The following is a 71,879-nucleotide window of genomic DNA, read 5'->3' as shown; positions in this document are numbered from 1 at the left end:
CCATGCCCATTAAACCATGTCCCGCAGTGCCTCGTCCACAAGATAAAGGCAGTTTAATACAGCAAAAGCAAAGGCCACATGTGGAAGCAAAGGAAAACAAAAGACTTTATTTTCTACTTCCCATCAGCAGCTTCCAGCCGCTTCCCAGGAAGCAGGGCTTCAGTACGCGTAGCAGCTCCTCCAGGAGACAAACATCGTAAATAACGAATGCCGTCCCCACCCCTCCTCCTCCTTTCTCTCAGCTTTTTATTGCTGAGCAGATGTCGTATGGTCTGGAATGTCCCTTCGGGCAGTTTGGGTCAGGTGTCCCGGCTCTGTCCCCTCCAAGCTCTTGCCCACTGGCCTTTGGGGCAGGGGTATTGGAGAGACCCCCTCGATGCTCAGCAGCAGCCAAAACACTGGAGTGTTATCAGCACCTTTCCAGCTACAAACGCAAAGCACAGCACTATGAGGGCTGCTATGGGGAAAGTTAACTCCATCCCAGCCAGACCCGGTACAAGGATGAAGGGTTATGACTTCGACGCTGAGGAAGAACTGTGGCTCACTAACTGAAATTTAGTCTCTTGTCCTAATTTAGCTGAATTTTACAAGAGTCTCAACAGGTTAGCCACGGTCAACTGAGACATTTTAAATCACTCAAAGGGGGTAAATAGTCATAAAAATCTCCCAGTTAAAACATATTTTGAAGGATAGTTTAAAACGCAGAAATATATTGCAGGCTGCCTAGTAACAAGTAATTTCTTTGCTTCCCAATCTTTCTATTTGTGCATGTGTATATAACATGTAGCCACCAAGTACATCTCCTTAGTTTCACAGCTCGGTACTGCCTGCCAGATAGTAAAACAACTGCGTAAGCGTCGTGGCCGCAACTGTAGTTTACTCCTGCAAAGCATATCCATCTTATCACAACAGCGTCTGCTTTCTACCACATATCTACTTGTGCCCTTGTGTCGCGAAACACAATTCTGAGACGCTACAGAGGCAGCACTGAAAGCAAAACATGTGGCATTCCATAAATCATTACTGGATGACTTGAGATAAATCACTTAACATTGACGAGGCCGTCTTTGGGAGTTATCTTGAACCAACTGACCAAAAATCAGCACCAGAAAATCAGAAGTACTCATATCAATAGACTTATAGGGGCCTGAGTAACAAGCCTTTGGCTTTAGAAACAACTGCTTACTGACCTTAATTCTCCATAATCAAAGCAATTAATTGCAAAGATTTGTCCCTAGCCACAACTAAAATTGCCTTTTATTTTTTGCTCGGTCTTGGCTAATAATGCTCAGTCAGTACCTATGCTGCTACTGGAGAGCATCTTAACAGTGTCAGCAAGTTTGATGCAGATTGGAGAGAGAAAAGGAGCCGCTTAAGGCTGGAATTTGCAAAGAGCCCTCAGAGAGCATGAGGAACAACTCCTGCACGTGGCATTTGTACAAACACAATTATTTAGGACAACAGAATGATTTTTTTTAAAAATTGCAACACTTATATTAGTACAACACCTCATTTGGCATAGATAAATAAGTGTATTCAAACCAGTGTTATGTCTGTACTCAGGGGAAAAAGCATCAGCACAGGAAAAAAGTAGAGTTCCCACTTACAAAAAACAATGTGCTATTCAAAATCACAGAATAATTGAGGCTGTAGGGGGGCCTTGGAGGTCATATCTTCCAACCTGCTGCTCCCAAGCAGGTCCAGCTAAATCAGGGATCTTGCCCAGGCAAGGACAGCTTACCCCACATGGACAAAATCCCAGCATGTTCTCCTGAACCTCCAAGAACGGCCAACGCGGCCCCATGTTGACTGCCCAGAGGTCTCCGCAGAGCTCGCTGATGCCACCGCAGCCGGCGTTGAGCACGTATTAACAAGACAGGCGTTTAAACCCAATGACTGAGGATGCTACTGCCCCCCTGCCAAAGCTCCTTGGGCAACCCAACCCAAAACATACATAAGCTCCTCACAGAGATCTATTTTTTTTATTTACTTTTGCCAAGGTATGTTTCACAACTTTTACAAAACGTAGTGACCAAAGCCAAACATAAAAATTAAGTAAGTGTTGGCTTTTGTGGAGCACATATGGCTTGAACTGGGGACTCGGGACTCCGCTCCTGCAATTATTGGAGCTACTTCAGGGAACTGTAAGAGCAACAAGAATACAACATGCTGCATGAACAGCTGAGCCCCAGTTTATTTTTTAATACCTGAGGTCACTAGAAAAGCCTCTTCTGCATGTTTACAGTTCAAGTTGACCCAAAAGGAGATATAAATGGGTTTTTCACTTTCTCACCGCTTCCAGATGAAATTTATCACAGCTAATTTAAAGCCATTTACTCTTTTGCCAACTATGCTCGTTCACTTAAACAGCTCTTTTTCCTCCTGGACATCGACACTGATGAATTTGTAGGGCACGATCCCCTCGCACTGTGCACAGCTAAGCAAGCGATTTCTTTCACAAGGCTACCGCTCTGCTTCACAGAAGTAATTATCATTCCACACTGAACCTTTCCATGCATCTATCCTGATGTGACATTTTTATCCTTTTATTGTAGGCAACCAGGTTTGCTCAGGACATTTTCCTGTACCTGGTGCTCCAGTGTTCAAAGCCATTCACTTCACTCGCATGATATTTATAGCAGTGCTCTGCAAAATGACAACATCTTCTAATGTCACAGTGTCACTGTCACCAAATTTCATTATTTCACTCTTCCCTTTTTTCATGCCGAGATCATTAATGAAAGTATTAAATAACACTGCCTTCAAACTCAACATCTGTCCAGCTTTGCCAGTGGCAAATCTTCAACTCAATAATGCCTTCAGCATGAGGCATTGTCACCTCGTCTATATCCTATTCCTTTCCCATTTTTTCTACTAATCTCTGTATTGAACAGTTTGTTGTATATTTATTATGTCTGATTCTCAATGTATTATGATAGCCAGTATTTTATTTAAGCCAGAACAGGTTAGATTGACTGCATATCTTTTCCCTAAAACAGGAACATTTCTATCAGGGAAGGCTGTCAAGTAAGTTTGGCACAATCCATCTGAGAGTAAAACCATGCTGCTTGCATAATTTTTCATTTAATTCCATGCCCTGCTGTTTTTGTTCTAGGGTCCAGCATACTATCAGGACTGTGTGTCTGCAGTTGCTTGGATAACTGGACAGACAGGCTGTTTTCCCAGCCACAACGCACCACTCCTCATTTCACGTCTGTCTCTGGGTTACGGTCCTGCAGTTTCAACTGCTGGAAGCCCCGCGCTATCCTGGGATGCTGAGCGGCGTGACTCCCGGGGTGGCAGGTATTGTAATCTTTGAGTTTAACTTCTAGGTATGGAGTTTTTTATGCACTTTTGGGGTACGTATGAGGTTGCAAGCCTTATCACTCTCCAATTATTTATATATATTAATGCAAAATAGACAAGGTTTGAGTCTCTAGCCTAAGAACTTTTAAACAAAGGAACTAAATTCACAAATATTTTCACGTCTTCTTAGCAAAACAGAAAAGTATGGGTTTTAGCTGTTCTTTTTCCTTTTCTTATCACATTCACATTTACTTTATCTGCACAGTGAGTGGGAACCAGAGTGGGCAGTGTCCGACTGCTGAAGTCGCGGTGCCCTTCGTTACTGAGAGCAGCAGACACCACCGAGACATGGCCGCATCACTTGGGTTTTCTGCAGCACTACAAGGCGCCTCCGTCCTCTTTTTTATCTCACTTTTTTGTGCAACAAACAATGTTTTGTACATGGTTTACTTGCGGGGAAGGCTTTGCGTACCTAAAAGCATAGCTGAACGCTGTAAGTCTAGAAACAGGTCCAGACAGAAATCTCGTATCTGACTGTTCCCAAACTTAGAATCATCTCAGGTTCAGACAACATTTTCCAAGGCTCTTTAAATCACCACAGAGAGACAGGCAATATTCCTAGAAATTGTTTTTTCAAATGTGGGGTGAGATGATGATTATAGGCATTATAAAAAACATACCATAAAAGAACACTGTTACTGAACACAGAGGTCAGCGTTCATCATGCTGACCAACTTTCAGAAAAACTAAACAAAATCGGTTAATGGAGCAGGCGCTGCTACAGTTCAAATCCTGACCTTAGGACACGCTTATGCAAGTCTGATTTCTTCAGCAGTATTTGTACCAATGGATCTGAGGCAGAAGAATCGCTTGAAAAGTAGGATGCTTTTCAGTGAACAGCTTTCCTTTGTGGTGAAAACTGAAATATTTCAATTTAAAACCGAAGGGGTTGTTTTCGAAATGGTGCCATCATGAGTCACCAGAAGTACAGTCTCATGTCTCTTGATCCTGCTCTCTCCGGGCCAGACTCCCTAATGCCTCTACATAACGGGCTGCGATCTCCCTTGCAAGAAATTTGGAAGCCCTTGGTTTCGTACATCAGGGCGTCTAGCTGGGAAGAAAAATAATCTTAAAAGATGATCAGCTTTTTCCTCATGTTTAGAAACTCTGCTGCACACCTGCCAGTCACCTCAGAAACAGGACAGGGCTGAACCTGCAGAACATCCCCAGAAATGGTTCACAAAAGTTGATGAGTTCGGAGGTAGACCTTCAGTTGCTGTTTTAAGCTCACCCTTTCTTTCTAGCAGCTACTAAACCCCAGTGCCTCATGAAATATTTGGAGAAAAATGAGAAAGAAAGATGAGGGGAAAAAGATAATAATAGGAATAGGAATAGGAATAGGAATAATAATAATAATAATAATATATATAATTATAATAATTATAATAATTATTAATATTAATAATATTATTAATTAATATTATTAAATTATTATATAATATATATTTTTATATTTTATATAATTTATATATATAATATATTATATATATTATCTATATTTATATATAATATATATTTTTATATATATTATATATAAAAATATATATAATATATACATTTTATATATATTATATATAATATATAATATATATTATATATTATATTATATATTATATATATAATATATATAAAGTATATATAAAAAAATATATATATTATATTATTATTATTATTCGAAGACCCCATGTTCTCCGCAATGGGGATGTGGAAGCCCCCAGGCAGGTCTCTGACATTCCTCTCACCTTGACCCCCAGGTCCTACAGCAATGGCAGGCTGGACAACCACCAGCAATCTTTCTTCAGAGATTTTAGATTAAAAATAAGCCTACAAGAAGTCTTCCAAAAATATATGCAATAGTGAAAAAAGGAGCATAAAGCCCTGTATTTTTAACCCTTTCACCCACAAGTGGCCTTAGGAGGACAAAATTCTAATTTGCAGAGCAGCACAACACCTGGACAAGGGAATTTTTGCCGACTGGCTTTCCAGACCTGGTCGCTGCTGGGAGCAACCTGCACAGTTCAACATGGTGGCACAGGCAACGGAGAGCATTGCCACCAGCCGTCCCAGGTCTCCCAAAGGAAAAGGTGAGGATACTGGTGGCCCTCCCAGAGTGGCAGGTTTCAGCACTGAGATAAGGAGGCTTCACCATTCACTCTCGTATCCCTTGGGAATGAGGACTCCTCTACGCACTTTTAAGCAGAGCCACTCTCAGCCCTGCTGCAGCATCACGAAGATACCGGGATTAGGCTTGCTGCCCATCCCAGGACGCCCCGTACTACACCTGCAAACCCTACGTCTCTCATTTCATGTATACAGCGTTTTACCATCCAGACTGATGTTCTCTCCTCTGCGATAATGCCCGCAGCTTCCTCCATGGTTCAAAACCGCATTTCCCCTGGCAGAGGGGTCGGAAGAGGCTGCGTGGAGCAGGGCAATGGTGAGGGGCTGCCGTTGGCCACGGCAGGAGACCCAATCTCACCGCCTGCCTGGTCTGCAGCCCAGGAAGAGGCAGAGCCAGAAGATGTTATGGCAAGGCTCCATCCCCTTGCACTAGGGTACCTTCTCCATCCAGCGACAGTACTGCATCGGTGGGAGGGTGGTGAGCTCTTGGCGTGAGCTCAGCCCCTCTCCAGCTGATGCAGGCAGTCCTGCTTCCACGGAAGACACCAGGGTAATCAGACAGGTTCAAATGTCTGTCTTGGTAATACAGGACAAACCTTTCCCTGCAGCTGGCAGTTTATCTCTATTCCCATTTTCAAGGTTTTCTTCACTAAGAACACGTACTTCTGTTACCAAAAACGTTGTGATAAGATTTGTTATGTTGATCGTCATGTTTTGGTATTCATGAGGCTGTGGTCTCACAGGATGCCCGCTGGACCCGCCGGCGCTGGTCCTGGTGGCTGTCCTTCTGCCGCTGGCTGTCCTTCTCCCACCATGGTCACACATAAGATAGATGAGCAAAAAAGTTTTCAAAAAATTCAGCACGAGTGTTTACATTTGGGTTCTGCTAAGAAGCAAAAAGGACACAAAACATTGCCAAACATTTTAAGTTAAAGCCTTCTGGATCAAGCCATGGAGCCGTCTCGCTTTCTCCGGTTCTCCCCTCCCGCTCTGGGTGGATGGCGAGAGGGGACGGGCTCTCCCGGCTTCACTCTTGCAGTCCACGTTTCTGTGTTTCACTCCTCTTCCCGACAGCTCCGTGTCTCTGCGCCTGCTGTGGGGCTGAGTCACCTGCAGCTATTGAAGCCGTGTAAATTACAGCCTGTCTTAACATCAGTTAACACATCGGTCCGACAACTACAGTGGCTCAGCTGCTGCTCTCCGCTGCTGCTAAACCAACCCTCCGGCAACCGAGCGGGAGCCACTCCGGTTATCTTAAAGGAAGGTGCCCCCACCCGTGAATCAGAGTCGGAAGAGCATCAGGAAAAGAAAGACTGAAAAAAGTATTTGTATTTTTCAGTATAAAGCAAAAAGAAAAACAATATGCCTTTATTTCATTTCTTGTCTGAATACAGGGAATTGTGAAGCTAGAAGAACCACGGCACAGTGATCCACAAGACAAATGACCACATAACAGCGAAGCAAGAACTGGGTGAATTAAATATGAACCAAAAGAATGACCTTTCACTTAGCCAAATGAGAATGTGCTAAGTCAAGTACTATGCACCGTAACCCTTCTAGCATTTACTTCTAGCGCAGAAACCGCCCCAAATCCTTCACTGCAGATGCTCTGTAACGTACTGGTAGTCCACTGATGTTTCTGGGGGATTCCACCTCCACCACCACATCGCTGCTGCAGGTGCCGCAGACAGGTAAGCAGGCTGAGTGGTGCATGGAAAGTCGTTAATCCTCAGTCCTGGCTGCTGTAAATTCTCAGGCGGCTATTTAGCAGTGGTCAAATAGCATCTATCTGTCATGTTTTTTCAGCTGGCAAGGCAGCACAGCAAACTGACACCAGCTCAAGACGAGTCCCACGTTCCACTTCACACGGTCAGCAGGAAGCCTGGCTTTGGTCTTTACGGTGTGTTGTTCTGCTGGACGATGAGATACAGCCTAACAGCACAATTTGCCTGAAAAACCAAAATTCGCTTTGAATAGCTTATGTTGTAGTTGGAAAGCAAACGTAAATTCCTCTAGCAACTTCTGCCAGTTTCAGCAATACTGTGAAAAAATAAGATGGGGTGTAAATGAATATAAACAGAAGGTCAGTTCATTTGCATTGGGTATGAATCATAGCAATTTTTTTCTTTTTTTTGGTTACTGGGTTCTTTCTTTTCTCAGATGCACATTATTGCCAATTACTGCTCCCGTTCCACCACTTTATCCCAGAGCTGCTCCTCCATCCTGACAAACAAGACCATGGAGGGATGGGGTGGGACGTGTTCTTCCAACACAAACTGAAAAGTCTTACAATTCTTAAAAGCTTTGAAAAGGGACGTAAAGAAAGGCAGCACCAGGCACAGCTCTCTGTGAGTCTTTGCTTTGCTCTGCCCCGTCCCGTTCGCTCTCCCCAGCCTGGGGAGGCAGGACCTCCGTGGCCATGCCTTACACCCTCTTTCCACCACCAAAGAGCATTTTCAGAGAAGCAATCCTGACACGCTTCCCTGCGCTGCAGACGTCCAGCTCACGCACAGCCCACGAATGGCCCAGTCACAAACTGGTACTTAGGTCTTCGAAGACCCTGGCAAAAACTAACATCAATACAAACATCCTCTCAGCAAACCTGCCACCCTTTTTCTTGCCGAAAGGAATAAAAGTACAAATAAATTTTCTTAAGCTTATATTTAGCAACTATTTTTTTCCAGCATGCTGCTGTCCGGTTGTTCACCAGGCTGCAATACAGCTGCCACTTATCTCCTGTGCACGTCGTGACACAAACTGAATGAGGATTTCTGAAGCGTTTGTTTTAAGAGCCACTATGTATACTGCAATCCAAACCCTCATGAGCAGCTGGAATAAATTACTGTGCACAGCATGTTTGAAAAAGATGATGTGCGAAATGGTTTAAAGCAACACAGGCCTTTAAAAAGCTAATCAAAACCTTAATGCAGCAAGGAGGCTATCCAAATTAGTATTTCACACCTTCCAAATGAGGAGCGGCTGAGGGAGCTGGGGTTGTTCAGTCTGGAGAGGAGGAGGTGAGGGGAGACCTCATCGCTCTCTACAACTGCCTGAAAGGGGGTTGTGGGGAGGGGGATGTTGGTCTCTTCTCCCAAGTGACAAGTGACAGGACAAGAGGAGATGGCCTTAAGTTGTGCCAGGGGAGGTTCAGGCTGGATATTAGGAAAAACTTCTTCACTGCAAGGGGTTGTCAGACCCTGGAAGAGGCTGCCCAGGGAGGTGGTGGAGTCACTGTCCCTGGAGGTATTTAAAAGACATGCAGATGAGGCTCTTGGGGACATGGTTTAGTGGTGGACATGGCAGGGTTAGGTTTACTGCTGGACTTGATGATCTTAAAGGTCTTTTCCAACCTAAATGATTCTATGATTCTATGAAATGAACCATAAATCACACATATCATGAGGGATCAGACCGGCACAATGGAGATATTTGCCAGAGCCATAGGACACCATTAAAAGCATAACCAGCCAAGAAGTCAGGTTTTCTCTTTAGCTTTTTATTTCTTCTTCTTCTTTTTTTTTTTTTTTTTTTTTAATAAAAGGCTGAAATGCCATCCTCAGCTCTGTGTGTCTAATTCTGGCAGCATGAAGTATGTGGTATGTGAGATCGCCCACTGTTTGGAGACTACTGAAATCTGTAGCCAAAACAAAACGAGTTAATCTTAACTGTCTCTTTCCTGGCATTTGTTGTTCTAGATTAATACGACGAAGTTGGTTTAGGAAGATTTTTGTGTACGTTTTCTTTCTCTTTTTCAATGTTGAATTTTAAAATCCATTCCATACCAAGATTGCTGATGGATAACAGGCTGCCCAGGGAGGTGGTTGAGTCTCCATCCCTGGAGGTATTTAAAAGACGTGCAAATGAGGCGCTCAGGGACATGGTTTAGTGGTGGACTTAGCAGGGTTAGGTTTGTGGTTGGACTTGATGATCTTAAAGGTCTTTGCCAACCTAAACAATTCTATAATGCTATTCTATAAGCTCTAATGTGTTCTGTTTAGCCCTGAAATACAGTCTTCTTGTTTGTGTAACTTTCCTATACCCCAAAATATGTCACTTAAACTGTCATTGATTTTCCATGCTACCTGCTCTTCTAAATGCTACATCCACTCTCAATTTTCTCATTTGTTCTGTGTGTACCAATGCAGACCCCACTCCTGCCGACCGTTAGTCACATATTCACAGCTCACAGGATTTGTGATGTGCAAAGGAGACACAGCCCATACACACAGCTTAGAAACCAACTCATAGATCAGCGGAGTATGTTATGATACGTGACCTATGTACGTACATACACACGGTATGTACAGATGTTTGCCTTGGCATTCCAAGGTGGTCAGGGGAGAACGGCGGAGGAAAAACGTGGAGACTTTTACTGAAGTTATGAGCAGGTGAGGAGGCACTGCGCCAGAGCAGGAGGCAGTGGTGGAGGGCAGGGGAGCGGCAGGGACTCGGGGGTGTTCTATCCTGCATCCCACCTGCCCGCCGAGAGCAGCCCGCTCCGGGGCTGCCCCGTCTGCCGGCCACCTACCCGGGCTGCATCGCCCACCGAGCCCCTTCTCAGCAGGTCAGATGCTTCTCCGCTACCTGCCCTGCACCGCCAGCCAGCTGGGGTGGCCGGGCAGCCCTGTGCCCATCCCCTGCAGCCCTCCTGTGCCTCCAAAGCACCCCAGAGCCAGCCGCACCGGGGCTGGGGAGACGTCTGAGCCGATGGCATCGCCACTGCTGGGAAAAGTTCTCTGCTCTCAGGCTGGGGAGTTTTAGCAACAGGCAAAATTTTGACTGTGGAGCTGCAAGTATCCCAGAATAAGGGACAGCAACAGACACCATGGCAGATTTGCAGCTGTAGATGTGGGCTTCCAAGATTAATAATGAGTAATAATACAGTATCAGTATAATAGTACCCTCTGGGAGACAGTCAGGGTGCTTAGGAATTCATTCCTGTATGCTTATACTGCTGGATAATTTCTTTTTCTAGCATAAAGAGCAGATTTGCTTACTTCTAACTTGTGACATTTTTGAATTGCCAGTTAGATCACGAGGCCTCACCTTTATGCATAACCAAAACAACCCTCGATCACACTGATCTCCGTCACCTAGCACAGAAAGAAAGATGTGCATATGGAGTGAACTTACACCCCTGGACTGGATCCCACAACGCCATCCTGCGTGAGAAAGAGGGTCTGAGCTGGGAGGGCTGGGGGCAGCTGGCTGGGGATCAGCTCATGGCTGGGCTACAGACATAAAGAACTTACCGATTTTCTAAGCAGAGCCTGCTTCATGGGAAAGGTAGCAGCACATTTGCAAAATACTCTACCATCCTTCCTATTTAAAAAAAAAAATAATTGAAATTAATTTATTGTATCTCGTATTTAGAGTGCAAAAACTGTGGGCTATGGCCCATTACCTGTTGGGACAATGCTATTCCAATAATTCCTCAGCCCACAGCTGCTAATACAATAGCCCTCAGCTATTCCCAGTGGCAAGACATAAAAATTCTCCCATACCTCAGACCATGCCGCAATAATGTGACACGTTACTGGACCAGCCACTGGGAAAACAGCCTTTGTCTGCCACCTCCACCATAGATATTTGGGCAACTTTCCTCTGGAAGCCCTTCGCCTCCAGCTCCCGAGTCCGTCCCCGACAGCAATGCAGATGGAAGCACTGTTGTCTTTTCACCTGGCAATCCAGCAGATTGAAACAACAGCGGCAAATTGTACGGATTTCTCCCACACATGGGATTTAAGCTCTGAAGTCTAATTGGCAACAGTGCTAACCGTTTCACAGCTTGACTTCGTTCCAGAGCCAGCATGTGTTTGTTGGGGCTGGACACACCTGAGTAAACCATGATGCTCCTTTCATTTGAAAAGGTACAAATACGTGTCCATGGGTTTTAGCATCGGTTATAGGGAAAACAAAGATGATACGGTTGTAAATGGAGGCATTTGCCACTCACCCCTGCAAAGAGTTTGGAGAATTCAGGATTCAAGACGTGTGGGCATCGTGAGACGCGGCGGATTTGTGTACATGTGGATTAGCGGGGCAGAAGAGGTTCCTCTTCTCCTGCTCAGAGCAAACGAGCAGAGGAGCTGTGCTCTAACTCACATAAGGAGATACGACATTCCCTACGACGTGTGCATATTCAGAGGTGTCTCATTTGTCAGCTCGTTGCACTGTTCAGTTCCACCTCTGTTACCTAATGTGTTATCTGAATTTATTTAAAATACGAAGAAATCAGTGCCTTAACTTTCAACCTACTAACTGGAACATCACTAACCGATCTATGACTTGCTATCGAAGTAACCTGTAATCTAGGGGCCAAAACTAGAAGAAAGACTTGGTCTAACAGATGTTTTCACACTCGAACAAAGGCTCAGCCTACAAAGAGTCATGCAGGAACGTCATTGTAATAGAGCTACTGCAAGCTCTGCTGAGGAGCGTCCACAAAGGAGTGTGGAAGCTATTGCAGATTTCCAAGGAACAGCTATTTTGACTTCACTCAGCTGCAGTTATGCACGGGATCCCAAAAGGAAGACTTTACAGTTGAAAGGTTCTTAATCGTACTTATATTATTTCCTGTATTTGCAAACGACAGCCATCTTTTTAATTAAACCTATATTTATATTTATTATTATCATGAGATCATGATGTGCTGAATGCTCTCTATTGCTAATGGAAGGAAGACTTTGTAACTCCAAAAAGGATTTAGCTGTTAAAAATACTAATAAATAGCTGGCAGTTTTGAGAGTCTGAGCATCCAGACTATCGAATTTTCTAGAGAAAGAACACTGTCTTTATTAAAAATATTGCCAAGTTTTGCTGAATCACTGTCACACTTCACTTCAGCTCTCTCTGGAAAGAATTTCACTGTGATTAACCTTACAAAGCCTCAGCCAAGAGAAAGACATTTCCTACAGCTGCGAAACCTGTGCCATATCAATAGAAACCATCCAAAACTATTGCAAGCAACCAAGTGGCGGTGGGCCACCAAGAATCCAACTTTATTGTCACTGTAACTGCATTACCTGGAATAGCAGCCTGGAAGAGGTGCAGAGGTGTTTCCAGGGATTTGCCTAGAAACCTCGATGCCGACCGAGAGACTGCTACAGTTTGGTGCCCTGGCAGGCTCCTGAGCATTGCGGAGCTCATTCGTAGTTCAGACTCGGTCATGCCATGAGATCAGCGGGAACTGTTGGCTAAAGCACACCCCAGCTTGGGTGGGAAGAAACTCCTTTCAACGCCAACGGCTTACCCAGGAGACCCAGGTGCAGCCAGCATGGTCCCATCCCAGCATGGAGTAGGAACCAATTTCGTCTCCTTCTTGTGAGCTGCTCCTAGAGTTCCCAGAATGTCTCCTATGTGCCTTGTGGTCCCAACCCTATGCAAAGACTCTATGAAAACCTTAAGGATGGCATTCCAAAGCAATGGTCACTCTTTGGCTACAGCCATCCATCTGCCAGAGTATCTCATACAGCCTCTGAAACTGGCTGCACCAGACGTTTTACAGGGATCTTGCACAAGTCATCAGCTGAAAAGATAACCAGTGTCTACCAGCTCTGTGCCAAATGCATACTTCTGGGTAGCAACACTAAAGTTGGGGAGGGTTCCTTCTGTTAACCTAGTCCCTACTGATGCAATTGTCAGTGATTAACTGGATGTAAGCTTGCCAGGGTATCAGAAAAGGCTTTGGCTCACAAGCCGCTCTGGTTCAGCGAGTGTATTGCACCCAGACTCGGTACTCCCTACAAGCAAAGTAGGACTCACACGTTGTTGTCTCTACGACGTCTCTTGCCATGACTCCCTCATGCAAGTCTAGCTCCCTGAAGCAAGTGTTCCTGTCCAAAGTTTGTGTGTCTATTTGCACCAATCTATATTTTTAGGCTTATAATGTTCCCACAGACACTCAGGTTAGTTCTTTCATATACAAAGATCCAGAGGGCTCTGCAAAAGCTCTTATGTTGGATTGCAAATGCATTAAGCCTGGAAGCTCATGTTTGCAATATGGAGTTAACAACACAAGAAAGAGAAAGTGAAGTGACATCATGGGAGAATGTACAAATGCTCAATCTCATTTATTTGATACTGCTTTCATGTCAAGTGTTGTGGCTATTGTTCTTACCTGCTTCTTTGTGTGGCTGAGATTTGGCCAGTACCTCAGCCCAACCCAAAGAAGGGCTTTTAGTAAAACACTGGATGCCTTTTTCTGCCTAGTCTCCAGTTGTAAATTCCACCCCTCCTGCCTGTGATTGCATTAGCAATCATTTACAGAATCACAGAAGAATCACAGAATCACTAAGGTTAGAAAAGACCTGTAAGACCATCAAGTCCAACCACCAACCCAACCCCACCATGCCCATTAAACCATGTCCCGCAGTGCCATGTCCACATGTTCCTTGAACACCTCCAGGGATGGTGACTCCTACACTTCCCTGGGCAGCCCGTTCCAGTGTCTCACCACTCTCTCGGTAAAGAAATTTTTCCTAATATCCAGCCTGAACCTCCCCTGGCACAAATTGAGGCCCTTTCCTCTTGTCCTGTCACTCGTCACTTGGGAGAAGAGACCAACACCCACCTCACCACAACCCCCTTTCAGGTAACTGTAGAGAGAGATGAGGTCTCCCCTCAGCCTCCTCTTCTCCAGACAGTCACCTGCACATCACCCAACTCAGGTTCCTGACCTAAGGGAAAACTAGTAGTTTTGGAACAGTAGGTTTTCAGCAGGGTTGGTGAGCTGAGCTGGATGACCAGGCAGTCACACCATCGCTGAGGCACGAGCAATGCGTTGTTCGAGGGAGGGGAGGATCAATGCCTCTGTGGCTAAACCAACCATGAGAACACATGTTTGTGTTTCTCTTGGAGGAAGCAGCTGTAAGTGGCTGGAGAACAGCTGGTGACTGATAATTCATGTTTCCACCATGCTTTTCAGGTAAAACTTAATTAGGTGTATGTACATGTATATATCTGCTCTTGTCGTATACAGCATTAATAACATGAGGTTGTACTTTGCAGCTTCACATGCTTCAGTTAGCGTTTAGTTAGCAACAGGTGACTTTTCTCCGGCAATGTGGGCATCACTGAACCATTTCGGAGCAGCCCAAGTCGGGACAAAGCCTCGTAGTTGCTTATCCTGGCAGGGCTCAGGAGCAGCTGAGTGGTACCCAGATAGGAAACTTTATTCTAGCGAGATTACGCAGTGCTGGGAGAATTATAATGCTACTCAGAGAGAAAAAAACTTGCACCAAAACACTGCCAAACTTTAAAGAAAGAGCAGTTTCTGGCATTTGAACCCCTGCCTCCTCTGAAGAATGAGCTGGAAGGAGATTTGTTGCGCCTCTGCTGACACGGGCGGGACGGTTGAGCAACCCAAAACCAGACTGGAGAGTCTGTCTGTTCCACACAGAAAAGCTTCAAATTGAGAAATCAGGCCATGCGTGCCTGGCAGAGGCACTGAGAGCGGCAGGAGGATCCCCAGGAATTGGGGCTCTCTGCAAGGATTCCTTCAGGACCGTGCCTGGCAGCGTTTCTGTCCCCTGCGTGCCAGGTGTCCTTGAAAGGTGAGGACATTAATTTTATCTTGTCAGCCAAGTCTTTGGTCCAGAGAAAGAGCTACGGGGCCCTTCTGGTTAGCACCAAGAAGCTAATTAGATTCGCTCCTAACTTAATGAAATCCTGAGCAAAGTCATTAAGGGTTTTGATGACAATAAGTGACTTAGAAAGATGCTGATGAGATGCCACAGGGACTACTATGCAAGCCAAGTTGCAAGATTTATTCCACGGGTGTCCTGGAACCAGAAAGCATACATATATATATTTATATATATATGGATCCTGCAAGCTTGACATTTCTATACAAGGCCCTTCCAAGGAAGTGGTCCAACATAGTTCTGGGGACTATGTCAGCCTCACAGTCTGACGGAGGGCTTGCCTCAGGATACTAAAGAAGGGCTAGCAGATCGGATGACTCAGTGGCAGCCACCTATTAATTCTTCCACTCTGTTCATTTTGGCAATTCCCCAAGAAGCTGCTTTTTAGTTCCTACAGTGCTGCAGCAATGACATCCAGCAGCGTAAGCTGCAGAGTAGCCTAAAAGGGCTGTCTTATACCTCAACAGAAAGGGGCGCGTGCATTTTCCTTTCTTGGAATTATTTGCAAAATAAAACCTCAGGCCACTTGTGAACGTACAGTCCCTCTCCGTGAAACAGCCCTCCCCCTGCCCCAGCACACACACCAGCCGAGCGACACAGGTCACTCAGGAATAATATTATTGCCAGAAAGTCCCTTTCTGAAGGCTGGCCATTTCTTCACGATCGTCTCACATTATCTGGAGAACTAATTGCTAATTAATACCAGTGTGGGCTTCACGTCTGGTGACTTTCCAGCAACCAAACTACTCCCAGAAAAGATAAATCACACGTGAGAAGGTTTTCAGGATTAAGGATAAATTAATTATTGTAAGGCATAAGAATACAGTTCATCCTAACTGCGTGTTCTCCAGTTTAGCTTCGTAGTAAGGCAGACATTTTATAGTAATTGTCTTTTTGCATTTACAGAATACCTCCCATTGGAGTAATTCAAGACACTGCAAAGGCAGGTAAATCAGTATTATGTGCCAAGAAACTATGTTGCTTGCAAGTCACTGCCAGGAGCAGGAACAAAGCCCCACTCTTCTTGCTGTTATATACTTGTATAATTGTAGCATCCACCAGCTCTTAATCATAAGCCAGTTTTCTGTCACACTGAGCATCACTGAAACCCTAGTCCCAAATTTGGTGTTTTCATTTTGTTTGCTTTCGTCACGAAACTAAACTGCCTTTGCCTCTGCTTCAGTCTGCACCAGAAAGCATTTTTTCGGAGGGTCAGGGGTGGGAGGAGGAAGGATCAGAGTGAAGACAGATGGTTTTATTTTCTTTTGCCATGTCCTCATGGTCCCTAGGATGAAACCTGTGCTCCTCTGCAGAGCTTTTCCAACAGTTTAAGTGGAATCAGGATTTCACCCCAACAGCAAACGATAGTAGTATTGGTATATGGCACCTTTTCCTTCCTTTCATGTTTTTGAGTGTGGACATTTATTTATTTCCTTTTTATTTATCCAGTACAGTGTAATCAACTGTCTAATAAAGTGGATCACATGGAGTACCTGGCTTTTCCACCAAAACTCCTGTCTTCATTTCAAATGCATGACAGAAATTTAAAGACTGGAAACTAATGTGGAAGGCAAACATTCCAAGTCGTACTTAACTGTTCTGGATGAATGAATAAGCTTTACAGAGCAAATGTAAACCAAAACCAACTGAACATAAATAATCTGGTTTCAGCAGTTTCAGCCTATGTCTAAATTTAAACTTCCCTTCAACAAAATAGAAAAAATTCCAAGGTTACAATTAAAAGAAGACCAAAAAAAAAAAAAAAAGGGAAAAAGAAAAGCTAGTGTAAAATACAAGAAAGGAAAAAAAACCCCACATTTTAAACAGTGCAATGCAAAATAGTAAGGGGTGACTAGGTAACCATTACCTGATAGTATAAACAACAGCAAAGTGGGATGCACAATTCTAATTGTCAAAATTACCGTAACTGTGGTATTTTGACAGTGCTGAAGGCGTCTGAATGGTGACTGTGACTATTTCTAGCAAACAGGGTAAACAAATCTTATTACTATAGCAGTTAACACTGCTATTTTGTAAAGAAGCCCAGTGCTGAATGTCCCTATTTCAAGAGCTATATCTAAACATCTGGGACAATTCTATTTTCAACAATGGTGCAGGGAAAGAGAAGAAAAAAACCAAATGTCTTGCTATGTACTAACTTACATATAAATTACAGGTTGCAAGTCTCAAAGAAATTATAGTCGGGAAAAACATGTCTCTAATTGGTTTAATGATTCTCCAGCGTAACAGAGGCATATAAGACATCTATTACATTGCAAAGAGGCTGTATTTCTATTTATAGAATAAAATTACAATAAGGACTAAAACTACAATAAGGACTCAACCATATATTTTAACAACGAACAAGTTTAGCAGCTGAACTCTTCCATAAGAAAGCACATTAAGGCTGTTGTTTTTCAAATTATGTAAAAGTAGTGCAGAGTAAAAAATCCTCCATATTCATAACTGTCTATAATTTATTCAAGCAATGAAACAAAAGATACTTGATATGGAGTATGATAAAAAGTGATATAAAAAGAAATTTCAAGAAATCTGGAAGCTTGTAGTGATTGTATAACCTCAAATTAAAGAGAAAAATTTGGAAATCAGGTGTCATTCTCATCAGGAAAAACGTTTTATTTCTGACAGTTCACAGTCTGATTTTCCCAATTTTGGGAAAATTACGCAATTATATTCTCTTTTCATCTGCAAAGCCAAAAGCAAGGACAGAAAGCAAAAGCCATGTTTATTTTCTTCTAATAACATTTGCCTTGTACTTGGCTATTTATAGAAAGTATAATCACAAAGAGTTCATTCATGAGAGAAACCAAGAATATTACAGATTATTACCCATATTTTTAAAGTGAATGGAGGCCAAAGTTTACATTTGTCCTCTCTACCGCTTTTCATGAAGTAACAAGACTGCTTCTGATTTCATTTTATGCCTATTTTTAAGTCTGGAAATACTAGACAGGATCCAGAGAGACCGGGAAGATGATCAGAGCTCTTTGCAAGACAGAGGACGTGAAGAGGCTGTAAGGTCAGCTCTTCTCCGCTCGGTGGGAAAATCTGCAGCAGGTAGCGTGGCCCGTGCCTCTGCACTCTCTCCTGGCCATGCCGGTGTGTTCGTGGACAAGCCAACCCTACAAACTTGGCGTGACCGAAGCAGAAATATAATCAAGAAAACACAAAACCAGTATTTGCAGCATTCTTGCTGCTCAGCCTGAAGCAGTGCTGTCCCAGTGCTATCCCTTCCATCTAATATTAAGCAGCAATTCAGTTAAAAATCACTAGATACTTTCAGAGCATAGGCCAGTTTGCATTCAGCATTTTGTATAGTTCACTTTTCCTTCCCATACAAGTGCTGGCACCACCGTACGGACACACGGCCAGCAGACACCGCACCGGGCTGGCGCTGGCTCTACGCTGGCTGCTGGACACCCGAGCCGGCTGTCCGATGGAAAGAAAACACCATTTTCCTACATGGTTTCTAGATCTGATTTCCCTCAAATCATCGCAGTGATTTTATGTTTCATTTTAGTGTGTTTCACCAGGGAGGCGGAGTGGTTTTGGTCCAGTGCAAGGCTTCCTAGGGCTGGACACAGTATGACACAGAGCCATGGGCTAAGGATGAATTCGGCTGAACTGGCGCAAACCTCTAGGACCAGCATACGCCAGTTTAAATTACATTTATTTCAACAGCAATTAATGTACTAAATGAGATGGATTTTCACTGTAAATGCGCAAGGTTTCTAAACCACAGAGTGTGGCATATGAGCTCTTCTTCCTATTGCTGCTGCGTGGAATGACAGCCACCTCCTATACGGCTGGCTGCTCCGAAGTGATGCTCCAGTCCTCCGCGAACAGCACCGTGCCTGGAAAGCAGGGAGGGACACAGAGGAGTGACCTCCTTCTCTTTCAGAAACAGGGGAAAATGACCCCAGCCCAGGCAGGACTGTTTTAAAAACTGAATTCTGGGCAAAACCCATGCTTTCTAGGGAAGAACGGAGGGACAAAACACAGTGATTTGCAAACTGTGGCTAACAAGCCAGGCAGAATTCAGGCGTGGGAAACCCACCCGGTAACAGCTTCGGTTTCAGGCACCGACCCGCTGATCCCGCATCGCGGCTGTGCAGAACCCCTCATGCCACGGGCCGGTCGCTCCGCAATGCCCACCCGCTTCAGGACCGGGAGCTGAAGCAGGGGGTCCCCGTGGGCTCCGCACGGGGACGAGACACTCGGAGGACAGCGTGAAGAGCAGAGGGCTCCTGTGATGGCATCCACAGCATCCCCCATGGCTTTGGACCATTTCTTTGACCACGAAGGAAAAAACATGGCTATTTTACCCAGTAAAAACACATTAACCCTCTGAACTCCAACCGGGGGAACAAATTTCATGAACAGTCTTCATGACTGACCAAGAAAATGAAGGAAACTTGAAGAGAAACAGCATGTTAACATTACGAACACCACATTAATTAAACTAAATTCTCATGGCAGAGAGGAAGTACTTGGTAACACTTCTACTTCAGACACACATAATTTTAGTTTACCTTTCATCCTGCAAACACTTACGTGCGTACTGAACTATCAGCAGAAATGGTCTTTTGGGATCATGGCCTAAAACACACAAACTTGTATAAAACAGAGCAGCAACAACAAGAAAAAAGATCTTACAGATCTTTCTGTAAACTACTCTGTCATTCTAGTCACCTCTTTCAAACGTTAGTATTAACATAAAGTCAAATCATATTTCTTCCTGTTAAATTACACCAGTGTTATCCCTTCTATCTAATAATAAGCAATAATTTAGTTAAAAATCCCTAGATAATTTCAGAGAAGCATTCATCCTTTTGCATCTGAAGCTAGTCCTTAAGAAAAGCACAGCACTTGCTTCAGAAATGTCAGATTGTCATGACATGATCATGTTTGCGTACAAGTGATTCCAGAAGTGGGTAATGTCCTTCGGCAAAATTAATTACTGGTTGGTTCTCCTACTTCTTCGTCCAAATCTCGGTTACCTTAGCAACTTCACATTATCCAGGGGAATTTAAAACACATCACAGCCATGCAACTTCTGCTAAAACAAAGGCAGCGTGCCACGCTGCAGACGGTGGGTGCTTCCTAGCAGTTACCACGCCTGCACGGCACGTCGCCGGTACACAGACACTGTATATCCAACTAATTCTTTGCCTACAGTATTTTTTTTATTTAAGCAGGATAAAGAAAGGATTGTATTTAATGGCAGGAAAGATCGTGGGAGTCAAGAATAACTGCAGCGTACATTGTGTGGGTATATTTCTGTTTCACAATTCTGCTGAATTTCAGGGGAAAAAGTTAACAGTGATGACTAGCAGATTTAAGTTATCACAAAATATTTTACTATTCTTGTATACCTTCAACAGCCTTTTTAAAACAGAAATCTTGCCTATGCTTTGATATATACACCACATAAATAAATACCACATATATACACACACACACACAAAAACACAAATAGGCACAAGCACAGCTTTAGGACTGATGGAAAACAGCTATTAGCTTAAAACTGCATAGAGGTTAAATGAAATAATTCTACTTTCTAAATGCTTCTTGATCTCTCCTGTGCCTTGTACGGACCAATAATATGCCTAAATAGTCCGTTTGGGCAATCTGAAAATGATACACCTCTCAGTCTCACACAGCTGGTGAGTAGCAGCAAAAATAATCTACAAACCAGAAATTATGCAAGCTCAGCCTTGGCAGTACGCAGATGTAGAAGGCAGCTGTACAAAAGACTAGGACTGCACAGGAATTATGCATCTGGACCCTAGTGATACCTGTTGTGGGGTTCACGAGAAGGGACTGGAAGGTTTCACTTTTTGCTACAGTGATGAACAATCCCATGTAGAACAGGGATAGAGATTGCCGTGACAGCTATAAAAACACAGACTGTGTAATATGTAATTTGGCACAGCTTGTATGATAGACAGTATTTCACTGACTCACACCGACATTTTATGAATGCAGTGCAAGAACCACGTAAGCCGTTAGGTAGATTAAAAAGTCAATACTGCCCTGAATTTTAAAGCAACATTTAGACATTCTTATAACTAATTTACTATTGAAGACTACCGAAAACTAAGTACAACCATTTCTTATGTACACTTAAAGATTTTGTTTCCACTCTCTGTGGGACCATATTTTTAACGTGTATAACGAGGAAATGGAGATTTTTCTCAGCAGACCACAAAATATGCCCACATCATTCACCACTCCTCCAGCAGCATGAATTACCGCTGCAGCCTCCATTGCTCCATAAACTACAGAGAGCTCACAGTGATTAAAGAAGGAACAAATAATGCAACTGGCTGCTTTGCAGCAGTAATTGGCTGTTCCTCCCCAAATGCCAGCTACTTTATTTTTTTTAAAAGCGTGTTTGTTAGAAGAAGTGCTAGCCATAAGAACCTGAGGGGTCCTGTTTAACCAAGCTGGCCACATGTTTCAGTGGGTTCGATTCTGCACCACAATAAGAGCGTGCAGGACAGAAACCACCTGAACTTTGGTTATAGTTACCAAGTTACCAAGCATAAGAAAAGAAAACCCCAAAACCCTACAAGCTGGGTCATGGCAACCACCGGTGAGATCTGATCGTACTGAACAGGAGCGTGAGGACATCCTGCCATTGACATTAGCAGGAGCAAGATCATGCCAAAAATTCGTAGCTGTGAAAGTCCTTTGCAATTAGTTCCGTCACCAGGCACTTACCAGCCCGCCCCGCATCCCCGGCGCTCCGCTCCCTCGCGGCAGTGGCGCTTCAGGGGTGCTGAGCTGCCATTTGCTCACCAGCGCAGGGCTCTGGAGGAGCCCCTGCCAGAAACGAAGGGTTTCCAAAGCATTGCTATCTCCTTCCTCCCTTCCTGAACACAGAGCAAAGCAATGCTGATTTTCAGCAACAGCATCACAAGAACGATAGCCCGATTCCTACCACCTGCCAACTAAACCATAGCAGCGTGCAAGCTAACACGCTGTGTGCCTTAAAATCTCTGCTAACCCCTGCTTTTTAATTTTGTGTGTGTTTGTGCGTATAAATGCGCTACAGTATTAAAAACTGCAAAGCATTTCAGTATGGAATGAAATACAGTAAAAGCAATAGAAGGAACAAAAATAGTCTGCTATTCTCTGCCATTTCCCTTTGGCTGTTGTATTTTCTATGAGCATAACTGAGCACCTCTGAATCACGTCTGTTTTTTTCCACACGCACCCCCTGCCTCCTTTCGGCACATACGCTGCTCTGTCACACCTCAATAGGCAAGGGATGAATGACGCTGTTGCCCAGCTACCAAGCTTCTTATTTTACAGCTCTTTTCTCCAAGCAGCTCTCCTAGGGCAAAGTAGACCATGGAAGAGGAAACAGTATACAAAACTAGCAGTATAGTCAGCTCCTTTCCTTCATAGGCTCTCCTTTTCCACTTCAAACAACAACAAAAAACCTCCCAAACCTTACATATAGATACCAGCCTCTGCTTATAGAAAGCAACTATCAGGAAGAAGCAATAGTTTAAGCTTTGTAAGATGAAATTAGCTTTCTCACCTCGACACTTGCAGAATGCTGTTTGAAAAAAATCTAATTATCAGAAGATCTAGAAACTGCACAAATGTTAAAGCTCATCCGAGCACGGAATTTTCACTTTGAACGAGTGGGGGAAAAAAGCCTTCTTCCATATGTACCTGGAAGAAATTATTTCACTTATCATTTGCCACTAAAGCAGTTTGTGTCAACATTTCTTAATGTACTTTTGCAAGATAAGCTGAAACAATTTACTGTGAAAGAAACCTCTGTCATTAGCCTAAAGGTGTCCACTTACAAAGCTGCATCAGTTTAAGCAGCTCAGCATGCAATCACACCTTTAATTAAAAGGTGCAACTTCATACATTGACAAGACCACAGGTTCTCCCCTATGTAGGTAAACCCTAAAGAACTCAAAATCCGCAGCATGGAAAACGCAGGGCCGCTGACTCCCACGGGATGCATGCAGGGTTTTCTTCTGGGGGCTCTTTTCGGGAATTGGGCCTATGAACTCGCTTTGTGAAACCAAAGAGCGAGCTGCCATACTGTCATCAACCTGGTAAGCTCTCCATTTTTCTTTTGCAGGTTTCATATTGTATCCTTGTTCACTCTGATCCTGATAATAACAGGAGCTGGACCAGATCCTAAGCTAACTGAATGACCAGAAATGTTTCATTTCCTACAAAAGATTATTTACACTCTGCATGTTCTCACATATAAAATCTATCAGCAGAAAGAAAATCTGCAAGCGGGTGAAACGAGCATAAATCAGGTTTTGCTTTTGCAATTCCTGAAGGTTTTTATTTTTCCACTGTAAACCTTTGGCTTGTTTTACTAAAGCTCCTCGTTGTGCGTCTCACAGACGAGGTTCTCTCTGCTTTTCCTGGGGCTGTTGGCGGGGAAGAGGATCTGCCGCCTTCTTCCTGCGGTGATGTGTTTAGGAGCCTACTGAAGGGGAAATGGATGGAGAAGTCTCAAAGTCAGGAGCTGAAGCAGACTGCTCTATTCTCAGTTTTTTGTTCACCTGATACCTGAAACTCCAGAGAAAATTATTATATATACCACACATCCCAAAAAAACAAACAGAAGGAAAGCTAAAAGGTACTCCCTGAAGGGCTGAGCAATGGCAGAATGTGTTAAGGGAACAGAGAGCTCAGAGGAGGAGGAGGATGAATGCACTGGCTTACTAAAAGCATGAAGACTCTTCAAGGTGCTCATACAAACATTTTTCCTTCTACTTTCTTGTCTTTATTTTTGTACAGACTCCGCATGTCCACCTGCTGTGTATGTTATGACCTGGTGAAAACTTCAAGACCTGCACATTGAGGCGTTTTGAAGATATCAGTGATGTCCGCTCTCCATATCCTATTGGTCCCCGAGATGTTATTATTTATAAATAAGGCAATCATGTTAAGAAAGAATCACATTCCAGAGAACCAGTCTTGCAAAGAAACATATACAGGCAACCTTGGTTGCAACAGAACACTGCACAGACACACCTATATGTATAACATTTACAGGACTTACTGAAGCCTTCCCTAAATCAGAAATTACACAGTATGGATAGAATTATGGATTATATGGTCAAGAGATTGTTACCATTAGCTTTCTTCTTCTTATGTATTTTATTTTCTTAGTTTGGCCAGGAAATAATCATGACATGAGTGAGGTAAACAGGTATATATTGAGAAATGACCTAAAGAAAGGGGGTTCTATGAAGGTGTGTATATATATACACACACATATGTATGTATGTATATATAAGGGTGTGTGTATATATGTGTGTGTGTATGTATCAGAAAGATATTTTGGTCTAGGGCACTATAGAAGAAAAAGCAACTACTAATGGAGGAAAAGAATGAAACTGGTAGAGATGAAAACCGAAACAGTGAATTATCATCTGAGCATGGCAGGCAGGAGACCAGACCAGGGCAGATACGGACATGGTCCTGAAGGTACAGACAAGATTTTGTGACATGAAAAATGTGCTTTGGAAGGTAACAGTCAACACATTTTAAATAGCATGCTTTTAAACCATAATCTTGTAAAGACTGGAGGTTTCTTTGGTGCCAGCTGACTGAGATGAATTGTAGAGCAGGAGTAAGATTGGGTATGGGGAAAACGAAAGTAAAACTATTTTAAGCTGCTTATAAAATATTTTCCATGGATGTAAGTAACTTAAATGGCAACTCGCAGTCAGCAGAACTATCAGCCTGTGATTGTGGTCAGTGCTAAACCGATGGCTCTTTCCTGTCTGCTTCTCCTGCAGAGCACATGGGAGCCTGCGGATGCTGTTGGCCTGCCTCTCCTTGGGGAACTCGGGGGTGAGAAAAGAGCTGGGGGGATTTCCTCAAATAGATGAAATTCGGATGATCGTGGACCTGCACTCATCCTCACAGACTGACGTACCTAAGTTAGGACTGGCCTGTGCTAGAAGGGCTACACGTTGCTGTCCCGGTTAGTGGTATTAAGCTGCTCCTTTACCTACGAGACAGTAAAACAGAGCAGTTTTCTTCAGAAGCGCTCAATTGTCCTTGATTCACACCAGAAAGCCGCTTCAACGATCTGAATGCCCGGCGTACTCCGGTTTTATTTAAGAAGCAGTAACCAGCGATAGCGGTGCAGCAGGTGAAGCTGGCCAACACACCCCGAGGTACCAACACCCCCCTTACAAGGCGGCGCGTCCTTTTTGGCGGTGATCGCACGCACGCCGGCCCGTTCTCTCGAGGCCGGGGCAGCCTGGCCCAGCCCTGCCCCTCCCCAGCCTCCCCGTCCTCCCCCTCAGGCCCCGGGGAGGGCCGCAGGCCTCGGCGGGGGCGGGCGGGGGGGAGCCAGCCGGGCCCCGGGAGCCTCCGCGGCGCCCATCGGCGGGCCGGCGCCCCCGTTAAGCCCATCGCAGCTCCCCCCGCTCCCGACCCGCCCAGGTGTTTGCTGCCGGGACCGCTGCCGGGGCCCCCCCGCGCCGACCGTGAGGACCGCCCCGCCCCGCCCCGCCCCGCCCCGCCCCGGCGTGGCCGTTGAGCGCCCCACAGTGACGTCACGCTCGGGCCCCGCCCCTCACCGGGGCTCCGCCCCGCTGGGCCAATGGGCGCGACGCGGCTGCGCTCGGCCGGGCCGGCGGCGGCGGGATGGCCGTAGCGGCCGGCGGCGGCGGCGGCGGCGGTGGCGGCTGAGGGGCGCGTAAGATGGCGGAGCTGCGGGAAGGGGAGCGGTACGGCGTGTCCTGCGAGGGAGAGGCGCCGAACGTCACGGTGCTGCACGTCAAGCTGACCGAGACCGCCCTGCGGGCGCTGGAGAGCTACCAGGGCTGCAAGGTGAGCGGCGGGGGGCGCGGCCGGTGGCCGGGCTCTGCAGGCTTACACCGGGGGGTTCGGCGTGTCGTCGGTGTGCGCCTCCCCGCCGGGGGTGCGCTGCCTCGGCCGCCCCCCCCACCCCCGTTTCCGTCTCCCGCGGGGTCCCTCCCGCCGCGTCGGCGGTGGCGGGCGTGCAGGTGCCGCGGGCACCCCGCGGGGCCGGGCCGGGTCCCCCCCGCCGTGCTCCGCGGGCTCCTCGGGACGCGGCCGCCCCGCGGGCAGGCGGCGGGCGGGGGACGGGTCCGGAGCGCCCGGTGGAAGTTGGGCGGTTGCTGCGCGTTCCCCGCGCGGTGACGCCTCGTCAACTTCCAGCGGCGCTTCGGCATTGCCTCCTGGCTAAAAGGGAAGACTTGATCCCTGCGCGGCTTTCGTACAAGCGTTTGCCCGGCGCCGCGGCGCTGTCACGGCGGGTGAAGCAGCCCCGCGAGTGGGCAGCGGCGGGCTCGAAGGCGGCGTGCGTCCGTGCCGCCTCTCGACGTGACTCAGGTATTTGATATTTGCAGTTGCCTTTCGTGGGGCCGAAATCTAAAGCCATTAGCTCGGGACGAACGCGTTCCGTGCTCTGGAGGAAGGATGCCGTCCCGCAGCCGGCGGGATGCAGGTGGGATGCGCTGCTCGGATGGGAGCGTTTCCCTTGAGGCCGGCGGGCGTCCAGGGGCCCCACTCCTCACCTCGGGCATCGCGGGCTGTAGTGGGGAGCGAAGATGCCGAGAGGCTGTGCACACCGTGGGGAAGTGCGGTACGTGATGGTGCAGTTTGAAACCGGAGGCTTTTGCGTGTCCGAACACATGACAGGTTGGAAATTGTGCTGACTGTGATAAAACGGCTTTCTTTACTGCAGGTAAATACATCTTGGAACAGGTTTAATTATTTCTGATTTATGAAACAACTTGGGTAAATTATTTACCTGTGTTTTTTTTCTAAACCAGGATCAATTTCCAAGTTAATGCAATTTTGCGTGAAAAATGAGTAATACATGCCTAATCATCAGGGTATTGCAAACAGAATAAAGAGCTATTTCTTGTCGTTATGATCAAGAAAATAATTGCACTTCTTTTCCCTATTTCACTGTTTCTTCACCTCCCTAACTGTAAATAAGACTCCAACTCTTCCTGCAGGTCTGCTTTCCGTAATCTGGTCCTGCTGGAGTTTGAATGCGTCTTTTGAGCAGCGGCAAGTGGAAGAATAATGGAACGTAAAAACTTGAAGCTTTGTTCTTCTAGCCTCTGGAATTTCTGGGTTTAGAAAGTTGTCTTTTAAACTATTCAACCAAATCACACATTTCTAACTTTTGCACTGGCAGAAAAACCTCCTGTGGCACTATTCAGGAAGTGATCCTCAGAGTTATCTTATTGCAGATACTTTTTGGTTTGTTTTATTGATATTTGACAAGAATATCAGCACCAGGGGGAGGAATGAGGGAGGGAGAAGAAACTATCCCTTTCTGTTGTCTCCATTTTATACAGTTCCGGTTGTGATCTGTTAGCTCACACGTCTGTCCGATGCCGGAGGAGGGCAGGATTGATGGTCTGTAGCTGGTGATACCTTCCTTCTCTCTAGCTTAACGCTCAGCTACGTTGCTGACCCATTTCAGTTCTAACTGTGCAGCTGAAGAATTTGCAATGAATGCTTAAAATTGGTGTGGCCGAGAATTGGGGAATGCAGTAAGGGGGATGCAAGTAAGGTGACTTACAGCTCTGCTGCTGCCTCTGTTCTGTACTGGAAGATCTTATCTGTGTAACACAAGTAATATCGCAGAAAGTGTAGAGGTGAGAAAACAGGATAACCCTCCGATGACCTACTTATCCTATCACCTGTAGAACCTAGGCAGCATGTAATCAGTCTCTGTATTCTTAGTTGCTTAATGTTCAGATTTAAACAGTCTGCATAAAGAATGAAGTGCTTGCTCCTTGTTGTTACCTCTGCTAAGGATTTTCTTAGCTGGCATGACAGTTAAAGAAAACTCAAAAGACTCTTAGATGTTTTTAATGTAAGAATTTAACTTCAACTCCACCTTCAGAAATACGGAACAGAGATTGTTTCTCTTCAGCAGGCCTGATCTCTGGAGCTTAGTATAGGTGAGGGCAAATCCTGATTCCCAACTCACTTTATGCATTCCATCGTCATGGCCCGGGGTAGACTGGATTCAGATGGTGGAGGACATTCTGGTCTAGGTTGCCTTCGACAAAATTGAGCAGCATGCTTTTAGATCCTTGAGCAGCATCTGTGGCAGTACTAATTTAAAGTGTGGCTAATTTTTTTTAAATCAAGTTCTGTTTAGCAGGGAGTAATACTTTAGCTTTAGTTCGGTTAAGTGCTGTGTGTTGCCTTCAGAGGCCGGAGTAGCAGCTGCTCTGCTGCAGAGAGCGGTGAGAGGTGCCGGATGACTTGCCCCGGTGCAGTATCTTTGTCCCATAGGCAGGCAGGACGTCTGGGGTCCTGCTGTAAAAGCAACGCTGAGCGGTCCTGCCCGCATCGGGCAGAGCTGTGCCTGCTGGTGGGAGCACGCTCTGGGGCTCAGCTGCTGCAGCATCTTGCTGCTGCCGGACACGGCTTTGCTGGCCCTGGTGCATCACCTCCCTCCATCCCTTGTATTGCCCTCTGGGACTTTCTTGAACCAATTTATTTCATTGTGGAGTTTTTAATTTCTTTTTGCATGCTGGTTTAGTGCTGGATGAAGAAGTATGAGAACTAACGCAGTGGGAGGGCACAGAGCGCACGTGGCCAGGATAAGCGGTGGGAGCAGAACCTCCCTTTTTCAGTGGCAGCTAACCGATTAGATTAGCTCAAGTTATAGCATGCAGCTCCACCCTCTGTGCAGAAACTTAACCCAGCAAAAAAAACAAAAATCACTTTTTGCTGGCTTAGCTGTAAAGTTGGCTTACTAGCTGATCCTCAGAAGCAGCATACAGAGAGCAGGCTAACGAGAAATAGAGTTGTTTTACCTTGGTGCACACGTAGCCTCTCATCTGGCTTGGCTACAGCATATAATTTCACTCTTGGGGCTGGGGTGGGGGGGGGGCCTCCACCTAATCTGCTGACTGCTCTGAAGCAGATCAGAGAATACTGCATTGAGTAGTGTCTGCAGAGCAGTGGGGACAATGCTGCCTTCAACTGATGTGGCTTTTTGCAGGATTAGTGTCCGTCTACAGTCATGTTTCAGCTGTGCCTCTCCAGGTAAAAGCGGCTGGAGGTGTGTATTTTATTCTGTGTGCTGTTAAAGCAGAGGTTTTGGCCTGTAAAATCTGAGCTTTCAAAACCAAAGGATAATTGTGACTCTTAGGAGTCTGTTTTGCATTTAAGTTTTTGTTCTTTAAACAGCCATGGGGATGTTCCAGCTGCAGAGGTGCTGAGTCAGTAAGCATGTGAAACTCGATCTTTGCCTATGTTCCCCCACTCTAAGCAATTGAAAAGGAGTCATAGGGCTCTGCCATATTTCATTTAGCAGGGTTCAATTTTCCCATGGCTTGTGTCTGCCTCACATGGCCAGGGTTTGGGCTGGGGCTTAGGAAGCTCATTTGTTTGAAAGGTTTGGCCTTTTAGGGAGCTCTGGCAGCGTCCTGCTGGGAGTGAGGTTGCACTTCTGCTCACAGATGGGGCAGATGTCTTAAGTTTTGCTTTTTTGCTTTTGAGGTCAGCTCTAAGGTGGACACCTTGTTAGTCGTTTCAGAACTGTAGCTTGCATGTCCCCACAGCTGTGTGGGGTTTAGATTAAGGTGTGTAAGGACAGGCTCTGGCACCTGCGGTGGGGAGATGCTACCCTAGATGAGCAGCTGGGGAGTTAACAATGTGGGACTTAGCTGGAGGGGAAACTAAAGGTGATGATGCAAGAAGACTGGGAAGATAAGCCCTAGGAAAAGAGAATAGCAGACTGGGTTTGACTGGGAGTGATGGAGAAGACTGGGAGCAAGAGTTATTCAGAGCTCTGAGTGGGGAGCCAGGGGCTGATGTTGGCTGAGGTCTCCCAGGGAAGGGAATGGAGTGAAGTGAGCTAGCAGTGAGCAAAAGCATGGCTGGAAAAGCTTGAGGGAAGAGACTGAAGATCCTTCTGGGAGCAGAAGTGTGTAGGAGAGTCTGGTTCCTGCAGGGCACTTCCAGAGCCTATGGTGGAGCTGGGAGAGCCCAAGTTGCTCCATTCCACTGTCGGCACATAAATGAAAATCTGCCACAAGCATGTTTGCCACCAATATCCAAACTGCGGGGGAGTGATGTTCACTTCTGTGCAAGCGAAGGGATGTGCCTATGTGACATCTCTGCGGTTTTGCCTCCAAGTTGCCAGTCTAAAGATACTGATGGAGAGTTGATGATAAGTTGTTTGTCGATTTTCATTTGATTTCTTGAAATCTAAGATTGGGTGTATCTTAATGTATGATGTAACTGATAATGCAGAGTTAATCGGTTCGAGCAATACAAGTATTCATTATAAATGCATTTTCATCAGTGACTGGTTGATTGCAAGCTCTTTTGAACCTGTTTTCTTATGGCAGCGAGGCCTGGGTGATGTCACTCTGTGTGTTTTTGTGTTGTCACTAACTTCTGAGTCTGATTTCAAACAAATCTCTTAGTGGGGAAAAAAAATCTTAATCCCTACAGTTTCTTTGGGGTAGCTGGGTAGTAGCTGTAGTTCTTCCAGTGGTATCGGTGCATTACCTTCCCGCAGAATTCCTACCTCATCTAACGCACAGGACTGCCCTGGGTAAATCAGAGGTCTGGTATGAAGTGACTAAGATGTGTATCCTGTTTCAGATGTCAGAAGGTTGTGGTTGATGAGACATGGGACTGCAGGAAAAACTCAGGGCAGTTGAATGCTGTCCTAGAAAACGTGATGGCTTGATCACAGTGCTTTGCCTGCACTGTCCACAGGTTATCGCTGGAGACATAACTTAGCTGAATGTCCAGCGTGATGTTGTGAGATAGTTTGAACTGATCTGAGGTTTCGTGACTCCTGAACGGATAAAGTCCTGTTCCATTTCTTTCCATTGCAGAAAGCTACCCATTTAACTATATTTTGGGAATGTCGTCTTCTAGGTTAGCAAGTTGAATGAGGTTATGGAAGAGACCCACAAGTGCTGGAGGGAAGGGGTAGAGAAAGGAGCCAGACCTTCCTCTTTCGGATACTGTGACCTGTTGAGCAGATGGTGGTCATGCAGCGACAATACAACTTTGTTTTCCGATACAGCTAAGTAGATCTATTTGTCAGCTTCCCTAGGAAAGGCAGTCCCACCTTTTGAGCCAGCGCCTCCACCGCTTTCCCTCTCCCAAAGCCGCTCCTGTCTGTCCCCAGGGCTGCAACATCAGTGCTGTGGCTCCAGGAGATGGGGTGAGCTGATGAGATGCACCAGGGAGGCCCATTCCCCTCTTGGGATCTGCTTCTGCCTCCCTTGTCCCAGTGCCAGTGCTGGCAGTTCGGTTTTGGCATCGGGCGGTTGAGTGCTCCCTTTGGCAGGATCCCTCCTGTAGACTGCTGCTGCTGTGCGCTGGTTGTGGGTACAGTGAAGGGAACCAGGAGCTACAGGTGAGAATGTCAAGTGCCACTGAGTCTCAGTGAAAATCAGAACTTGTATTTTTCACATCTGACACCCAAAACTACCAGGTAACGCAGATCGTAATCTTCTCGTTCTGTTACTGCTTGTAAAATGGCAGCAATGCCTGCTTATGGCGAATAGGAGGATAAATGCGCTGGCATTTGTGAAGCACTCTTGGTGTAACGATAAGCTCTGTGTGTCTAGCATTGTATAGTAACCAAGTTGTGGAGCCGTGTGCTAAGGTTTTCCCAATGTTTTGGGTTTTTCTGGTTACTGTCCAGATTATGTGAATACAGTGTATATTTAAAAAAAAAAAATCACCAACAAAACAATATAACTCCAAAACTAATCAGAATGGATACACCAGAAGAGGCTAAATTCCTCTTATATCTCCATATCCGCGTATCAAAATGGCTTTGCCGCCCCACAACATGGTTATTTCAATATATTACACGTTTGGAGGTCAGAGTTGGCGATTTGAACTTCGTTAAGTGTGGCCTGGCTGGCTGCTTTGGCTCCTTGGTCCTTGCAGCCATTGGGAAGCGTGATGTGTCTGATGCGCTCGTTGAAATGTGTACGTAAGGAGGGATCCCCCGGGGCAGTGATACAGTGTCTGGAGTAATTTAACGGACTTTATCAGTGCAGGTAGTCTTTCCTTCCAAATGCTTTTTCTCCTCCTTGTGAGGACACCTCTGTAATTCCTCAACGTAAGTTGTGCGGATACATGGCCATGCTCTGAACTGACAAATAACTTTTTTGGGCTCAGTGGGTGGCTGTAAACCCTGAGGCAGGGAAGAGAAACTACTGAAAGGATGACGAGAGGAGGGGGGAAATCCTTAGGCTGGCATTGCTAGAGAGCACAGGTATCTTGTCCTCGCCTCCTTCTGCATGATACATAGCTCTTTAAAAATTACTGAAGCATATGAAAAACTTTGTTATACATCACAATCTCTAATGTGCTGATACGAAGGCATCTTCTGCTCACTCTGAGTCAACATGCCTGAAAAACAGTAGATAATGAGCTTCATATCAAGGGTGGTGCCTTATAAATATCTGAGTTATTTGCAGTGTGCCGTGTGTGTGTGCAGATCTTGAGTCTTGTGAGCAGACACAGTCCCTACCCAAAGACTATTAAGCAAAATAGTGAACCTGGAGAAGACAAGCCGGCTAGCTCTTGAGTTTTTGCCCCCCAAATTAGAGAATTAATACCTCAGTGTTGCAGCTCCTTTAGCTAATTATATTTTTAACTAGTCCTGTGTAGGAGAACTTACTCCTTATCTTAAATAAAATCTTCAGATGCAAATAAGGAGTAATGACTTAAGTGAAGTGTGCCTGGAGCTGTTTGTAGCTTGGTTCTCAGCCGAGTGGATGCCTGATTATTCCTACTCTTTAGGGAGGCAATGTGCACATTGCTCCAGCTGTTTCAGGTGCTAACAGTTTTTGCAGGATGACTTCCTTGGAATGACTAGGTGGGACTCTGCAGTTTATGCCTGGGTGTGGGATCATAGGGTCTTCAAGTGTGCACTGTTCCAGAAGTTTTGGGCCAAACTGGTGAGGGTGGGTTGGGAGGAGGGGTCAGCTTACACGTTGGGTAGGAGGTGATGCCAGTCAGATTGGCACTGGAGGAACAATGTGCAGAAATGGGTCTGGCTTAGTGGTGCCTCTTCAAGGAAGAAGCTAGTCCACCTCTGATTTCCCAAGTGTCAGCCCTGGAGCCAGTTTAACTTACCATATTTTCAGCGATGGCCTGGAGAAGCTACCGAGATGTCAAAGCTTGGAGGTGATACTCGGGTTTTTCAGGTGATCAGAAAGTGATGCTGAGGAGGTCTGGAGATACCTCAGTGGCAAAAAAGGTGTCATATGGTTTTCACCATAGGTAAAATAACGTATAGGGGAAAAATAAGTTCTGCATGACACGAAACTTGGAATGGGCAGTTGAAGCTACAAAATGAGAGACTTTGGAGTCGCAACTTCCAGTCCTTGGAAAGCATTTCAGTGTGCATCAGCAGCCAGAAAATCTAGCAAAGAGCTGGGCACCGTCTGAGAGGGCGCTGAGGGTGATGGAGAGGGTCCCTTTGGCACTGCATAAAGCTCTTGGGTACCCACATTTCGAGTCCTCTGTGCAGTCCTGGTTTGCGAGGGATGCGAGGAGGAGAGCTGTCCTCTGCTCGCTCTCTCCAGCTGTAGCAGCTGCTGTGCAAGGAAATACGGTGGAGGCTGGGGCTCCCCACTGAGGAGTGGAGGATACGGGGTTGTGACAGTAGGGCTGATGCTGCTTGTATCTTGTGATACTGGAGTGAGAGAACACTTGATGGAACCAGCAGATAGAAGTAAAGGAGGTGGGTCTGTTTGTCTGTTGGATAGTGGACTTCTGCACCTTGCTGTCATAGGATGCTGGGGGCAGGTGGTATCAGTGGGTTCAGACAGTGACTAGACTAAGTCGTGGACAGCAAGTAAGAATGGATGCAGAACAGGGCTAATGAGGGATGCACACTCTAATGCTCCTAACGAGGGCGGGTGGTGGGGAAGTACAAGGGAAATGGGCATGGGAAGGTGGTGAGACTCCTGGTCTCCCGCAGGGAGCCGCTTCTCCAAAACTTCATGCTCTTCGCTGCAAGAAAAGAAATGCAGGAAAACTGGGTGATCCTGGGGGAGCAGAGGGAAGGGGGGTTTGGAGAAGCGATTCCCACGTCTGTGCCTGAAGCCTGAGGTCTGTGTGGTGGCTGTTCAAAGCGGTTGGTTCGTTGGACACAGCGGGGGTGACAGAAGGTTTGGCTGGAGGGCCAAGGTCCCCTGCCTGCCACAGCAGCCTGCCTCTCCAGACCACCTGCCAGCGGCTAGGTGAGACCCTTCTGCTTGATGCCCTGCTAAATTTCTATTTTTTTTAAAATGTCATTTCTTTGTGCTCCAGTAGAGGAGGTGGCTGGCAAAGCCAGCACAGTTTCTCCGGATCAAAAACCAGCTAACGTCAAATTCTGTGAGCCACTGTAGGAAGGTGATGGCTGCTGCATGGTCCTACGCATCATGGCATCGCCTGTCTGGCTTGGTGTTTTGTGAAGTGCCTTCGTATGTTAATTTCTGAGTAGAGCACTAAACTTCATTTTGGAAAACCTCAGACAAAGGTTAGGATTCATAACAGTGTGCTGGAGTTTGCATATGTAACCCACAGCATTTTTCACATGAGTTTACTTGTATGTGCTGGATAAGCAGATAGGTAGGTTAATAATCTTGGCTCACTTCTAAAACTTTCTGGCTTTAAGTTGGAAGGTTTGTGGAGCAGACGAATTTGCAGCACGCTATTTTAGGGCTTAAGGTTGTATGTGTTGTTGGCTGCTGTGTAACTTGAGATAGTGTATAAGCCTCCGATTGTGGAAAAACAAGCATCATAATTCTTAAGACCCCCACCGCCAATTCGTGTGGGAACTCCAGCTCTCCAATGGTATTATTTCTGCCTGAGCCCCTCTCTAGGATTTTGCGGTGTTAGGTGATCCTCACAGGCGACGATGAGCACCGGTGAGACTCAGCTTAGTTGTGTGCACTCCTGCTGCCTGCCCACCACCGGCTCCAGCACTCGTTGGCACCCATGTGAGCAGCGTCAGCTCATCGCCAAGCCCAGCGTAGGGAGTTTTCTGCTGGATGAGTGAGATGGATTTTATTGCAAAAGGGCAAGACAAGTGCAAGCGAAGGAGGAGGAACCTGTGGCTGGAGGGAGGAGAGGACAGGAGATGGACTTAACACATCATTGTAGTGATGCTGACTCTGAATGCTTCTGAATGGCATCTAAATTTTAAGTCCATAAACACTTGCTTTTGCTGGAATAAAGTCTGTATTCATTAGTATTTCATCCTTTGGTACAACTTGTTTAGTGTAAGTGTTTGCAGTGGGTTGGCAAACTCCCTCTAACACCCTGTGGACAAAGCCTGGCAAATTGAGCTAGTCAGCATAGCTGCCCTGTGTTTTTGCATCCAGCAGCATAATTTCAGGATTCAGTAAAGCTGAGCAAAGTCAGCATTGCTGCTAAAATGGGATATTCTTATCAGTGGGCTCCTGCTGGCACTGTTGGTGTTGCTGTTTGGGCTGTGTCGAGGAGCAGATCTGACCAGAAGCCAGCTTGTGACAGAGGAAAGTAGCTTTCAACTAGCAAGCTCCTTGATTTTTAATATTTTTTTTTTTTCCCCTGCTTAACATTTGCAAGTCTTCATGGGCTGTGGTGTCAGCACAGAAGCAGTGCAGGACACTTCCGTCTTCGCAGGTCGGGAACAGGCCGTGCTTGGTGCCGTGAAATTATAGACAAGGTGCAGGTGGCTTTTGTTATTTTTGGAGATATTGAATATTTCCCTTGGCAGATACGTAGCTGAAGAAGAGAGGATTGTTTGGGGGAGCTCAGAAGTTTTTTGGAGCCAATTTGATTGTACTGAATCTCTTTCCATCTTTAAGACAGGTGCTAGCTGAGGTTAGTTAGCTTAAGTTAAGAGTGTAAGACCAGAAGTGGGGTGCTGTTCCCTGCCTTCCTGAGGACAGCTGGGCTGTCCGCTCTGCTGGGAGCAGCACGAAAGGTGCTGCAGTAGGAGGCTTGGTTTCCAGTGTTGCAAGAGTTACTGGCAGTACTGGTGCATGCATGGGGGTCTGGGCAAAAAGACGATCATCTGTGACACTGGGAAGTGACGGGGGCCTGAGTGTTGTCCTAATGAGGAAAATGTTTAATATCTGTATCAATGATCTGGATGAGGGGATCAAGTACACCTGATCGAGTTTGCAGAGGACACCAAGTTGGGCAGGACTGTTGATCTGCTGGAGGGTCGGAAGGCTCTGCAGAGGGATCTGGACAGGCTGGATCGATGGGACCAGGCCAACTGGATGAAGTTCAACAAGGCCAAGTGCAGAGTCCTGCACTTGGGTCACAACAACCCCATGCAATGCTACAGGCTTGGGGACGAGTGGCTGGAAAGCTCCCCTGCAGAAAAGGACCTGGGGGGGTTGATCGACACCCGGCTGAATATGAGCCAGCAGTGTGCCCAGGTGGCCAAGAAGGCCAACGGCATCCTGGCTTGTATCAGAAATGGTGTGGCAGCAGGAGCAGGGAGGGGATCGTGCCCCTGTACTCGGCGCTGGTGAGGCCGCTCGTCGAATGCTGTGTTCAGGTTTGGGCCCCTCGCTCCAAGAAGGACACTGAGGTGCTGGAGCGTGTCCAGAGAAGGGCGACGGAGCTGGTGAGGGGTCTGGAGCACAAGTCTGATGAGGAGCGGCTGAGGGAGCTGGGGGTGTTCAGTCTGGAGAAGAGGAGGCTGAGGGGAGACCTCATCGCTCTCTACAACGACCTGAAAGGGGGTTGCAGAGAGGTGGGTGTTGGGCTCTCCTCCCAAGTGACGAGTGACAGAACAAGAGGAAATGGCCTCAAGTTGCGCCAGGGGAGGTTTAGGCTGGATATTAGGAAAAATTTCTTCACTGAAGGGGTTGTCAGACCCTGGAACAGGCTGCCCAGGGAGGTGGTTGAGTCTCCATCCCTGGAGGTATTTAAAAGACGTGTGGATGAGGCGCTCAGGGACGTGGTTTAGTGGTGGACTTGGCAGGGTTAGGTTTGCAGTTGGATTTCATGATCTTAGAGGTCTTTTCCAACCTAAACAATTCTATGATGAAGACCTTTTGAGTAGGCAGGTTGCCTGTGTTAATCACGCAAGTCAAACTGATACCCAGAACTCAAGTACATGTGAAAATGGTGTCAGTGTGTAGTCTCTTCAGAAACAAAGCCAATCCCGATCTGTAAGCAACCAGGACAGCAGGGCAGGGTTTGGGAGTACTTCCCAATGGTACTTCGGGCAGTGGAGGGGTTGTTCTTCCTTTCCGTGCCAGCAGATACCTTTGTACAACTTTCAACGTTTTCTCGGACTCCTCATGGTGCCTTGATGTCCTTGCTGAGTGCTGTAAAGCACCAGGTCTTGGGCTCCTCGGTGCTAAGCAGAGGAAACACTGGGTGCTGTGAGAAGCTCCAACCCACTGCTGGAGCCCTGGCCACTGCTGCCTGGCAGGGTCTGCATCATGGTATGGATGCGAGGAGCCCCCCACTTTGCTGTGGGTGCATCCACCTTCTCTTTCTGAAGTGAAATAACTTCTGCTGGAGCGCGGAGGTTTATCATTTTGCTTACATTCTACTTATTTTCCTTCTCTTGTAGGATCGTGTTTCTTCTCGACCTTCAGTTCAGTTTCAAGGATCCCAAGGGGTGAGTATTTTGTTCTCCTGTTATATTGGAAAATAAATGCAGTGTAGATTAGCCACTTTCACTTATTTAAAAAAAATTAATTCTTAAGATCTGCTTAATGCCAGGTATGTTTCATTGTTATTTACTTAAGAGTTGTAGCTGAAAGTGGAAAGAATCATGCTTTAGATATGCTTCTTTTTTTTCTTGCTTTTGTCACCTTTTAGCCTAAATTTGAAAGCAATGGGAATAACGTGTAAGTCATCAACTGAGCAGTGCAAATTTAATATTTTAAAATGGACTTCAAGTGGTTGGTTTCAAGGTGGGAAGCAAAACTGCAGTTTTGAGGGGTGGGGTTTTGTATACCACAGAGTACTGATGGTTCTTGAACCATTTCTGAAACTAATAAAATAGAGTATTTCAAGTCTGTTGCTGAAGAGTTGAAGGAGGAGGAGACGTGGCCTCCTGAAGGCCACAGGTCCCGTTAAACAATCAATCAGTGGTGCAAATTGAAGCACTAAAGCTGAAAGTAAAATTAAATATTAGGATCTCTAAGTAGAATGATTTAAGATTTTGGGTTTAACATTTAAACTTTAAGGGTTGGCTGAAGACTTGTTGTTAGAGACTGAAGTATGGATTATGCCTTTTCTGCTGTTAGTCATAATTCAGATCCATTAACTGATCCAGTTTTCCATGTAGCTGTGCGGTGCTTGTGTGGAGATAGCTGGGAAGCGATGAGAGAAGGATGGGTCAGGTTTTTAGCTGGTGTGAGGAGGTACTCCTGCGCACAGGTGTGAGACTACAGTCCTGGTCCAGCATCAGCTTGGCTGAAGGGGACTCAACTGCTGGGAGAATCATATCTATAACAAAGCTACTTGTTCAGTCAAAAGACTTTTAACGCTGCACTTGTAAGATAATCCTTTCTTGTTACAGCTTATTTACAATTTAAACTATACTGGCAAATATTTAAACTACACTGGCAAAACAATTTCCTTGCTAGAATGAATAACCATCTTAGTTAAGACGATCAGCCAAAATAGTTGTGCCAGGAGAGAGTGGCTGGGAGCATGGATCAGTTTGAATTCGTGCTGCCATCAAGAGGGAAGTCGCACTTGCTGATCTGGCTGGGAAGTAACGCAGTAAAAGGGACCGGCCGGCCCTGCCGATTGGCTTCGTGACCCACCAGCTGTGGTGGCAGGCACGCGAGCACTGCAAGGGATGGAGCGGGAGCTGAGTTCAAAATAAAATCTCGGAGTATAAATAATTAACCTAGCCATTAGTGTGAAGTTCTGCAAGTAGTACACTGGAAGAAAAATTACCAGCATGCTTTATCTACCCTGCACCCTCTCTTTCTCTGCAAAAGTTCACGTGCTGCTTTCTCCCATGTTCTCTACTAGCAGCTTTAAATCAGTAGTATGTGAGGTTTGAGATGTTGCTAGGCTGAGGGAGACTTTGTTTCTCAGCTGTAAAAAATCTGGAAGTTTTATGAAAAGCTGTCAAAATCTGGGGGTCACAAGACTGCTGAAGAGCCAAATGTTAACTTACATGGTGTCACCCCTGTTTCTATTAAAAAGTTAATGTAGGTATGTGCTTTTTTGTTATGAAACTCAACAGTAAGGTCTGCTCCCATGCTCTATGAGATGGAAACACCTGCAGGGACTTTGCTGCTTGCTGTAGAAGCAATAATCTCTTCTGATTATTGCTGTAGAAGCAATAATCTACAGACTTTTCAAATCTGTCTGTAATTAAGGAAATGCAAACAAAGGAATGTATTGCAGGAGATTCCTACATCCTAAGTCTCTGCAATAGGGAGAGAAATTTAAGGTCATTAAGGCAGATGGTAAGTTAAAACTGTATGTTCAGCGGGAGGGAAATGGTTAGCTTGTTATTTCTGTGTATTGTGCAGCCATGTTCTGAGTGTTTCCCGAGCACACAAATTGCATGGCAGAGGACTGACCTGGTCCTTTGAAAGGCCTGCCTTCGTCTTCTGAACTGGTTTCCAGTTGGAGGTCTCCGGAGTGAAGAGCGCTGAAGGCGCGTTCGTCAGTGCCAAGGTGTTGCAGGTTACCTATGCGAGCAAGACGTTTCCTTAAATGCTGCTGAAAACGAATAGTTTTATTTGTCTCTTGAGAGTACTTCCTCTGCAATTCAGGCAACTAACTCCCATGTGAGGATAAAATACTAGCATTAAAAAAAAGGGGTTTTTTTAAATATTCCATCTCTAGTTACACCATTCTAGTCTCAGTCCTCTATGGATGATGGGAAGGGCTGGAGTGGAGAAACAAAAGGGGCTCTCTGGCTTGGGGTTGTCTAGAGTGGCATTAGATGTGGGAATTGAGACAAGGAGCTTTACGCTAGAAGAGGCAAGGGAGGAGCTTTTATTTCATGTGTATGTTTAACAAGAAGCTAAGATTGATGTCAAGGGTGTTCTGCAGTCACTTTGCCAGGGAAAAAAAAGGCAAGCTTAATTTTTTTCTGTTGTACAGTAGAGTTGCTCTGAAGGGATCTGAAAAGTGTTGAAAGTATATAGATTGTCTCAGAAGGTGCAATAGCAAATCTAGTGATGCAGTAAGATGGTTTGCATGCGGGATGATAATAAATCATCTCTGTGTGCTGCATAGTTAGCCTCGAGATGCTCTTCAGTACAAGAACCACTGGAACAGTTTGCACAAAATACAGCTAAGAACTGTGTGATTTCTGAATTAATAAAATATCTGTGATTATGAAAACAAACTTTTGCGCCAGAGCACAAGTTGGCCCCTGGGAGGGAGAACTTCTCCTCCTGGAACATCTTACTCCCAAACAGTCTGGATGATAACGTCTGCTGGTGTCTGAGATAGCTGGAGGATACCGAGGGACTGCAATAAATGGATTATTATGGTGATACAGATTAATTTTTAAGAAATACCTTGTAATTAAACATTTTGGAGTACACCTAGGCAGCCTGGAGAACATAGCAGCTGTGCTGTGCTAGATACGATAGCCCTGAGGAATGTGAATATTGGCAATTGATTTGTAACACAGTAGGGATATGTTTAAAGAAAAAAAATACCTGTTTATAGTCCAGCATACTTCTGTAGTGATAATGTTTCAAACAACCACACTTTCCCAGCTATGGCCTCACCTCTGTATTTTTAATGTTCTCTGCCATGTCCTGCAACTTGCAAATACGTTTCTTACGTAGAAACAAAATTTGCTAAGTGTGCACCGTACCCACAGCTGGTGATGTCCTCCATCTCCTGCTGCAATGCCTGTGCCTCTGGCTGCCACGGGGGTGGCCACCGCCATCTCACCTTCCTCCCATGAACATACAAAACCAGTCGGCCAGTTGAGGGAACTGCGCAGCATGCTGAATCCTTCGGCTGCAGTTTAGGGACAGCTGTTGCCTGCCCTGCTCTCTGGCCCTGCGCAAACCTTCGGTCCTCGCACCAGAGGAAGGTGCAGCGGCGTGGGTGTTGGGGACAGCAGTTGCAGCCCACGAATGAGGAGCTCTTCTGCAACAGGTTGGTGACAAGTTCCTGCTGGGTGGCAATGAAACCAGCACGGTGCCCAGTGCTCAGGTTCAAATGGATTAAGTGGTGTGTAAAAGTGAACTGCATGGATTTGGGGGAGCAAATATGAAGCTCTTAGAAAAAAGGCCAGAGAGAAAAAAGGAAGGAGAGGGGGAGAAGACCGAAACTAAAAGAAAGTCTTCTCCCTTAAGGTTATCCACTTGTCTACAGGTTAGCATAATCAGTAAAATGTATGCATTTGAAATGGTTTTTGGATAGTAAAATATTTAAATTGTTTTGCAAGGCAGTTGTGTGTAGTCGCATTATTTCTGTAGAAAGGCATCTTCATTTCCTTTTGGAAAGGGACATTGGCCACTTATGTTTTGTAGTGTAGCTATAATGAAGGAAGAGGAGGTTTAGTACTTGAAGGAATCAGCATTTTGCAAAAAGACTGATAGTATTAAAATGAAAACAAAAGAAATCAGTGCTGAGATTTTTCTCATGTTTAACAACAGATTTTTGAAGTTTCAAGTTGGTTGAGTAGGTTTCTGGAGCACTTTTGTCTCTGTGAAGGTGCAGGCTGAACATCCACATTAACACAAAGGACCAAAGTTTTAAGCTTGGGAGCAAGATTAACCTGGGCAGAAGCCACTGTAGCAACGATCCAAATGATGCTATGGCAAAAATTGTCCCTTCTGGGATTTGTAGAAGTGGAAGTTACATGAAACACAGCAGAATGTTCCTGCAGAGCAGTGCCCTTCCTCCGTAGCAGGAATTTACCTCTTGACAAATAAAGCATTGCTCTACAGAAACTGTGAGTAAACTTCAGCTCAGAAAATGGATTAATTGGAAATGTCTCTCAAAAAAATAGTAGGAGCCTAACTTTGAGGGCCCTGCAACTGTTAATTTTTAAATCCTTTAATCCTGTTGTAGAGGCTTACAGCATGAGCTGGGTGTTGTGGATGCCCACGCAGGGCAGGAAGCAGATTCCAGCTCAGGTTTGTGAGCTACCAAACCTTATCCTTGAAAGTAAGTAGCGCTTTGGGGGAAAACCACTGGTGAGATGGTAAGGTTGGAGCGATTCTGAGAAGAGACAAAGGAGAGAGGGGACTTGAACACATCTGCTGAGCAGAAGCATCTAAAAATGCAGTGCTCATGTCAACCTTATGACTTGATGCTGTACTGTGGAAGAACAAGAGGAGAGAGTGGGTAGATGTGTTCAGAAAGGGAAGAGATTAAGTGACTCAGGCTTGGACAGCAAAATATGTCTGGCCTGGATTGAGGTTACTGTAACAGCAGATGGTAGCAGCAGGAATGATGGAAAAGAAGAGGGTAGAAGCGATGACAAAAAGCTGCGAGCCAGAGAAATTGGAGTAAGTCCGCACAGGAACTTTGGGAGAAAATTGCGAAAACTGCCCTTACATTAGGGAGCTAATGACAGTGGTATGCCAGAGTGAGAGAGTGTAATGGTAATCCAGAAATCAATTGCCAAGTGGAAGGGATTAAAGTCAAGGGTCTGAGTTGTTCTGGTGGATATTCTCTATTACTAAATCCATTAGATGGTAAGAAATTGCAAGCCAGTTTGAGGACGCAGGGTTTAAAATGACATTTTAAAGTGTGCTGCAGAGGGTCGAGAGCACTCGACACTCGTCCTGAAGTGCTCCAGCCCGGCTGTTGGTGACGCTGGGGCCAGGTCAAAGCACAGCACGCTGCGCCGTGTGCGTGTCAGACCGGTGTGCGGGTGCACGCCTAAGAGTCTGCAGCCGTGGGTTTTGCCAGGAGAACTTTCCCTGCAGAGGGGGGAAAGGCAGGAACAGGGTACCCCTGTGTGCCATAAAGCATGCTTCTGTTGATACTTGTACCTGCCTGGCTTTTCCCAGGTCACACAGCCGCTTGATCAGAGCTTGCCAGAGTTCATCTGAGTTTGTTTTAAGTCTTGACTTCTTTTGTTGTCACTTAAACATGGAAGCTGATTTTCGGTTGGGAAGACTTGCAAGTGAACTCTGCATCCTTTTTTTTTTCCAAATAGCTTGCAGTAAGAAAACTGTACCATTTTATCCTAAAGTCTCAAATTTCAAAAGGATAAAAAATTTGAGACTTAATCTCTACAGGAGGTCTGTTCTTCCACTTTTGTTTTCTGTATCCTGTGCTAGAACCTTTTTTCTTTTTTAAATTCAAGAGGAGGACCCTGTACCAACTCAGCCTTCCTTCCTGGGATTTCCTTTAGCATATCCAAGCTAGCATCTTCCTAAGTTTCACTATGTATAGATAAATAGGTTTGTTTTCCTTACTGTCCTGTGCACTGCTGTGCTTACAGACACTTCTCTCTGTCCTTTGATGCTAAATCTTAACTGCATTGAAGCAGTTGTTGGTTTGTGTTTTAGCTGGTGATGCTCTAGGAAGGAAGGATCCTTCTGCAAATGCCATCACTGTGCATTTGCTCCAGTGATGTTCATGGCCTAAAGAAAGCTTTTTCCTTTTTTTTTGTTTTTTAAATTTCTTCTGTAGTTTTCTGCAAGGCTAGCTGTCTGCATGCATGTGGGACTGGCACAGTCAAATGCCCTGGCTGGCCCAGAGAAAGGAGCAGGAACACACTCGTGGAGCTAGGCTTCTTGCTGACAACCACCCATTAGGTTGGCTTTGCTGTGTTTTAAGAGCACACCTTGTCATATTAAACTGGCACTAGCGTTGTTAAAGTCTCTCCTAAGATTTGTGTCCTGTGTCCTGAAAAGTCACATCAGTGGAGATTCAGGCACTTGAAAGCAGGAGGTCCCTTATGCCTTCATCCACTACATAACTCAGGTGAAAAATCTGCCAGTGAGGGAAGATTCTGGGGGTTGATTAAATTTGTCTTTGAGTTGTATGCAAACAGATGAAATTGTTTTCTTTATGGAAGCTTAGAGCAGAGGCAGAAAGAGCAAATTTCCTGCAGCTGCCATCAATTAAAGACGATATGCTCAGCCACTCCTGTCTTTTCAGTGGATCTAGAAAATAGGTTTTCTGCATCTCAATTAGCCCAGAGAGACGCCTTTGACATTAATGGTAAGGCTTCCTGCATGCTTCTATTAAAATAATGCAAATTCTGTAGGCTAAACAAGCAATTACTCAATTTCCAGAACTGGAAAATAACTCTTCTGCAGTGGCTTCTGACACCACCTTTTTCACACCTCATCTTTGAAAAAGTCTATTAATCAGTGGATTCACTGAAGACAGGGTTTTTTTAAATTTTTTTTTCTTAAACAGGAAAGAAGGAGGGTGATGGTACAGATGGTAAAGCGGTGTGAGAAGGCAGCTGTGAAGTAAGTGGAGAGGAAATGTAGAAGGGAAGGGCTTGAAACAAACAGCGGGTCACTACAGAGCAGAAAATTTGGTCAAGCCCAGTGGGGAAGACTGTGGAGTGTTCATCTGTCTGTGCCTTAGGTGCATCTTGGGTTTTTTTTCCCTTCAGTGCCTGCATTCCCCCGATACTGTTTCCTGGCCTTGCAGGAGAAGCACATGTGGGTGATACTGATAGCATCGCAGGGATGCTAAGACTTCTAGGCATGAGTGGGTGTTATTTACCACTTTGTAAATCCTCGTCCATCACAACTTATCTATGTTATCTTACAAAACAGACCAGTGATATTCTTCGAGTGGTTATCAGTCGTGGGCTTAGCTAGAAGGTAGCAGCTAAGACAGGTATTAAGACCTGAGCTGGGTGTTAGCTGAAACTGGGTCACTTGCCTGAAGGCTGCTGAGTGGCAAAGCGGCAGCGGGAAGAGCAGTGAGGGCTGCACGTGTTGGGTGGGATGTATGGGGGAGCTGTACGAGGCTTCGCGCAGCTGCCCGTGTGGATGCATCTTCTGGTGGTGGAGAGAGTATTTCATGTGTCGGGCTTCTCATGTAAACGGAGAAAGAAGTATGTGCAAGGGCAAACATGTTTGGGCGTGTGAGGAGAAAAATGGTGCCCTACCTTCCTGTCCTAGTACATATTCTGGGAAGTATATCGGCTACGGACTTACTGACTCAGACCAGTTAGTTAACACATTTGAAGTTGGGCAATGTTAGGGGAGAGGTGCATGGTTCACTTTATTAGGATGGTGCCTAAATCAGGGGAAGAGATTGTTGTGAACTGTGTTCGTATACACCTGCTTTTAAGGTGGCCTCTTCCCTTGCCTGGACATGACCGGGGTGACTCTTTGGGTAGGGCGTGCAAACACGCAGCTTCTCTTCAGGGCTTTCTTGTCTCCTTTCATTGCCCTGTTTGGTTGGCCGCTGGTAAGGATACAGTAGATCTAATGAAGGACTGTGGCAAGGATTTCGCTATTTCTGGAAGAAGGGTGTAAATCAGCTATAAATAATGGTGGGTATTTGCTGTTCAGAAATCTCCCTCTTTGCTGTGAGAGAATATAGGAAATTCATTTTCAGTGTATTGCACGCCATGTACCAGCCAGGATGCTCTATATACTTGGAAGGTTGAAACCAAATCAAAAGCATCTTCTCTCAAACATGCTGACAACGGGCTTGCAGTGCTGCTTCCTGCTGCGAACAGAAGTTTACTTTCTATTATGGATTGATGTGGTTGCAATGAGTACTTTCTTAATAAAGGCTCCTTGACTACCTTCTGCAAGCATCGCTCAAATAGGAAAAATAAACTTTTTGCCACTATCCTTATCTCAAGCTGAATGGAGTATCTTAATAGTGATTAAGCCAAAAATCCTTTAACTGCCTATTGAACTTTTCAGAACCACATAGTATAAATTTACAGTGTAAAACCGGGACTGTTTATTCAAGACTGGAGGCTCATTTGCAGAAGTTGCTGTGTCTATAAATTACTTCAAAGTGTTATTTTGTCTTGCAAGATGCAGAAAGAAATGGCAAATATGTCAACAGCAGTAAAACTTGATCTTAAGGGTTTTAGATGACAGCAGTTTTTGCAAACCTAGGTGTTGTCAGTAAGTTTATCCCATTCGAGTATGGCTTTCTCTAGGTTGCTGAAAATGTGTTAATATCCTAGGAATACTTTCTAGACTGCATATTGCCTAGCAAGAGCCCCATGCTTTAGAAGTGTGCCTCTGCAAGATAAGTTTACTTGATTTGTCAGGGGATGAGATAATCTTTGCAAGGAAGCAAGGAGGGAGCCTTGAAATCTCTTCAGGTCAAAGCTGGTGGGTGGCATTTGGTAGAGGGCAGTGCACGGGGGCTGGGATTTGTGTTGCGTGGCTGGCTGCTAAAGCATCGTGCTTCCCTGGAGCAGTGGTGTGCGACGTGGTGGTGGGAGGGGGAAACCGTGGTGGAAACCTCTGGCGAGCCAGAAAGTGGATCAAGAGCAGCAGCTCCCCTGTGCAAGTCTGCCGTCATCATCCTGCAGTTCAACCTGCCGTTCCTTGTTGCTGTAGTTGCGTTGGTGCATCCCAGTATTGATTGGGCGAATGGATGTTCAGCTGTAACCTACAGATTGTTTTCTGTACAGCTGCTGCCCTGTGTTGAGTTTTCACTTCAAAATGAGGTACCTTGCACAGCCTCTTTTATGGTTTTTCAAGACTGCTTTGAATTTTAGCTCCATCCTCATGCATTTTGTCCCTGCCAGCTTTGACAACCTGCAGATTCAATAATTATTCTTCATTCCATTTCATAAATCTTTGGGCTTTCACTTTTGAACCATAATAGGGGAAATAGGGTTCTCTGATTTAATTGCATTTACTATAACTTAAATGCATTTTTTCCCTCAGAGCTTGTCCCAAGTTTGTTAAACTGGGTTATATGAATTACGGCAGACTTCACTAAATTTGCTTATTCAAGGGACGAAGCTTTTGGCTGTGTGGATATTCTGAACGGGTCCAAAAAAAAGTTCACAAAAAGGAAAGGCTCGTGTCTGATGCATTACAGATTAAACAATAAAACTTTGGAACTGAGGATGAAAGAGTTAGATTTTTATTCTCAGGTTAGTTGCAGTGCCACTTGTGAAATCTTCTAGCAGAGAAATATTGCCCTCCCCTCATTCTTGTGTTCTCTTTATCCAAATTAATGAATGCCTGAGGAACGGTCACCTAGTTCTGAAGTTTGTGAAAAACACATTCTAAAAATTTGAGAATGAAAGTAAATTTCTAGACCTTTTCTTTGCTCATGCAAAGAAACCTGTCACAGTGGTTGCAGTAGTTGGTTGCCTCATCATCATCAGTGTCTTTCTTACAGAGTTTGTATGTGCGTGCGGGGGAAGTTTTAAAATATTCAGTGTTCCCATTTGAGTTTGCTCCTGGGAAATAATTGTCGGTCCTAAGCTTCATAGGCATCTGGCTGAAGGAGGCAGGCTTGTTTTTCTCCGTACTTTATCAGTGTCTTTTTCAATATTTAGGAAAAATAAGACCTCACTGAAGAGAGTGGAACAGCACCAAATGTGGTTTTAAATGTGCTCTAAGGACAGCTTCTGTCTTCATGTTATTGCATCAAAACACATTGAGCCACTCTGTGATTTAATAGCCATGGCAATTCTTCCAGAACTTTAAATATAAATATTTGGGTACAGAAATTCCTAATGTTTAAGGTGATTGCGTGCACATTCATTCTTTAGGCTGATCAACGGAAAATAAGGATTTGCTCAAAATAAGCTTTGAGAATGAACTCCAAGCATACATGGCAACAGTTACCTACTTCCCTCTGCTCGGCTGTACTCCTTGAGGGCCAGTCTTAGATTGATTGTACTATGTATTTTTTGGTTTTCCAAAAAGTATATCAGGCTGAAAAACACTACCTCTTCTACAGTGGGTTGAATTCAAATTGTCCAATTCGTACATACACACCTGCTGTATTTATAGTAAAACCAGTATGCTGAAACATTCAATCAGTGGTAGTTAATTTGATAGAATGGAGATCAATTTTAGTGTCATTTTGCCCCTGTGATCTTCTTAGGTTGACGGTTAACCCTCATAATCATTAAAAGGTAAAGCTGCATGTATAATCCAATGCGTTTGGTAACTTACCTGATTTATTTCCATTGTTACATAAAAGGCACAGACTTCTTTTAAGCACACTAGTACTTTAAGCTTAAGTAAAAGAATATGGTGTTCAGGTGACTTGTCTTTCTCCTTCATGTCCAGTCACTGTCCCAAGCTGTTGGTAAGCTCTGCCAGTAGTGATAATTAAAATATAAATGGTAGCGGAGTGGTTTTGTAGTAGCGCTTTGTGCAAATGACATTGACATTTGTGAAGACTGGCCAATCTCACAAGGAAAATAGTGAGAGAAAGATTTCTAAGAGACTGTTGAATATTGCTTTTAAATACCTTTCTTTGTCAGTTTAATTTAAAATTCCATTAAAAATTCAAGCAAATTTCAGAAGAACAGCTTTTTAGATTTACTGCAATCTAATTTTGTCTTCAGAATAAAGTAGTTGGATGGCAGTAGTTGTTTGTGCTTCAGTATTGTTTTGTACAGCAGCACATTTTAAAATGTGCTTATGCCAATAAACATTTTAATGATTTCTCATATTTACAGTTTTAAGCTCCGGCAGAATGCAGCACGTTCTGTACTAAATGATTAGTTCAGCCAAGGAAATTGTTTTGTTACATCTGACTAAACTTACAAACTATTTACATTTCACATTTATGCAAATAATTGCATCTAGAGCTGAGTAAAAGAAAGAGGCTTTTAGCCCCTGTTGGAGCTGAAATTCATCTTTTACAGTTTAAGAAGTTTTACTCTTGTAATTTGGATGTTGCTGGGTTTTTTTTTTTCTTCTTGGAGCCAACTCCCGTATGTGCTTCATTAGGACCGAATAAATCTCGAAGTCAGGGCAGTGTCTGATGTGGTCTGTGCAAATCGCTCTCGTCTGTTTTGTTAGTTGAGCTTCGGTCCATTTGATTATACTCAGGCACTTCCATTTAAAGTTAAGCACATGCACATTAATTTCACTAAATGAGAAAGGATGGCTTGCTACTTGAATGCTTTGCTGAATTACAGGCTGAGCGACTGTAGCTTTTCCCGTGCAGTTACCACTGTGACAGATACGTAACCAGCGCTGCTTTCAGAGGGAGAATTGTGCCAAAGCAGCCTTTTTAGTGATGTGACTGAAACCATCAAAACTTCTGAAATACAGTTCCTCATTTAAAATTACGGTCCTAGTTAATCGCAAGCAAAGGAGTGTAGATTGAAGTTTATGTAAAAACTTTTTTTTTCCTTTTAGCTTATTAAAATTCCCAAAGTTGATGTGCCAAATGAAGTGCATACATTTAACTTCTACTTGTCAGATGTTGGCAAAGATAATCCTCAGGGAAGCTTTGACTGTGTCCAGCAAACAGACTCAAGGTAAGTTTTACTTAACGTTTTCTTTCATGGCAAATTTAAGTAGATTCTGTGGCTTTGAGCATATAGCGAAAACCTTTAATAGAAGTGTGCTCCTAGTGATGAGCTGCAGTAGAAAGTTAATTCCTAGCAATAGCATGATTTCTTGCTAATTATAAATACTTGCTTTTACCTGGAATTCTTTTTGGTTTTGCTCTTAAAGTAACCTTTTGAGTACTTTCTCACCTCTTAGTGCTATTTTTAAAAGCATTTGGAGTTCAGCATCGTCCAGGCTGGACCAGATCCATTCTACAACCATATGTAAATATGATTATGGCTGGCAGCATGCTAGCATGCTGGTCATGATGGATAGTTGTCTTATTTTAAGAACCACATAAATCAGTGACCTTATCCATAATTGCATGACCATGGTGTTTCAGAACCCAAACGTAATACAGCGGCACCCTGTCCTCGTCCTTTGAGTCAAAGTGAAATGTGTTAACGTCTACTGAAAAGGCAAGAAAATACTGTGGTTTTACATTAAGTTTGCTTCAGCTTCTGGAATATTAAGTTCAGCATAGTAATCTATGTAGTCCAGTGGTGTTGAGTAACTGTGTGTCCCATTTGATTAACTAGGACATCGCAGGCAGAGTTTGTGTATTGATCTGGGAAGCTGATAGCAAACAGGCACACTGACACACGTCTCCAAAAGGCACTGCTCAGGTTCTCGGTTACAGGAGAGCTTCAATTTTGAAACAGAGATTTGTATAGATAGCAGGTTTTGGGAGCAATAAGAAGTTGAGCTGATTTAATAGCTCTCTGCCTAACAGGAGATGTCTCAGCATTCTCATCCTCCTCCTTCTCCCCTTGCGTTAGGTCTCCTGCTACAATACAGCCTTTCAGTGAACTCACTGAACTGACGGGATTGGCAAAAAGCCGAATGGTTTAGTGGCAGACCTGGGGGAGCCTGGGGCAGTGTGGGTTTTGGTTTTTTGTTTTTTTTTATTAAACCCTACCTGAAAGGGGCCAGACAGCTGCGGAGGCTGGCCGAAAGCAAGCGGCAGGAGTGCATGCCGGGGGTGAGAGATCCTGCCTCCAGTTCTGACTTAGCTCTCCCGAGCATCTCTGAGGACACTTTCTTCTTTGGGAGGGAGCACCTTCAGCTCAATTAAACTGGATTCATTTTATAAGTAAAATTAAACTTAGGCTGCTTTAGCTCTGAATAACTCTGAATAACACACCTAGGTAGTTTTAATTTGGTTTTACTACTCTACTTCAAAATCTAATTCAGACTAGCTTTTGCGAGGTCCTTGTAGCCAGCTCTCGGTTTGTGCAAAGTGCCTGCAAAGTTAATGCAAAACTTCTGTGGTGTTACATGCAGAGTCATTTAAAAAAAAAAATAAAACCAGAAAGGACCTCTGCAGGGTGGCTAGTCCACGTCTGCGCTTGAGGCAGGTCTAGCTTCAAAACTGACTTGGGTTTTGAAAATACGCAGCCTGAGGAGGGGGATTGCACGGCATCTCGGTCAGCGCTCGGCCGCTCCTGTGGTGAAAAAGTGCATAAAGGCAGCGACATTGAAGGAAATGGGCAACGGGTAAAAGCTGATGGCCAGAAGGACCTTTTTTCTATTGTAAATGTGCTGATTTCGGAGCAAGGAATCAATACATAGCTCTAGGCTGTGGACAAAACTGTAGCTGTATCATCTTGGACTATTGGCCAGTGGCTTGGTCCAGCTTGGTGACTTTCAGAAACAACATAGTAAGTTGAGACACGAGATTCTTGACCCTTCTTCTTGGAGCCTTGGTGGGGAGGTTAGTGTGGTTGAAGCGTTTTGAGTTAGCTAAAGCCGGTGCCCTTTCTCTGGTCAGCGCTGTTGCAATGGCGGGTGCCGCAGAGCGTACTTAAGAGCGGTGATGGTGAGGCCAGTTTAGACGAAGCTGCTGTTAAGTCAGTCGAGGTGCCCTCCTGCCTGGGCGCAGCGCGCTGCCGGAGCGCATTCGGGCTGACCATGGAGGGCCGGCCTCCTCCAAAAACGCCGCCTGAAGCCCAGCGCCTGCCCTGATGCCATCCAGGAGTCCTCGCCGTCCTTCCCCTCGTGTGGGGTTTGCTCTAAGTGCCTCTTCTCAAACATGAACCCTCAGAGGAGCAGGCGGGTGAAGCGCAAGCGCTCCTCAGCGCTGTCAAACGCACAGGGCGGGCGACGAGGAGGGCGGACGTCTTTGAAAGGACGATGAGGGGAGGGCGGGGGCGCAGGCCGTGCGCAGCCCTCGAGGGCAGCCTGGCGTGCCCGCCCGGGGCCTCGCAGGGCCTGGGGCCGCCATGGGCCGCTCCAGGCGGAGGAGAGGAGACGTGTGCTGAGCTGAGAGCCGGGTGGCCGCTGGAAAGCCTCTGGGGTGGGAGCTGCCCGCCATGAGGGTGCCAGTGTAACTGCCTGAGTTGTCGCTGTAGCTGTCATTGCAGCACTGACCAGTACAGCCACCAACGCTGCCCCGAGTCTGCCTCAGATACGGTTATGTGAGGAAATGTAATTATACCGACAGATAAAACCGATACAATTTGGATGTGTAGAGACAATGTGAAGGGCATTTACGCCCTAGCTAGCTGTCAGAACTGGAAAACGTTTTTCTTCACCTGTTAAGACAGGTTTCAAATTTCCTGATACAACCATACTTTTGAACCTGAACTAGTGCTTGGGCTCAACCTTTTTCAATGTTTTTATAGTTCTGGAGCCTCGCAACTCAGTTGCCTGGGATTAATACAGAATAAAATTACAGTATGTGCGACAAGTGATTCCTATCTGACGACCAGAGAGCGCATGACCCAGGCAGAAGAGGAGTCGCGCAATCGAAGTGCAAAGGTTATTAAACCTGGTGGACCATTTTTAGGTATGGTTGTATTTCATTTTCTACTAGATGTCTGTAAGTTTTCAAATTCAGTAATTCATCTTTTCAGTGTATTCTTGGGAAAGGTGGTGTGTTCAGAAGTCTCGGGTGTAGGTAACTCACCCTCACATTACAGATTTGCAGCCTCCTGTTGCTGCACTCAGACATTAGCCTTTTTTTCCCCCAGAAAGCCTGCCAGTCCTTCCTTGTTCCCATATTGCTTGTCTGGCTGAAATTTTGACCTTTGAGGTGACGGGTTTTACCACCCCATGCACTTAAATTCTCTGGTTTAGTAGCTAATGTTTTGTTTTTGTAACAGCACTTTTGAATACCTAAATACTGTGCTAAACCATTAACCTTAATTTGTAATCTAAAAGACCTTAATTTGTAATCTAAAAAGATTAACATTGAGGAAGTGTCATATACAAATTCATAAGCTTAATATGAAAACCTTTGCTTTTCACACTTGCTAATGCTGATTAAATTTTCTTTATTTTAAGTCTTGGTCATTAATAAGCAACTGTTGCCACTGTTTTAACTTTTTTTAAAAAAAAAGTTAAAGTAAGGTAATCTTGGCATCTTCCCACGGATTTCATCGTTTTCCACAAAGCAAAAAGCGTTTAGGTGGTATCATTCATTATTAAACTGTTCTGAGTACCGTTTCCCTGAGGAGCCTGGAGCGGGCTGCAGATAGAACCAAGGTGAGCACCCACCTTATAGGCACTCAGTGGGCCAGGCAGTGGCAGTCCTGGCCGTAGCAGCGAGCTGAACCACGTACATCCATCTTCATGAAGCAAAACAGGCTGTCACTTGGCTTTGGCTGCAGTCCTCTGCCAGCACGGACGTCCCTGGCAGTGATGGTGCAATGCTTGCTCTGCCTCAACTTGCTGCAGAGCATTTTAAGCCAACATCGTCATGGCTTTTTGGAGACAGAAAACTAAATGTGTGTGGCATTGACGCTAAGGGAGCTGGACACGGGTTAATGCCAGGACACGGAGTTGGAACTGCTTCCCCTGTATTGTCTAAACCGCTCTTTAATGGCAATGTGAGAGGAGCCATTTTCATCTATTTCAAAACTTCTCACTGGGGAAGTTCTGTTGTACATGTGAATGATCTGTGTGATTCTTGTTAGTTGTTTAAATAGAACTTAAGTGAATATTTAACACTAAATAAATGGGGTCTGAAGACTGGCAGTAGGACAATTACTGTGTTTGAGGATACTTTTGTTTTAGACTGGCACCGAGAAGCTCAGGTAGGACAGGTCTAGTTGCTGGTAGGGCACGGGGGTGGCTTTGCAACATGCTTCATGCAGTGCAGATTAGGAACTGGGGTTGTTAATGATGTTAATGCGTGGTTATGTGTTCAGTTAATTATTTTTTTTAAGTGATTCAGAGACATGACTTCGGAAGGTGTTTTGTTTGAATGCTGCTTACACTATCTGCTGTGTGGGGGTTTGTGTATCTACATTGACTTGTCAAAACTTTTGTTATGCGTTCAGTAAACAACTGGCAAGTTCATACTGTTCTAAAAATGTAACCGTGTGTGTTTGCACGATTGGGTTTGTTCTTGAAAACCAGAAGTGCAAAGTCCAGGGAACATGCAGCATGGAAAGGTTATAAAGGTTTGGCCTCCACTGCAAAATGGAAACACATTTTTGCTATTCCTCAGGACAAGCGGTATGTAAGCACAGCTCAGTCTCTGTGTGTCTGATAGAAGAGAGCAAGCTCCAGATTTTCTCACCAATGCTCATTAAGTCTCCCTCATGTACCAAACATGAGTTGTTGGTTTCAGAAAAATGCCTAGGTTGTGCCACATCCTCTGTTGGATTGCAAACAATGTTTACAACAATGATTTTCTGTAATACTCTGATAAATCTTTTTTTTTCTGTCCGATAGCAAATGCTATTTAAAAACACAAAGTAGAGGAATTTGGGTCGTCTTCTGGAAAACTGAGATTCACTTTGGGTGGTGTTATTTTTAAATTCTGAATGCATTGCTTGCAAACATTTGCATTGTTCCTCCAGTTGAGAAACAAGTCTTTTCGTAGAGTTTGATCCAAAATGATGTGCAGGCCATGTTTTAAAACTTCTCTGGCCTTGGTCCCAAGAACTGTTAAATTTTTGGTGTACTGTTTCTCACAAACCTGGGCTTATTTAATAAGAGGGGAATACTTCAGCTTAACATGTGGTGTAACTTACAGTAACTCAAGTGATTGACACCAAGGATTGGTAGTTTCTTTAAGCAGTGATGCAATTAATTGTGTAGACTTGGTCTCCCTAGGCATTAATGGGGAGTCTTTTAATTATGTGGAAGACCTTTTCATCACTCTTTAGAGTACTCTTCTAAAAAATATGCCTGATTTTGGGTATTCAGTGCTTGAGCTTATAAATTGGAAAAATAATAGAAGCACCATCTATTTAAATAATTGGTAAAGTCTTCCTAACAGTATCACACTCTTACCAGATTTTTTTATATTGAATATTTCTTTGTTAATGCCTAGCTCAATGCATCTTTACTACCTGTATATTCTTACAGATCTTGGAATGCTAATTAAGTACTGTTTTTAGAGTTTATCCAGCTTAGTAAATTCTTTTAAATCAACTTTCTTGTCTGCTCCCAAGCTCCCATGTCACTTTTTTTTTCCTGTGTTTTTTTTATCCTTACTTTAGGAAAAAGAGTACAGGTCAGAAGAGCACCACAAAGCATTCCAGATGCTGTGCCAGAGAGGAAGAGATCGACACCCATGAACCCTGCAAACACAATACGGAGGACTCACACACACAACGCTGTTTCTCAGCGACCGTACAGGGACAGGGTGATTCACTTACTGGCACTGAAGAGTTACAAGAAACCAGAGTTACTTGCTCGCTTGCAGAGAGATGGTGTCAACCAAAAGGATAAGAATTCCCTTGGGACTATCCTTCAGCAGGTGAGATGATGGGGTTTGTGCCAGCACTTTTTCCCTCCTGCTATTCTTTTAATCATAATTTTGAAGTGTGTTGGTCCTGTATTTGAATTAGAGAATAATAAACAACTTACATAATGCTCCTTGTTTAAGTTTTTCAATGAACTTTGTACAGATGCCCGAAACTGTAAGTCAACATGAGGAAAGGAAAGAAATATTAAAAAAAATTGGGGGAGTGTTTTGTTTTGCTAGAATGGCAGGCAATAACTAACTATTTCCAGCTTTGTTGCTCCTAGTGTCTTCATTTTTTCCACCCTCTTTTACTTGGACTGCTTAACTGCTTAATTGAGAGAAACTGACCATGCATTCTCTCGATGGTATGAAATAGTTTGTCATAGTATTTGATATTTCTTGTGAGTTATGAGGAGAGAAGTTTGGTAATTGCAGAGGTTAGTATTTCATTTGAACATAGTTGGTGCCCTGCGAATGGTATTTGGCTTCTCTTGGGATCTGTTAGAATTGCAGTCCAGTGAAGGGTGTTCCAGCCAAATCATAGATGAAAAAGGTGGTGCTCTGTTTTTAAGCATAGTGTTTCTTTGCTGTCGTGTGGATTGTGTCTTTATCTTACTTGAAACCTTTTTTAATTCAGTAGCTTTTCCAGTGCTCGTTTGAGTTAAGTTCCACGTGATTTCTTTGTCATATCCATCAAAATTATCAGTAAGCCTAAAATGTTGTATAGGTGAAACTTCTAAGCTGTGTGTTCAGGAGAGTCACTTACCAATTTTCTACTAAAACAGTTCAGAAAAGCCTTCTTAAAGTATCATAAGATGCAGTGGCCCCTCCCTTATTTTTTTAAATACTCCCTGTACCCATAGACTGTGGCTGAATTATGCATGTATTAATATGTAAAGTAGGACTATTTCCTTTATATCTAGGAAAAAAGTGGTTTGGAAACTTTGTTTTGGATAAGTGAGTAAATTTCAACATTTACACAGCTTTGGTTGATCCTACACTGAATTTTAAAAACTCATTCCTTGAATATGTTAAGTGTTGATGCTTTCTTTGCCCAGTGCAATGGTAGTTTTTTTTTACCCTGAAGACACACACAGTTTAACAAAAGCCATCTTCTTACATATGAAGTGAAGTAGTCAATTTATACTTTAAAGTGATTACAAAATTCTAAAATCTCAGCTCCCTAGAGGATAAAAGGCGCAAAAGTTTTCTCCTGTCCCATTATGCTTGACAATGTTTAGGGAGACTTTCTTGGAGTCTGTTTCCTGTATGTTGTGTGAACTACCTCAAGGTACTGGTTTGCATTCAGAAATGCTCACATTAGCAGCACTACACCCTGAAAAGCCTTGCTCACGTTTTTCTTAGCTTCATAATGAGGGGGTTTTTGGGTACAAATCTAAAATCAGCAGCCTGAACTTGCTAAGATCTAATATGCACAGATTTGCATCTCTTAGAATAGAACTTTAATTCTGTTTGTAACAAGTGAATTACTGTTTCTGGGTATCTTTGTTACTGTTAAATTTTTTTAAGCTGGGGGCAGACAGACATGCCCACGCACACAAATTAGCGGTATTTATCTATCATGTTTTGGAGGAAAAATAGGCAAAGTTGCAAAAAGTAGTAGTGATGTGTTGATGAGTGATTCAGCATTTTGTATCAGGCAAATTGACAAGACTGGTTTTCTTTGAGGTTTTCTCTAAAACTCTGAACAGATGTCAGGTGATGAAGTCTAAAACAGCACTTTAGGTGTCAATGGTCTCAAAGGTTTACTAGCTCACTTTAACTTTTTGAGTATACTTTGTCTTTTTTTAAGGAAGATTGAAACACATTTTATTTTCAAAGGCATGCACATGACCTTCTCACGACAATGGTTTGCTGTAATGGACCCTGTGTCTGCAAAATGAAGAGTGCATCTGGGCCTGTACTCCTCTCCTTAACCATTTTAGCACTAAATCTTGTTTTCAAAATATAACTTGTTAGATATGCTGTGTACAGTTACTTTTTTCCCAATTGGTAAAGCTTCAATATGGCTTAAAATTAATAGGATAGATTAATAACCTGTCTTTGTACTAAAAGAAGTTTAGTGGCAGTTAGGTTATTGCGTATGATTGTTCAGGAGAAAGCTATAATTTCCTATGGCTTGGGCACTTGAGAAAGAAAAGCAATTCTGTTTGTCAAGACATATGACGACGTACTATGGTCGTTAATGTGAGGATGGGAAACACGCATTGTTCCAGGCATGGTCTGTGCTCTGCCATCGCAGTATAGCTGTGTAAAACAAAAGAACAGCAGGTGTCCTCCTGAAGTTGAACAACTCTGAATTTGTATGTGGAGATAGTGTTCTTTGGTTCTTAAAGAAAAATAAATAAAAACTAGGCTTTTTAATGTATTTCATGCAGTGAAGATTTAAAGTTTTGATGTAGTTTACCTTGATTCTCAATGCTGTATTAAAGACAAAAAAACAGATACCTGGTGCAGAGAAAGGTTTTTGTAGAGTATGTTTCATACATCTTGCAGCAGTTTGGGATTTTTTTACATCCAAATTTCTACATCCCAAATTGACCACATTTTTAAAAATTGGTGCTCATTATATGAGAGCTACTTTGATCTTCACAGTTAAAAAGCCTGGAAAACTGGTGTGTGATTTCGTTTTCAGCTTTGATTTAGCTTTGCAGTACCAATCTTATTTCTGTAGTTTGCATTGAGGTATAATGAACACTTATTTTCTTAAATGTCTGCCTGTAGGTAGCCAACCTGAATCCAAAGGATAATTCTTACACTCTGAAGGATTATGTATTTAAAGAAATTCAGAAAGATTGGCCTGGATACAATGAAATAGATAAACAGTCATTGGAGTTAATACTTTCTAGGTAAGTTCAGTCTCTAGGGGAAGGAAAATAGCCATTTAAAAAACTTTTTCTGGGAAATGAATGTTTGTCTTCCCTATTATGAAAGAACTATGACACAGACGTTTTTGCCTTGTAACCTGAAATGTTGGGTCATCCTTACAGAAAATTAAATTCATCTCAGAATGCCACCAGCACCAGCCATTTGGAATCTCCTGTAACTTCTAATAAAGATGCTCCATCAACTTCTCAGGTATTTTGTATTTTTTTTTTTACATTATTTACAGTGTATTAAGATTTATCATACTTTATGTGGGTGTAAAAGCTGTGATGTGAAGCACTAATATTGTCTGTAACACCTGAAAAACAGAAGCATTTATTTCTAATTGGATTACTATATTTTTTTAAAGGTGGTCACACTATCAAAGAGTGCAAAAAACTTATGGTCACATAGCTTAAGGGTTGCTATATTTAGTGTTCTATATTTCAGAATTTTTATTCAAACATTCAGAAAAAAACCAATTCCTGTCTACACAGTATTTTGTAAATAAACCTAGATCTCTGACAGAGACCACCCCTGTCATGTTTGAACAGCCAACACATTGGCCTAAATTGTACCTGTCCATCCGTAGCACATTGACCTTGCAGAAGCCTAAACTCGCCTGAACTTCTTGTTACCCATTATTGTTACACAACCCTCTACTTTCTGGTTAAATACTTAAAACTGTTTTGTATTGCCACATAACTTGTTTATCTTGGTGCCAAGGAAGGTCTTCTAAAGACAAGATATACATATATTTTTATTACATGGTTGCATGTGTTCAAGGCTCTTTGTGATATGTAGTTATAATACATAAAATATGCACAAACATATGCTGCTGCTTAAATAGAAAGCTTAGGAAAGTCTAGAATAAGGACAAATTACAGTATTGATCCACTCAGAGGAATACTTTTTTTTTTGTCCCTATAGGCATCATTTAAGCATTCATTTTGATTCAGGGTAGCTCAAGTGTGAAAAGGCAGATCTGAATCAGCAGGTAGTACATCTGCCTTCCCCCAGCCTTTTCAGACTTAAAATGCATATGTCCTGTCATCTTACTAATAGAAGAAGACAATGCAAACCCTTTTACAAGAAGCTTGTAAAATTCTGTGTAAAAGGCATTACTTTAAGGAAGAGTTTGATACTTTCTGTAACTAAAACTGCACTTCAGTAAATGCAGTTGAAATCTGAAGAAGACAAGAGCTTGTGTGTGTACAGCAATAAGGTGGGAAGTATGGAAAGTCTTTCACTACTGAGATATTTATGTTTAAATAGTGGAGGGAGGTCACACCTCCGTTTTTCCCTAACTTTCTTCCAGTCAGAAGGTGAAATGGTGCAGGTCCCAGGGACCTGCCTCTGTGCACACAGAGTCTGGGTTTATTTCAACAGGGTGGCACAGAGCCATGCCTGGCCCTCCTGGACTGCTTGTACATCAACGTGAGCAGTGTATGCTTGCTAGAGAAGAGGATGTGCACCAGCATTTCAGCTGGAGAACAGCTGGAACGACAACTGTAGCAAAACTGGGGGGTTTACCTATTATTATCAGCTTTGCACTTCTCGCACTGTATGCATACTGCTGCGTGCTTCTCGGGGCTGCTTTAGTAAATCGCGTGGCTGTGTGACAGCAAAAGCTGACTCTTAACCCAGTATGTCTGAACAGAAATCGGTACCTAAACAATATCAACCTGACCTCCTCGTTTTGGTGAAGCCTTTGATAGGGCTGCTGAAGACAGAGTCTTTCTCCCAAAGCCTTTTAGCTGTAGATTTAAAGAGCAACTTGCTAAATCATAAGATTAGAAACTAAGAATGAAATAAACCATGTATTTAGCTGCAGCACTTCTTTGTTTGACAACTATTTTTAGATAAGTAAGATGTGTTTTCAACAATTGCCTGTTCAGAAATGTTCCTTTTTCAGAATGGGAGCAAAACTTAATTCTGATTTCAAAAATTTTTTTTTCATTATTACAGAAACGGCTTTTGAATTCTGATTTTATCGATCCTCGGAACAAAAAGCAGAGGATATCTCACCTGACCAGTCGAGTCCAGCCATCGTTCAGTGGCCACTTGCCTGCCTCCAGCGAGAAAGCTGCTGCCGCCCCTCTGCCGCCTCCCCCCCCAACAGCTGCCTCTACTCCTGCTCCTCTGCTGCTGCCTCCCACACTCCTTCCCACTTCCAACCCTCCTCAAACTGCCAGCTCCAGCTCCCCCAGCACCCCTGAGGGGCGGGGGACACAAGACCTGCCAGTGGACAGCTTCAGTCAAAATAGGAGTAACACCTATGAGGACCAGCAACAAAAATATACCTCTCAGACTCCTCTGGGAATCCCAGCTCCTGCCCTGGTGCAGGTGGAGCCTCCCAAGTCCGCAGGCGAGAAGCATGCAGTGTTGCACCAAAAGCCCAAGAAGGTAAAAGAGCATAAGGAGAAGGACAAAAACAAAATGCAGGACACTACGAGTGTGACTGAGGAGGAGAAAGATCTCAGAAAAGAAGAGACTGCCAAGCTGAAAAAATTCTCCCATTTGGATTCAGGTGAAGGTATTAATACGCTGCTTTTCCTAACTACTATATGGGTGACTGTGGCGAAAAGGCACCAGTAGAACCAGGGACTGGAAACACAAATGGTCTGGTTTTTCACTTGCTGTATATTAAGTGCCTTGCTATTATCCCTGCTTTATGATCTTGAAGAATCAGTATTTTTTTTCTGCCATTGCATTACAGGGTAACTATTAATTTAAAAAAACCCGACAACAAAAAGCAGAAGCTAGACTTGTTCTGCTGGAACCTTAGCTAAAATTAGGTTGATTTTTAAGAATTCTCACTCTGTAGTACAAAAATCATTAGAACAAAGAAATCTGAAATGGATTGCTGTTGGGCAGAAACTGGTTACAGGGAAGAGTTAGGTACTAGAAAAACACAAGGAATGGATTTTTTTTTTTGTTTTATTTCCAGTAAACTGACAGTTCACTGAAACTTACTCCACTTTTTCCAACAACGAGTTTTAAAGTCTGCACACGGGAAGTAAAAACCTGTCACACATACTTATTGCATACTAGTTTACTGAAACACATGGATCAGACATAAATGTATTTGATCATGTATCACAAAGCAAGCTTCATTGAACACTGCCTTTTCATGGAAAGTCTAAAACCTATATAAACTGGCATGTGGTTTACTAGAGTTTTGGTTTGAACTGTGCTGTAAGCTCCTCTCTGTCCTAGCTGTAGAACTTAAGACTTCAAAAGATGTAGAAATGGTACACACTTAAAATGGCATTGAAAAGCTAAACAGAAACGCACAAAGAATACTTGATTTCTTAATACACACACAAAACCCAAACCAGGCAGAGTTCAGTTCCTTTGTTAAATCTGTGTGTTGTCTAATTTCAGAGGTTTGACTAGCAAATTAGAAGTCAGGTTTAGCCCTTTCCCGTCACAGTCCGGAGGCATCTTTAGAGTACACAGGGTGCCTCTTTGAAGTGGTGTTGTGCTTGTAGATAAGGGTGGTGTGAGATGGTCTTTTCACATTTACCCTGGACATACTCCCGAGCCATGTGGGCACTGTGTAGTGCTTTGAAAACATTCATACTTGAATTTATAAACATGTGAGCATCTTTCTCTGGAAGCCAGTAACAAAATTCTGAACAGCTGGGGAAGGAAAAAATCTGTACTATGTTTCATGTTGGTGCTTACATTGAAGCTTTCAAATGGTCCGAGCCATGTCAGCAAATGCACTTGAATTTTTGGAAATTAAATGCTCACAGCAAAACTATTCACATAAGTTGTATTGTACGCTCTGTGACTATGAATATTACTGTTTGGATTTCTCAAATTTTGTTGCCACTTTTACACTTCTTTTTATACTCCTGCTATACCACATAATAATTTTAATATTAAAAGCAAAATAACTGAGTAGAACATTGCATGATAGCTCTTTTCTCTCCCCATGACTTAAAACTCAGATACCTTAGAGTTGGCAAGAATGGTTGAGCTTTAGCAGAAATACTGTGTTTAAACAGTGGCAATGTAAAATAGTAATGAATATAAAGGTTTGTGTGTTAAGCTTGCCACAAAACCCCAAATGAAAAGCAGAGAGATTGCCAAGATACTGAGTGTTCCTTCCTGGTCCAACTAAGTTTTCCTTACAGCAGCTGTTTTTCTTATCTATCAAAAAGATAAGGGGCTCCTGAAATATTCCTTTAAAAACAGGGATTAGAGATTAAGTGTACCGTGCTTTCGTAATGCCATTTAAAAGAGCAAAAGAGCAATTTACAAGTATAAATAACGTTTGAACCCAGTATTTCTACATTAATGAGGAGCAAGTCTTTGTTGCAGGTTACTGAAGCCTAAATGCCAGTAACCCATATATAATGCTATTAACTTTCCTGCTTAGAAGCGTGCCGAAATTAAATCTTAACTTTGGATATCTGTAATTGGCAGGGAAGGAGGGATAAAAACATGGCATGAAAAGAACTTCAGCTTTCTAATCTTGTTTCTTGCTGGAACCTGGATGTTGATGTAGAATCACAGAATGATTTAGGTTGGAAAAGACCTTTAAGATCATCAAATCCAACTGTAAACCTAACCCTGCTAAGTCCAGGACTAAATGATGACCCTAAGTGCCTCATCCAAACGTCTTTTAAATCCCTTCAGGGATGGAGACTCAACCACCTCCCTGGGCAGCCTGTTCCAGGGTCTGACAACCCCTTGCAGTGAAGAAGTTTTTCCTAATATCCAGCCTGAACCTCCCCTGGCGCAACTTGTGGCCATTTCATCTTGTCCTGTCACTTGGGAGAAGAGACCAACACCCACCTCACCACAACCCCCTTTCAGGCAGTTGTAGAGAGCGATGAGGTCTCCCCTCAGCCTCCTCTTCTCCAGACTGAACAACCCCAGTTCCCTCAGCCGCTCCTCATCAGACTTGTGCTCCAGACCCCTCACCAGCTCCGTCGCCCTTCTCTGGACACGCTCCAGCACCTCAATGTCCTTCTTGCAGTGAGGGGCCCAAAACCGAACACAGCATTCGAGGTGTGGCCTCACCAGCGCCGAGTACAGGGGCACGATCACCTCCCTACTCCTGCTGGCCACACCATTTCTGATACAGGCCAGGATGCCGTTGGCCTTCTTGGCCACCTGGGCACACTGCTGGCTCATATTCAGCCGGCTGTCGACCAGCACCCCCAGGTCCTTTTCCACCGGCAGCTTTCCAGCCACTCCTCCCCAAGCCTGTAGCATTGCATGGGGTTGTTGTGACCCAAGTGCAGGACCCGGCACTCGGCCTTGTTGAACCTCATACAGTTGGCCTGGGCCCATGGATCCAGCCTGTCCAGATCCCTCTGCAGAGCCTTCCGACCCTCCAGCAGATCAACAGTCCTGCCCAACTTGGTGTCCTCTGCAAACTTAGTGAGGGAGCACTAAATCCCCTTATCCAGATCATTGATAAAGATATTAAACAAGACCGGCCCCAGTACCGAGCCCTGGGGAACACCACTTGTGACCGGCCGCCAACTGGATTTAACTCCATTCACCACAACCCTCTGGGCCCGGCCATCCAGCCAGTTTTTTACCCAGCAAAGAGTGCACCCGTCCAAGCCATGAGCGGTCAGTTCCTCCAGGAGAATGCTGTGGGAAACGGTGTCAAAGGCTTTACTGAAGTCCAGGTAGACTATAGCCACAGCCTTTCCCTCGTCCACTAAGTGGGTCACCTTGTCAGAGGAGATCAGGTCAGTCAGGCAGAACCTGCCTTTCATAAACCCATGCTGGCTGGGCCTGATCGCCTGGTTGTCCTGTGCCTGCCACGTGATGGCACTGAAGATGATCTGCTCCACAACCTTCCCCAACACCGAGGTCAGGCTAACAGGCCTGTAGCTCCCCGGATCCTCGTTCTGGCCCTTCCTGAAGATGGGTGTCACATTCACTAACCTCCAGCCCGCTGGGACCTCCCCAGTTGGCCAGGACTGCTGGTAGATGATGGAAAGTGGCTTGGTGAGCACTTCCACCAGCTCCCTCCATACCCTTGGGTGGATCCCATCCGGTCCCACAGACTTGTGGGTGTCTAAGTGGTGTAGCAGGTCACTAACCATTTCCCCTTGGATTGTGAGTGTGTATGTGTGTGTGTATATATATATATATATATCTCAAGCTGTCATCTTTTGTGCATCTATATCTGTTGCTGCATGACTTGAATTACTATGCAGATGCCACATCATGTTTTCAAATAAGAAAAGCTGACCTTGAGTTAATACTGCAGTAGCATAGAAACTGTAGAAGTAGCGTGCCCTCATTCTAAACCCCAGTACTGCCTACAGTGGAGAAGGTCATATGAGCCCTATTATTAACTTATAGAGCTTATTCCAACTAATTTACTGTCAGAATAAAATTCTAAAGGATTTTTTCAAGCTCATCAGGTTGGTATTGTTTGGCTGTATTAAAAATTTGTTTATCACAAGTGTCAAAATTCTGCTTTTCTCTAGGAGTTGAAGAAACTTGCACTGCCTCCACAGATCATCCTTCATCAACGAGTGAACAACCAGACTACTTCATGTGAGTAAATGATTAAGTCTCTTGACATTCATTGAAGCAGTTGAAAAATCACCTATAAAAACTCTCCTTTAGCTACAAAATTGAAAATTTACCAAAATGTAATTTTAGAATAATGACAAGTTCCTTTAAGTCACCCAGGTGCCTTATTTGAGTACCTGCAAGTTTTAAACTCTGAGGTTGTCCCTTAATTATCGTGGGGGAAAAGAAGTGTTAAAAAGAATTATATTAAAGAAGAATTAAAAAGAATTATATTGAAGAATTATATTGAAGAAATATATTAAATATACTTTAGAAGACTTAAAACATTTAATTTCATCCTTCTTCAAGAACAAAATGAAAAAGGAATATGAACATGTGCTGTTTTCGTTTTAGAGGTGAGGCACTACAGGAGGAAAGCTGAGTGCTGAAATACTGAATATGTAAAATTGAACATCTTTCCTGTGTTTTCACTGATTAGTTCATCTAAGCTGGAAAGGTGGGGAGGGGAGACTTTAAAGTCCAGCCTTGCAAAGTCTTTATATGAGCTAACAGGAGTTAACCATCAAAGTTATTTCTAAAGCCTTGATGGCCACCAACTAACTTGAAGCTACAGCAAAATATCCAATTTCACCATAGACTTGCAGACCAAAGAGCTAGAGAAAATAGAAAAACCTCAATTCAGATTTTAAATTTTAGCTGCTTATTTTTGATGACAAAGCAAGATAAAAATGCATTAAACCTGCATGTGAAATGTTACATACCTACAATGACTGGCATATTGCACTGTATAAAATTACAGTTTAATTTTATAAGTAAGTTTACTTTTGGCTCCTTAGCAAGTTGTCATGCATCAGATTAACATGCCCAAAAGTTAAAATTTACCTGCTATAAAAAAAAATTTTTCATCCGTGACAAGTATTAAAGAACTTGCTTTAAAATGAAGTGGCTGTAATAACAGATTCGTTTGGTTGCCTAAATAATTTTTTTGGATATTTAAACTTTTCTGTCAGGAGGATTTTTCTCTACTGTTGTAAACCAGAGAAATAGCTTCTGCAAATGCCCAGCGCCTGAGCTTTTTTCCCACTGTTTTATTGGTGATCTTTTTTTAAAAATGCGAAAGTTGAAGGAGGCTGTAGTGGAATAACTGGAATAACTTGGTCAGTGCAACCTGAATTTCTAATAAAATGGGTTTTTTTGTGGGGGAATGGGCACAGTGGGGAGCAATCTAAAGCTTTTTCCTGAGTTGGAAGGATGAGTTTGAGAAGGTTTTGATGGGCCTTCAGTGCTCAGAGCTGACATAAGCACCATGATAGGTAAAGCCAGGATGAGCCTGACACTTCTATCAGTGCGATTGCGCAGCGTCAGCTATAGCAGTGGCGCTGAGCCCCCATGTCGTGTTTGCAGTGTGGGAGGGGAGGGAGAAGTGTGTCCGTCTGTTCAAACGCTGTGAATTGCCAGGTTCACCAACTTCTGCCAGAGGATTAACGTCAGCAAGGGTGGTCGGGCCTCCCCGTAGCGCTTCAGCTTTGGTGCATCTTCCGTCTGCTTAAAGCAGATGGCATGGTAGCACCCTGCATCATATTTAATACAGTAAGCGGTGCTCCATGGAACGACCGAAAGCAAGTCCGGCCCTGCATGGAAGCAGTATAGTGCTTCATGTGTTGTTAGGCTGACAACTCAAACCTACATTTCATTCCCAACCTCTTCTGGGTGAAAACGAACAGGTTCAGCTCTTCACTGTCTGCTTCCCAACGAGCTGAGGGCAGTGATATGAAGAAGTAAGGTATATGGTTATTTGGTGTAATCTAATATTGAAGTTGGATGCCAATAGCCATTGCTAAAAGTTTAAAAAGTAACCAAAATCCTTCATGCAAGATCTCATAAACTTGGTTTAGTTCTGACTGGGAGTAAAAACTTTAATGAAGAATTCTCTGTGAAAGGAGCAACCTCTGGAACAATCTCGCAGATAATCTACTGGCCACAGTGTCCTGGAAAAAAATTAGGTCGTGCTGTTTCAGACATCTGCCTGATCATTACAGAAAGATTGAAACCTGAGAGCACCTGCAGTTGGATGCAGTTTAAAGGACTTTGATAGTTTATTCCAGCTTCTCTTCCTGTCTCTAAGTGCTACATAATTCATGAATATAATCACAGCTGTAGCAGAAAGATACTTTCCATCTTAATATAAAGATTGAGAGTAAACTTTTTAAAGCAAAATCTATGCAAAAGCTAGAGAAACAAAACAGATTTATGTTTCTCCCCTCTTCTACTCTCATTTCTTCCCTCCACACTCTTAACGTTGCAAGGGCTTTGCTGGGCTCTTGTCCTGTGCTGGGACTCTTGCTGTAGGATGTAACTGTGCGTAAGTCAGTAATCCATACTATTGCTTCACAGGTACCTTCCAAAATGTTGAAGGGCGTCTTTAGTTTTCTTTTAAAAACCATCTAGCACTCTAATCAGGTGCATCTGGCCTCTGTGTTGGTACAGGCTTTCAACTGGTTAAATTTTTACTGCTGGTTAAAGTTAAGGTAAGGGTGGTTTGAATGATTTGTCCCCATGTGGAGGTGCCTATGTCATCCAAAGAGAACCAGGTCTTTAGGCTAGGAGGACCAGAAGTATTGGTGTGGCAGCAGTGGGAAATGGTATCTATTACTCGCATTGCCACTTCATCTTGGATTTGTATAATGAACTTGTTAAATCTGCTCACATTGATTTGAGGGGGAGGGGAATGAAGAAAGTTTCAATCGCATCAGTGGCTTTAAGCATTTGTGGGTTTTGCCCTTCTTAGGAGGTGATGTGATGGGCTGTTTTTAGTTTCAGACTTCTCTGCAGTTTGTTGTTGTTGCTGTATTGCAACTGCCTTTATTGAATGGACAACAATGGAACTGGTGTTCGCTAAAATAATCAAATTTTATCATTAACTATGCTTTGCTGTTAAATAGGCATAAATGTAGCCAAAAACCTAACTGCATCCAACTCCATAAATGCAGTCCCTTCCAAAAATGTAATGAAAATAAATCTTCAAAATAAATATGACTTAATTAACCTGTCCCTTCATAGACAAAGATTATTATCTAGCAGTTTCTCTTCTCTTACTGAAGCTGATGCGTTTATTGGTCCTTCTGTATTGAATGATTGCTAATGTTTTCTAAGTATGCTACACTTTTTTTTGCACAGCTTTTGAATAAAAACTCTAAAAAGTAAAATATCAGCAAATAACTGTCACAAAAATATGGTAGACTTCCATAATTACCTACATACATTCTCTTGGAGTACTTGTGCTTGCATGTAGAAGCAGTCAGTCACATAGTTAACTGACTTAAAGCTTGGGTGTCTATGCTTGATATTGACTATGAAATGTCCTTGGTGTGAAATTGCATGTGTGTTTATTTTTCCATTAGAAAATACATAGCTATAGTCTCATATGAGCAACGCCAGAGTTACAAGGATGACTTCAATGCAGAGTATGATGAATACAGGAACTTGTATGCTCGAATGGAGAGTATCACCAGGAGATTCATGAAGCTTGATGCACAACGGAAGCTTCTTTCTCCAGGGTCCAAAGAATACCAGGTAAGGAAGGATAAAACTGTGAAGGCTGTGTTTTGTCTCCCTGTTATCCCATCCAAAAGTCCACATTTTCAGCACAGGCAGGCTCTTCAGAATATTTATCTCTTAAATTATATTGATGTGGTTTTAAAAGGCTTGCCAGGTTCAAAGTCTGAGGCTGAGTAACTGGTGGCATTGCTGGAGGTACCAGACTGACTCAGACTTTGCTGACCGCCTCAGCATCCTGGCGAGGTGAGGGGGTGCTCTTACACAGATGGGGGAGAAGATCAGAAGCGTGTGTAAACCAGCGGCCATAATCCCAAGGCTTTCCTGACCCTCTATTTCCTGTGATTTTATACACTTAACTAAACCTACAACCACAGCTTACTCATCTTCCAGGTGGCTGATCCTAGCTACAATTTTAGCAGGGAAGGGTACTAAAATCGTGATATTCTGGCTTTCCAGCCTGGGCTTCTCTGATTTGGACATACAAATTCCACATGTTCAATATCAGAATTCTTTAATTCTGTGTGCTCGCTGAGGATTTTTGGTTGAATTTATTTAGTTTTTGGCCAGATTGCAAATGTGTTTGTGAGCAGAAGGAGTCTTTTAAAATCCCTGGTACTGCTCAATCAGACAAAGGCAAGCCTTGCAGAATTTGCATATATGCTCAGACCCTGCATGGGCTCGCTCTGATACCTGTAGCTTGACAAAACCGTGCAAAAAGTTGTTCAGCTCTCCGACTCCACCTGTTTGAGCTGTCTGTGAACGCGCAGCAGCGTGAGCAACTTCTCAGAGGGAATCTTCAAACACATGCTCCTTTTGTTGCCTATTGACGGGTTTAATTGCAGATCTTGGGTGATACAGGGGGTTGGGAGGTTATTTCTGTAATGCAGGAGAGTGGTGGGACATGGATAAGAAAATATCTTGAGTAAAACTGAGTGTATTTTTAGTATTTTACATAAACTTACATTTTCTGGTAGTAGTGAAATGTTCTTCATATTGTCTTCATGTTTTTTTTCTTGAAGATCCTTCACGAGGAAGTCTTAGAAGAGTATCGAAAGATAAAACAGGTATGTGTAACACCAGGTTTGTGGGAGGTAGTAATCACTGAGACTGGCTTAAGGCTATTTTTAAGCAAAGGACATGAAATACTAAACTCTGCAGAAATGTTTTCATGCCCTAATTTTCTTTTTATCTTATCTTTACAGTCTAGCCCCAACTACTATGAAGAGAAGTACAGATGCGAGTATCTCCACAACAAGCTGTCTCATATTAAGAGACTAATAGGGGAATTTGACCAACGGCAAGCAGAGTTATGGCACTAGTATCTGCTTCGAACAGGACGTGTGAATGAACTGAAGCTTATTTATTTAAAACTTAAGATTAGTTGCTCTAAGATTCTAAAAATTAGTATAAAAGTTTTGCATTACAGAAGTTTCAGTATTAGCAGACTTAAGTTAACTACTTTTGTTGTTGTTGATGTTGCTTATGCATATTTGAAGCTGCTTTTTCTGGTCCCTTCTTTTCTTCAAGACTTTTGTTTGTCCGTTGAAATAATTTTATCAGTAGATGCTGGGGACCCAGTACCTCTACTATGAAGTTGTGCACATTTTAAGAAAATATTGTAGCAAATCCAAATGCTTTTGGATAAACATAAGGCTGTTTTCTGACCTTTCTTGTTAATGTAAACTCTTTGCCTTAAATGGTAGAAGGTTTAGAAATTTGCACAAAATAAAAAAAAAAAAAATCACACTGTTTTGGAGGGTTAAAGAGGCATGTATATGTGCTGTGTACAGCCCATTTTGTTACAACAGAAACTCACCACTGCAACTTCAACCCCCCACTGCAGTGGTTGCCTTAAGGTGTTTGCTTGTGTACCTTTAGTGTAGTTAAGTTATTAGCTACACTGCTTCCCACTTTGCTGAAGTACCTGGGAAGCACAACGTGGCCTACCGGTGTCTGGAAGTGTGTGCTTGTACTGTGTGTGTGCAAGAATGTGTGGGTGTGAGCATGCGTGATGGGGAAAGAAAAAAAAAAAAGCTGCTACTCTAAGTAGGCCAAATGCTCAGGTTAAAACAACTGACGAGTGTTGCTGTAGGTTTTTCTTATAAAATTGCTACTTGTGTTGTGGAAGACGAGAGCATTTCCATTTCAATAGTTTGTCAGCTTTAATAATATTGGGGAAATTGATACTTTACAAAAATGAAACAGATATATAGTTTTTGGGCAAGATTATAACATTAAACATGTAGGTTACCTATTTATATACTACTATAAAGTATTTTTTGAAGAGAGATATGCAAAGAAGCTATTGCCTACATGAAATATATATTTAAAGATTTTTGTCCTGGGTGCCAGGAATATAACAAAGAACAGATGTATTTAACTATAAGATACTGTGATCACCAAACAGCACAAACTTTCATTTCATGCAGTTTTTTGGTTTATTTTGATGTAAACCATTACTTACTTTATCATGTGAAAACACAGGTTATTTGGTCAAAATTGTGTGTCTTACTGTGTTTGTCTTTTCAAAATGCTGCCAATTGAAAAGGGAGGCATTATGTTTACAAATCTGATTTTGGAATTTTTGCCAAAATTTTGGTAGCATCACTAATAGACTTTATCTCCAGCATCAGAAAAAACTGTTGTGTATCACTGTAAACCAGAAAATGTCTGATTGCCAGAAAACATGTGTTCAGGTGAATGGGAGCAATTGAACTTTTGACTTAAATTTGTGGGTTCAAAGGTGTTACATTCAGGAAGATGGAATTGCGAGCAAGGTGCATCCCTTTCTGCTGCTTGACAGTGATATTTGTGTTACCTGCTTGATACCAGCTTGTCTTTGGGTCCCTTAGATTAGTACAGATGTTTTCAACTCCACATTTCAAATGGCAAAGTGAAGAGAAGACTTCTTGCTTCCCATTATGAGCTGCATTCATCTGAGTTTAGCGACTGAATTGGGTCCTGACCGTACACACACAGTAATGCCCAGGTATAAATGCAGGGGCTGTTAAATTCACTACTGCAGCTGAACTGGGTGGTTAGCTTTCAACCCAGAAACAAAGTGGCTGTTGAGATTAAAATGTGAAGTTCCCAGGACCCATTTCGGCAGTTCACTGCTCTTTATCTAAACTGTGTGCCTGGATCTGACATTAACTGCCATTATGGGACGCACAATGCTGCTACAACTGTCTGGATGTGTTGTGATCGTTCGTAGTGCTGTCACTGTATAACTGAGACCCAGTGCAGTTAATTGATTTATTTTTTTTCTTCCCCACCTTTTACCATTTACCTGTATTCTCATGCATCTTCTGGTTTACAGGCTGTGTATGTGTTGCAGCTGGAGGTTAGCGCTGCTTCAGAGGTCCAGCACTGCATATTGTCATCAGACCTGACAAGCTACTGTAAAGGCCTTAATTGAAGGTTTTGCCCATTTGCATTGAGCATTTCTGAAGCCTTACAAGTACACCCAATGGCCTGTGTATTGCAAAACAGTGCTGTAAATCTACATATCTCTTGTTGCCCTGGAGCTGATGTTCCTGTTCAGCAAATGTTGAGGGTCCGTGGAAGTGGGGCCTCTGACTGTGTTATTGCCTTTCCCGTAAAACTGGCCTGCTCACT

The 71,879-nt window shown here is 43.8% G+C and overlaps 1 protein-coding gene across 1 annotated transcript; it reads left to right on the top strand.

The window, feature by feature from the left end:
- Positions 1–25,865: 25,865 nt before the first annotated feature.
- On the top strand, positions 25,866–69,580 carry ELL2 (elongation factor for RNA polymerase II 2). Its single transcript, XM_059834077.1, has 12 exons — positions 25,866–25,994; positions 37,729–37,776; positions 49,403–49,524; positions 52,222–52,385; positions 55,051–55,310; positions 58,044–58,168; positions 58,310–58,397; positions 60,153–60,720; positions 64,655–64,724; positions 68,105–68,276; positions 69,281–69,325; positions 69,464–69,580. Exons 1-12 carry the CDS (start codon positions 25,866–25,868, stop codon positions 69,578–69,580), a joined length of 1,908 nt encoding a protein of 635 aa, XP_059690060.1.
- The last annotated feature ends 2,299 nt before the right edge of the window (positions 69,581–71,879 follow it).

Source organism: Gavia stellata, chromosome Z (assembly GCF_030936135.1).
Source record: "Gavia stellata isolate bGavSte3 chromosome Z, bGavSte3.hap2, whole genome shotgun sequence".
NCBI lineage: Eukaryota > Metazoa > Chordata > Aves > Gaviiformes > Gaviidae > Gavia > Gavia stellata.
Note: the sequence above shows the minus strand (reverse complement) of the source record. Positions and strands in the feature narration are given on the sequence as shown.

Bases quoted from the DNA above. Each gene is read 5' to 3' on its own strand.
- ELL2 (XM_059834077.1), top strand. From the start codon at position 25,866: ATGGCGGAGCTGCGGGAAGGGGAGCGGTACGGCGTGTCCTGCGAGGGA. The intron at 49,525-52,221 runs GTAAGTTTTACT...ATGTTTTTATAG, and splicing joins GTCCAGCAAACAGACTCAAG to TTCTGGAGCCTCGCAACTCA. The intron at 60,721-64,654 runs GTATTAATACGC...GCTTTTCTCTAG, and splicing joins CCATTTGGATTCAGGTGAAG to GAGTTGAAGAAACTTGCACT.